This window comes from Mus caroli, unplaced genomic scaffold, assembly GCF_978045245.1.
Source record: "Mus caroli unplaced genomic scaffold, Mus_caroli_1 scaffold_15, whole genome shotgun sequence".
NCBI classification, from domain to species: domain Eukaryota; kingdom Metazoa; phylum Chordata; class Mammalia; order Rodentia; family Muridae; genus Mus; species Mus caroli.
The window spans coordinates 5,861,711-5,933,799 of record NW_028227270.1 but is presented as its reverse complement, the minus strand read 5'-3'; the positions used below and the strand labels follow the sequence as shown (position 1 = coordinate 5,933,799).

Here is a 72,089-nt window from a genome sequence, read left to right as displayed (position 1 = left end):
ACAACAAAAAAACAGAAACAAACAAAAAAACCCAGGATGTTTACGAAAAACAGAGAATCTTCTCTATATGTTGTGATGTGGTGGAAATGTGGGGCCTAAAACATAGGATATTCTGTTGAATAGATACAGGTTGAATAAGTGTGAAGAATGCATAGGGAACTGTGTAAACTACAAATTTTCAGCATTAGCAAAATGTGACATCTTTATAAAATTGCCTTCTCTAAACTAGTGACAAGATGGAATCATGTGATTAAGACAGTCAATGTTCAAAAATGCTAGAATAAACACCATTCCCATGGACAATTAATGCATTCTAACACGTAGGGTACAAGACTGCAACATTGTCACATCTACTGTAAATAGCTATGTCTTGGACATCTGTGTGATTCTGATGTCCATATCTTCATTTCCTTCATAACTCATAGGGGTAACTCCACATTCAAATAAATGTGAGGGCCTGGCCCCTCCTCTGTGGTCAATGCCTTTTCTGATGATTCTCTACCTTCACTACATTTGCATTGAATACTTTCAGTTCCATTCTTATTATGTTCTTCATGAAATCAAATTGCAATTTTCAAAAGTGTGTAACTGTAGATTTACATAGGGACTCTTATCGAGTGGAAAAGAGTCAAGTGCACATAAATTATTTTATATTTACTCACTTAACATTTTTTAAAAATTATTTAACATTGTGCTTTTCAAGGAAAGATTCAGTATTGGAAAACATCACTCCTCTTTTTTATTAGTTTTCTAAATAAAGCTAAGATTATTTTAAGTGGTGAAGCATTTATCTCTATTTTAGGGTTCTTGGAATGGCAATGCTTTGAGAAATTGCTAAGTGGTAAAATAATAAACATGCCAAGGAGTGGCAGCTCTTAACACAAAAACAAAATGGGGATTGGACCATGAAAGTCAGATTGGACTGTGTAAGATCACAATTCAGTCACTCAAACACCCTTTCACTATTCACATTTACTTGCTATACTCATTTATAGGAAATTTTTGTTGGTGCTATAAAACTCATGGCTGAGAACTTGCATTGATCTTGATTGCCTAAAATTTGGTCCTCTGAAGCTGGGACCATGAATTAGCCTTGGTCTGCATCTTGATGCTCAAAGACCTTGGGAAGTTATACACTGCATTTCAAAAGAAAAGATCAACATGGTTTGTGAATTGTTGGTTTGTTTGTTGTTTTCCTCACAGCAGTACAAGATTTTAATTCTCTCTCACTTTTGTGAGGTTTACTTACAGTTATCACCTGTAGAAGGCGCTCTTAAGTTGTATACTATAGACATTTAACTTCATCTTAGAGGAAGACAAACCTCTGCAAAATAGTGGCTTGAAGAGCATCAAACTCTGCAAGGGTAGGTTTTATTCCTCACATGTAATTGTTGTCTTGGAGGCCTATGCTGAATAAATGCACTCTTTCCAGTTCTTTCTGAACTCTAGGTCCCTTGTTTACTCAGCAGTTCTGGGTCCAACTCTTCTCCAATCTGATTGATTCAGTTTGGCTTCTCTCGGCTTCTCACTGACTTGCTTTGTTGCTCACACACAGATGAAACATTTACATATGTATAAATATGTAAACCACTGATTTGCCATTTTTGAGAAGTGTAACTGATATAAAATTAGATTTCCAGCTATCTATTTGACACACAGAATCAAAGAAATGAATGAAAAAAATGTATTTTGTTGGTTTTTATGGACTAGGCCACATGATGGTTAGCTACCATCTCATTATCACCCAGGTTAAGTTGGCTGTGACCATGTATGTAAGAGATTGTCTTGATTGATGATTGATGCACAGATGTCAAGATCACTATGCTAGATGCACTTCTTGGGCGCTTCAACTTGGGTTGGCCTAGAAAGCTGCCTGACTGTGAACCAGAAAGTCAGGTGGTAAGCAGCCTTCTTCCATGGTTCCTGCTTCTGGTTTCCTGCTTTGAGATTTGCCCTGTCATCCTCAATGATGGATGAGACTTCTAATAAATCCTTTCCTTTCAAAGTTGCTTTGCTCAGAGTGCTTATTACAGCAGCAGAAGGAAACTAGAACATATTGCCAGTGATGTCAGTTTTAATTGTCAACTTTGACATAATTTTGAAACATTCATGAACAGAGTCTCTCTACTGAAGTTCCTAGGTTAGCTTGGCTCCAGACAATATCTGTGATTCTCTTAATTGAGTCAATTAGTTGGAAGACACACCCACCACTGTGTGTGATACCATACCATAGGCAAGGAATCCTGAACTCCGTAAGAGAGGAGAAATTTAACTGAGCACAAGTACACTTGAAAATATACTACTATATTATTCCATGCTATGACATCCCTGCTCAGATTGATGGTACAGTGGACCTGTGAGCTAAAAATAAATGTTTTCATCCATAAATTGCTTTTGTAGGGGTATTGTATTATGGAATCTGTGAAAAAAAAGAATATTTAGTATCAAGGACATAAATACAATGGGATTAAAGGAAGCTTCACTTCTAAATGTATTAATTATAGGAAACAAGGAAACTGGAAACTAAAGCTGACATAAATGTGACTAAAAGTAGAAGGCATTTATGTAATACAGACAAGAAGCCATCATATGTAAACAGTTAGGAAATAAAATAACAGGGAAAGTTTAAATGGGCCAACTGAGAAGGCTGCCATCTAACTTGCAATAGAGACAAAGATGCTGTACTTGTGTTGGGAACTGTAAGGAATGCCATAGTTATTTTAACATAATTGGCAAATTTGAGTATTTCATTTGTTATTTAAAGAATAAACATAAGAAGCTAGAGAAAGTACCCAAGGAGCTAAAGGGATCTGCAACCCTATTGTTGGAACAACATGATGTACTAACCAGAACCCCGGAGCTCTTGTCTCTAGCTGCATATGTATCGAAAGATGGCCTAGTCGGCTATCAATGGAAAGAGAGGCCCATTGGACTTGCAAACTTTATATGCCCCAATATAGGGGAATGCCAGGGCCAAAAGAATGGGAATGGGTGGGTAGGGAAGTGGGGGGTGCTATGGGGGACTTTTGGGATAGCATTGGAAATGTAATTGAGGAAAATATGTAATAAAAATATTAAAAATCAAAAAAAAAAGAATAAACATAAGAAAATAGGGAGAGAAGACTGTCAATTAGGAGTACTCAGAGAGTCTCAGAACTCATTTCAAAACAGAGGCATTAATTTAGCAGTTTTGAAAATGACTATACTGAGACAGAAGAACATTCTTATTTTGCCTTTGTCAGCTACTATCCAGGTCTAGATAAACACTGGAAGAGAGTCCTCCCATTTGGGAGCAGGTATGTAGTACCTGTTACTATGAAGGTGTCTTCCACCATTCTACATTTCAAGAGGGATGTTCACAGTGTCAATACAGGAGGCCAGCTTTGGACCCCTGCCGGGCAATAACAACAAGCATGATGTCAACAAATTACCTCTTGGGTGAGGCAAATTCATGAAGAAGGTGAGAGATGTGTGGTTTTATTCCCCCAAGTACAGAAAACATGTCCTCATGTCATATACAATGAAACAAGGAAGAATGATGGACAATACAGGGAAAAGAAGAAATTTATAAAAATTACCAATACTGATTTTAAATATTTGGACATATACAATTATATGAAAAATTCAAAATAACCATCAAAAACATCTGCCATTTCTGAACAAAGTTACATGACAAATTTCATTATCTACATAGAAAAATACAGAAATAAAAATTAGAGTGGATACATTTAAAACTTGAACTAATGAAGTATGGTGAAGTTTTAAGCTGACTAATCAGCAACCTTAAAGAAAGGTCATTTAGATCAAAGGATCAAATAAGTAAAGAGTAAAGAACATATAAAAGCCTATGGAACATCCTCAAGTAGACCATTGTACACAGCATGATGTCAACAAGAGATAAAAGGGAGAGAAACATGCAGAATATTTACTTAAAGATGTAGGTAACCAGAATATTTTTTTTGAAGTCCAGCAGAAAAAAAAAATATACTTGAGAGCTTAATAGTTGAGCTTAGGAAAAAGACTAGAAGTCAATTTCATATAAAAATTCAAGAAACCGACAGTGTTCAGAGAGAACCACAAATCTAAACACATAATTAAGCAGCGGGAAGTCAGAGGAAACTAGACAACTTAAAAGTAACAAAAGAAAAGGGACTTGTCCCATTTTTAAGAACCACATAAGACAATCATCAGATTTTCCTAAGGAGAATTTATAAGTCAGAGGACAGTAGCAAAATGTAGTATAAGTGCACAAAAGAAAAACGTACTCACAGAGGCTCCTGTGCCTAACAAGAGTGGACTTTAAAATGGAATAAAGTCCTTTATGAGTGCACAAGATCTTACAGGACTTCTCGCTACTAGATCTGCCTTCCAAAGAATGCTCAAGAGATGCAAAGTGTTTGAAGCTGGCAAATTAATACTGAGGAGAAATTTTTAAAAAGTGTAAAGTCTTTCAGAGCAATGACTAGAGACAAAACAGGTTATGGTTAAGTAGAAATGCCGACATATCTATCATCTATCTATCTATCTATCTATCTATCTATCTATCTATCTATCTGTCTGTCTGTCTGTCTGTCTGTCTGTCTGTCTGTCTGTCTATCTATCTATCTATCTATCTATCTATCATCTATCTATCTATCTATCTATCTATCTATCTATCTATCTATCAACCTACCTACCTATCTATGTTTAAATATGGTATAGAATAAGAGACAAACATGTGAAATTAACTATAAATAACATAAATTCTCACATTAATCATATAAATTGTGTGAGAGACTTGACTGAAAAGCATAGAGTATGTGTATATGACTGATATCATCAGTTTAGAATATTTGGGTATAACCATGATCTATTTATGTAAGCCCCATGGTAACTATATGAATATATAACATATATACAGGAGTAAATGAGAAAAGAATCAAATCATGTCAGCATAAAGGAACAATGTGTAGAGGTAGTTACCATAAAAGGAAAAGAATATTCAAAGGGTGGAAAAGGCGGACAAAAAGCAAACAAATGGCAATAGTAAGTCTTTACAAATATTTAATTTATGGGTAAATAAACTCCTAACGAAAATATCATAGAACATATCCATGCATTAAGAAGAAGTGCTGTGCACAGGCATCTCAAATTTGATTTTGAAATGCATCAACCTAAAAGTTGAAGAGCAAAAGTCACACTGAAAAAAGTGATTCCTAAGAGATCAAAGGTGGCCATATTTGTATCAAATAAAATACACTTTGCACCAAAAATGTCAAAGAAGGAAGGAACATTATGTAAGTATAAGCTGATAAACTCACTATATTAACATAAAAATTACCATTATATATGAACATCAAAACACTTAGCTTTATCAAGTAAAGATTGACAGAATTGAAAAAGGTGTTAAAATAGTAGAAGTCTTCAATAATCCACTTTTAACAATGAGGAAAATATCTAGATTAGTATTAGTAAGAAAATAAAGGCTATGTGTTTTGGTGTGTGTGTGTGTGTGTGTGTGTGTGATGTTTGTTTACAAGTATGGGTATATATAATATAGTTATTATTTAAAATTTTTATCATATATATATATAAAGTTAATAGATGTATGCACAATATGGCAGTAACAATAGCATATATGAAGGTCTCGGGACCCATATATCAATTTACACAACATATGTTAATTGAGATTAAAATCCTTCTGCATATCATTTCTAAGCACAATGCATTTAAAAATAAAAATTGATAATTAGAGAGAAAATGGGAAAGAAATCGAAGAAAGTTGAAGCGTCAGAACCTGAAGAATTAGTGGTACAAAAAAATATTGGACTGGTGTGTAGTGAATGAGAAGGTGGGGTGTCTCCTCAAGTGGAAGGTGTTCCCAGATGCTGGTAATATTTGGGACCAGCAGAACATTTAGACTGTGCAGAATTAATTCAAACATTTCTTAATTTTCTAAAACCTGGTAATGAAAAAGATTATAGAAAAAGGGAAATCTTTATCTGACAGCAAGTCTGTTGATAGGAAGTCAGAACAAAAGAGACGCTGCTGACAAACCAAGGGGTTTTGCCAGAGATCTGGATCCTGAAGACCCAGTAGTGGAGGATGAATGGCTCTCTTGAAATGGAGTGACTTAGGTGAAGATCTTAGATTTTGGATTACTAGTGTGAAAATAATGGCATTCTAATGAAAATCAAGTTTGGTATGCTAGTTTTCAAAGTATTGACAATAGTTGGGATATTTTGGGGGGGTTGTTTTGCATTAAAAGGCACATATTTCATTGACCAAATAAAAGCTTTCTGTAGTTGCTTCCTTTAACATAGAATGTTTGATACAATGTTGTATTATCTTGGCTTTTGAAACCAACTTTCCTTAAACAGTCAGGGAGATTTTTCAGTAATTGGTTAATCAGAATATTTTTAACTAAGACACAGGGGGATCATTCTGGTGTGTGTGTGTGTGTGTGTGTGTGTGTGTGTGCGTGTGTGTGTGTGTGTGTACCACTTAAGTGACTGTTAAAATTTTTTTTAAAAACAGAGGAAATCTATCTGAGGATAGTTTTGCTAGGCTCATATCTACAGTATAGCAGAATATCATGAATAGTAGTAGTCAGTAATGGGCTCCTGCTAATGGTATGGGACTCAACCTGAGTCAATTATTGGTTGGATCTGCCCTCAAATTCTGCTCCAACTTTTACCCCTGCATGTCTTTAGGCAGGACAATTTGTGGATCTAAGGTTTTGTGACTGGATTGGTGTCCCAGTTCCTCTATTGGAAATCTTGCCTGGTTACAGGAAATGGCTAGTTCAGGTTTCATATACCCCATTCTTAGGAATCTTAGCTAGGGTCACCCTTGTAGATTCCTGGGAGTTTCCATTGTTTCAAAGTTTCCAGTGTTCCAAAGTTTCTTGTTTGTCCCAGAGATTCCCTGCCCCACAATTTATTTGTCATACCTCTCATTGGAGGCTTGACCTAAGAGCCAAACATTAGGTAGAGCTTGGAGAATCTTGTGGAACATGGGGAGGAAGGACTTTGAGCCAGACAGAGGTTTCAAGGACACCACAAGAAAACCTACAGTATCAACTATCCTGGGCCCATAGGAGTTCATAGAGACTGAGAACTTTCAATCTGAGAGCATGCATGGGAGTGACTTAGTCTCCCTGCACGTATGTAACAGTTGTACAGCTGAGTCTGACTGTGAGACTTCTAAAGCAAAAGCAGAGGGTCTCTCTGACAACATTGGTGGCCTTTGGATCTCCTTCCCCTAATACCTAGTCTTCCTAAAACTTTGCCAAGGTGGCTTAGTTTCCATGGGAGGCCTCCCCTTTTTGAGAAAAGGGAGGAGGCACAGATGCTGTGAGAGGGGAGTTGAGTTGAGGTTGAGGGCCTGGAAAGAGGATTGAGGGGAGGCTGCAATCAGGGATGCAAAGTAAATAAATAACTTAATTAATAAAAAAGAAAAAATGAGCAAAGTACAAGAGAAAAATACAGAAAGAAGAGAAAAGCAATAAAAAAATCGTAAGGAAAATATCAGGGAAATACGAAACTAGTTATATTTTTGCAAAGGTTAAAAACTTCTTAGGTTAATTAAGAAAAAAAAAAACCTCAATGAAACAAATCAGGAAACAAACACATGCTCCTCTGAAATTTTGAAGAAAATAAGAGATCATTATGATTAATTTTGTGCTAAGAATTATAACCTGTAAAGATAAGAATATATTTCTGGTAACATACATTACACAAAATATAATCCCTAAGAAATAAATATGTCTGAATACACTGTGTGTAATTTGGGGGTGGAAATAATAACTTAAAATATTTTTAAACTAGAAAATGTCAGTAGTTAACTGTTTAACCAGTAAATTCTACTAATCAGTTAAAAAAAAAAAAGAAAGAAGAGAAAAATTATGTTAAACCCTTCTCAAACAGTTCAAAAAATTGAAAAGGAAGAACATTTTCAAATTTATTTGATATGACCAAAGTGAGCAAAGAAAGTTTACAAAACATAAAGAAATAAAAGAATAACTCTGGTGTACATAGATGCAAAAGGCCTCATCAAAACTCTAACAAATTGAGTTCAGCAACATTAAAATGACAACTCATGGCCAAGTAGCTCCTATCGCTAGGGGGATAGTTAATGTTGAAGTGAGATATTCTGTGATAACAGAATTCAAGATAAAATAATCACATGATCACATTAACAGGTTGAAAAAATGAATCTCATTTATGAATGCATTCAACAATCAAGTCTAGGGCAAGTGAGACAGCTCAGAGGTGTAAGCCTGCGGCGACCCAAGTTTCATCTGAATCCACGTAAAGGTGAACTGAGAGAAGTAACTCCACTAATTGTCTTCTCTCCTTCTCATGTGTGCCGTGGCTCGTGTGCTCCCTTTTCTGATGCACACGTGAGCACACACATGTATGCAATCATGAGACCAAGCCAAACAAAACAAAGATCTAGAACTGTAACTTTGAGGTAATAATGATGTTTTGTGAATTGCACGATGACCATGCCAAACTATGAAATACCTGTCGTTATCTGTTGGTTTCAGATTTACTTATTTTATATGTATGAGTGTTTCGTCTCCATGTATGCATATGTACCATATGCAAATCTTGTGTCCACAGAGGTTAGAAGAAGATGTTGGATCTGTGGAACTGGAATTTTGGACAGTTGTATGCTGATGTGTGGATGTCACGAACTGAACTTGGATTCTCTGCAGGAGCAGCAAATGTTCCTGCTGAGCCATCTCTCCAGCCTCCATTTTTAATTTTTAAAAATCTATGATGTTTTTGCTCTTTAAAAAAAAAGAATTATAATTACTAATATTTAAAATATTTTATAAAACTTTTAGAATCACAAAGTATTGGGATAATACAAAATAAATCAGTATTACTTTGGTCAAAAGGAACAATTATAAACCAAAAAAAAAAAAAAAGAAAAAATGAATCTGACAACAATCGCTCATGTGTTCACAAAAATACTAACAGCACTGGGATAAGGAAAGTACATTACCATATAAAGTTTGCAATAGGAAACCCAACAGCTAACATTATAGTCAATGAAAAAAAGCTAATATTACTTCTTTTAAAAGAGAACATGAATAGATTGTCTGTTCTAATGACTTCTTTTCATTAAAGCATTGGACATAATAGCCACAGTATCGGAATATGAGACGAGAAAACACATATCACCTTAAAGTTATGAAGCAAAATTATCAGTTCCTGTGAGTTGTTGATGGTGGAGTTCCCAAAACACTATAGTAACTGCCAAACAGAACAAGTTGATAGACCCTGTTGGCTAAGGCAGCACATGCTCTGGATCCAAAAAAACAGATACCATGTTGGAACAGAGCTGACAGCGTCCTACCTGCCTATTAGCACTTGAAAGTGCCCTGTACCCCATAAGGGAAGAAAGGTCATCTGCACCCTCCCAGGAGCAGATATGTCTTCTTGTCTGCCTCTTTATCCACCTCATAGTCTGCAGGTCTCCTAGAAGATCAACCAGGAACACAGGTGAGACCCCTGTCCAAATAACTGCCCCAGAGAGCCCAGCAGATATGGGACCCCACACCTCTGCACGAACCCCATCTCTTTTCCAGCCTGCACCCTCTACAGGGGCGGATTGTTCTGTCTCCCAGGAGGTCTGTCATAACCAGGTCACAGGAGGACTGCCCTAGCCCAGGGACACAAGAGACCTGCTCTAACTAGGGGCAGAGAAGCCATACCTTCAACCAGAAACAGCACAGGCTGCCTCCCAGGAGCCCTCCCCCCCCTGCCCCAGTCTAGGTCCCAGAGCTCTGCAGGCTCCAGTCCGAGACACCCAGGCTAGTTAACACCAAAAATAACCAGATGGCAAGAGGCAAACACAAGAGCATAAACAAGAGAAGCCGAAGTAATTTGGCAGCATCAGAATCCAGTTCTCCAACCACAGCAAGCCATGCATACCTAACACATTAGTAAAACAAGATGTTGACCTAAAAACCCATCTCATGAAGGTAAAAGAGGCCTTAAAAGAGGATATAAATAACTACCTAAAGAAATACAGGAAAACACAGGCAAACAGATGGAAATCCTTAAAGAGGAAACAAATAAATCCCTTAAAAAACAGAGGAAACCACAATCAAGTAGGTGAAGAAATTGAACAAAAATGATCCAAGACCTAAGCATGGAAATAGAAACAGTAAAGAAATCACAAATGGAGGCAACCCTGGAGATGGTAAACTTGGGAAAGAGATCAGGAGCTACGTATGCAAGCATCATCAACAGAATACAAGAGATAGAAGAGAGAATCTCAGGTACAGAAGATACTATAGAAAACATTGACATAACAGTCAAAGAAAATGCAAAATGTAAAAAAAAAAATACAAAAACAAAAAACAAAAACAAAAAAACCCTCCTAACCCAAAACATCCAGGAAATCCAGGACACAATGGAAAGTCCAAACCTAATAATAATAGGAATAGAAGAGGTTGATGAATCCCAGCTCAAAGAGCCAGAAACATCTTCAACAAAATCATAGGATCAAACTTCCCTAATCTAAAGAAAGAAATGGCCATAAATGTACAAGAAGCCTTCAGAACACCAAATAGATTACAGGAGAAAAGACAATCAACCTGTGATATAATAATCAAAACACTACATGCACAGACAAAGGAAGAATATATTAAAAGCTGTAAGGAAATAGCCAAGTAACATATAAAGGCAGACATATCAGAATTACAGCTGACTTCTTAACAGAGATTATTAAGGCCCAAATATCCTGGACAGATGTCTTGCAGACCCTAAGAGAACATAAATGCCAGCCCAGGCTACTATACCCAGCAAAACTCTTAATTATCATAGATAAAGAAACCAAGATATTCCATGATAAAACAAAATTTAAACAATATTTTTCTACCAATCTAGCTCTATAGAGGATACTAGAAGCAAAATTCCAAAGCAAAGAGGGTACCTATACCCAAAAAATACAAAAAATTAATCATCTTAAGACAAACCCAAGAGAACAACACACATATAATACTACCTCCAACAAAAAAAGTTACAGGAAACAACAATCACTGGTTTTTAATATCTCTTAACATCAATGATCTCAATTCCCTAATAGAAGGACATAGGCTAAAAGACTGGATACACAAGCAGGATCCACCATTTTGCTGTATAGAAGAAACACACATCAATTAGAAAAAAGAGACACTACCTTTGAGTAAAAGGCTGGAAAAAAGTTTCCCAAGTAAATGGTTTCAAGAAATACTTATTTCTTGAAGTAGCTATTCTAATATCCAATAAAATGGAGTAGCTAATCTAATATCCAATAAAATGAGCTTTCAACCAAAAGTTATCAAATGAGATGGGAAAGGGCACTTCATACTCATCAAAGGAAACATCCACCATGATGGTATCTCAATTCACAGATGGTATCTCATCTGTGCCTCAAATGCAAGGGTACCCATGTTTGTAAAAGAAACTTTGCTCAAGCTCAGCACACACATTGAACATCACACAATAATAGTAGGAGACTTCAACACCCTACTCTCACCAACACACAGGCCATTGAAACTGAAACTAAACAGAAAAACAGTGAAATTAACAGAAGTTAATGAGACAAATGGATTTAACAGTTACCTACAGAGCATTTCACCCCAAAACATGAGAATATACTTTCTTTTCAGCACATCATGGAACCTTCTCCAAAACTGACCATATAATCAGACATGAAACAAGCTTCAATAGAGACAAGAAAATTGAAAAAAATCCAGTCCTCATATCACCACAGACTAAGGCTAGACTTCAATATGAACAAAAATAACAGAAACCCCACAAACTCATGGAAACTGAACACCTCTCTATTCAATGCTAACTTGGTCAGGGAAGAAGTAAAGAAAGAAATTAAAGACTTTCTAGAATTACATGAAAATCAATTAGATATCAAAGTGTCATCTTAGCCTTAGAGTTTCTAAAATTACTTCTAATTTTTGAGAAATCTATATACATATGTAATGTATTTTGCACAAATCCAGCTCTCATTTCTTAACCTCTAAACCCTAACATGTCTCTTACTTTTCCTTCCCAATTTCATATGCTCATTTTTGATCTACTCAGTGCTGCCTTTTTTTTTTTTTTTTTTACCATAAACGTAGGGCCATTTACTGGAGAATGAGTAGCCCCTGAGGGGAAACATAGAGAAAACTGGCTTACCTTTGGAGCCACCAGTTCCTAAAAGCTCCTCAGAAATGGTAGGGTCCTCAAGGAGCCCTCCCCATTCCCTGGTGAAAGGTTCCATGATTGGGTTCCATTGTTTTTCATGTCTTTACAGCCACTGAGAGTTCACATATGTAATCCCCCTGCCTTGTCCACCCAATGCCATTCTGCTGAACACAAATGCTTCCTCTGGCTCTTACCTTCCTGGCTTAGTGGATATGATGAGTAAGAAGCTATAGAAACTTGAAATTTTTGATTTCCTGTAGCAAGGACTAAGATTCTTTTCAGCCAAATGCTTGCCAAAGTGAAGAGTGATACAGAATGTGGAATTTATTTGACTTTATGCTAAGATTCTGACTAATTAAAAAAAACTGAAGTGATAGCTTCAGTGGCTACATCTTGGGCTCCATTTGGAACTTTGGATATCATGAGAGGGCAGTATCGCTTCAGAGGCTCTTCCAATCAATGCCTTAGACCTTAAGGATACTTAAACACATCTTAAAAAAAAAGTTTCGTTGAATTCTCTCATCCTTTGCTTGTTGGATAAGTATTATTCTGTTATCTCTTTCCTACTTAAAACAAAGCGAAACCACACCTTCTCTGAGAAGTCCCGAAAATAATTATCCATGTATTTCTTTTACCCCTTAGGAAACACAAAATAACATAGCACACAATGTGGACGAAATGTGCTCCAGATACCAACCAGTCACAGTAACTACACATGGGCCACATGCTCATCTTTAATAATAAAGAATGTCTATATTTGATCGTTTCATTTATAAATACTATTTAGGGAGACGACTTTCTGATTTTTACATCCAGATGTATTTCTTGCTGAATCATCAATAATATCTCCTATCATCTATTTGTTCATGAATTTATATCTTATCTAATTAAATTACCCTGTGGGTTTTTTTTTTTTTTTGTATGTAACACAAACACAACAATTACTTTCTCTTGGACTTGTTCCATTTTCTAAAGGGAGAAAAAAATCCCTTTCATGTTCTTTTTATCCCAAATCAGAATTCGGAACAGACTTTAAGCTCAAACAAATGGTATCATGGTTGTTGGCAAGGAAGGAAGGAATGATGCAGTGGTGTGCAGCAATAATGAAACAGACAACACTCAAAAGCATGTCTAGCAGGTGGTGCCACCTGTATCCATTTAATTCCTGCTCTGACTGTCTGCCACCCACTTGCGACAAGGCCGGAGAACTTGATACTAGTTCAATCCTCGTAAGGAAAGGGGGCTATGGATCTACCTCAAGGACTAAGTCCGACTTGGAGGAGGGGATTATTTCTATTAGTGCCAGCGGATCATCGTCTTTCTGTGAAACAACTGTGGGGAGCCCCTGGACAAATCCAGCTTTTTATTTTGGCAAGCTATCAGACATGAGAACGGACACCTGTGGACTAGAAGTTCCCAGCTGCACTTGTTGCCCCACAGCCCACGGTTCCAGCTGGCTGGCATTTCCTTACAGGGAATACAGAAAAGTATCTGGATGAAAGGGAGAATAAGCCACTAGAAAAGTGTGTTCTGATCTGAAGTCAAAAAGCACATTAGAAGAGAATATTAGAGAATGCCATCTTCAAAAATTCAATAGAACAAAACAGTAAGGGTAGCATCATCCAGGAAACCCTAGATTGTTCCTCCATTAAACACCATTCTGTCAAAGTGCCACATGACTGTCCTGAAAGGAAATAATGTAACTGGATCAATGAATAAGTGTCATGTATTTTTCCTAAAACTAGACATCAGAAGCAGGTATGGATGCAGATATTGCTCTGTCTCTCTTTATTACATATGCTAATCTTAGAAAAGTTACTTTAACTTCTTGATATTGATTGAGAAATATAATTTAGCATGGCAAACCTGTGGCTTTACATTTGCTGAATTAATTTATAATGACTTAAAGATTCCTTACCTTCTAATATTTCTCTACATAACTACATTGGAGTTGCAACAATAGAAGAAATTTTTGTGATAACTTTTCTAACCATGGCAGAAGCCAATTACCTCAGAAATATAATCTTCATCTGAGGCTCTCCTTTTTCACAAAGTGAAATTATGGCATTTGAGTAGATCTGAGTGGAGACTGTACTCCTCAAAAGTCATCGATTCAATTAATCTTCTTCAACTTTGAGTAAGATCATGGTGATGGGCCAGGCTTTACCAAGTTCTTGGCCCTTTTGGTCCGTGTGACCTCTTTGGCCACTGAAAGCAGAGGAATTGATCCATAATGGTTGTAATGTCTTTCAGTGCTAATTTAGCCGGGAGCATATCCATTTTCCAAACACAGGGTCATTTATGGACATGGGATACTTACGTCATACCATCTAGCTACCTAGGTGTTGAGTGTGGTATCCATTATGGCTTCTGTGGCCATAATTATCTAACAATAACAGCTAATCCATCGAATTATCTCATCACCTCTACTAGAGAGAAGTAACAGGCCAAAGATGTCTCTCTTGAAATAAGTAAAGTAGCTACCCTTACAAGAGCAATTATTGACAGCTACACGAGTTATCCAGGTTTGAGATAGTTAAAATCGTCTTTTCTAAGGTAATGTGATTTTCTGCTATTAAGTCATTTTGCTATTACATGTGTTCCAGTCTCAGAGAAGGAAAAGCCTGACAGCTCCAGTGGTGTGAGGTCCATAGTAGGCTCCCAAATTCCCTTTAGAAACCCAGACTTCCCTCAAGAAAATGAACACTTACACTGCTGTATCTTTATGGATCAAAGTGGCCGGTAATTTGTATAAAACATCTCTACATAAGGCAACATCTCAAAGTTCCATGGGAAAAGAAAAGAAAAGAAAAGAAATGAAATCTGGACACCAGGATTGCAAGAATAACGTAGATACACATGTGCCAGGCTTTTCCAGGCAATGTACTCAGCAGGTCCGGTGGGAAACAGCATTCAGTACCATGCTTGAATCTCACCAAGCAGAATCCTAAGTCAGTGCCCTGGGGACGGGTGCAGGCCTTGTGGCTTTTGCTGTAGATTGCCAGCAAATGAGATGTACTAAAGATGCTTCGTTTCCTACCCATCCCAAGCCTTGGCTTTCTGATATATTCAGGAGTTTACTAATAGCTTACAACCACCCTGACTTTTTACCGGACATTCTTCTTGTCATTTTCGAACAGTACCTGGCTATACTGTTTTCACTCTCTAGCAAACCTTATGATCAATAATGTTTACTTTCTTTAACACTTAGAGGAAATAGGAAAAGCTCAGAACTAGGTGTGAAAATTATTATGCAAATCACCAAATTAACACCATGTTTTGACATTTCACTGAAATAATACTGTTGAGTATAGTATATTTTTAGCATCTGTGTGTTGAAAACCAAAGCCTTCGATATAGGCAGCAACGCAGTACATGGTTGTTCTGTGATGACTAAATGGTGCTGATGTGTTAATCTGGAAAGAGCAGAGCAATCAGGAAAGATGATTTTGTTAAAACATGATACTGAGTGCTGTGAAGTTTACTCCTCGGTAATTGCAAGACACTGAATGATTTCAAGCCAGAAAGCAGTATTAAATTTCTATTTAAACATGGTTACATTAAGAAGTGTAGGGAATTCCAACCAGCATTCCAGATAGCAATTAGTCCTTCTAGTGGTCTTTTAACTAAAGGTAAAACATTAGGCAATTTTGCATGTATGTATGCAGTTGTCTTGGAGAATTATTTTTTGTTGCAGTCTCAAAAGAATATTTAAGATAAAGCAGTTTATGATTGTTATTATTGCTAGATTGGTGGAAATCTGGAGATAGTCAAATAAATTGAGTTGTTTTTTCTTAATTTCATATGGTGTTTTCCCCTTGTTTTTGTCTATAAACTAATGCAGTAATGTTTCACTTCCTGTTTTGTCAACAGGAAGCATTTCTATGGGCTTGTAAAATGCTCATCAGGTAAAGGTGTTTGCTGCCAAGCCTTGAAACCCAATGGCCTGGGTTCAATCACAGAAAGCCACTTGGTGGAGGAAAAGAACCTCCTTTGAAAGCTGTGCTTTCACACACACACACACACACACACACACACACACACACACACACACTATGTTATGGAATATAATGCAGCAAGGGGGTACCTGGTAGACCCATACCAGTGTGATCCCCCTGAGAAATCATGGCATGCAATAGATCTGGTATAAAGGGGGCTTAATTAGGGGAAGGGAAGGGAATGAGGGCCAAGGAGAAGGGGCAGAGGCATACAGACTGGAGCAGAGCCCTGAGGTCTGAGAAGGGAGAACAGATAAGAACAAAAAAAGAGGGAAGGGAGAGGGGAAAGTGAGAGGAGAGGGTGGGACAGGGAGAGGAAGAGATAGAGGGAGACTATGGTGAACACATAGAAACCTAGAAAGAACTGGGGTAGCAGGGCAGTCCTTTTATATGCTGCCTGCATCTGGGGGCAGGTAGTGGTTGCAGGTGATGATATAAGCCATTGCTAGGTCCTTGGGAGGAACCTAGTGGAAACTTCTGTAAGCTAACAAGAACAAAACACACACACACACACACACACACACACACACACACAAATATTTAGAAAATATTATTGATCATAAATTATCTACACCCTTTCATAGGCATGAGGCAATGACACATGCTGTTTTATAGACCCCTGACCAAACGGATTCTGGTTCTGAGTTCATCCATCACCCATCACTGCTGCAGTTTAGTGATTTTTTGGAGCAGGAGTTATGATTTCATTTTGTATGTGCATCTATATATTCTGTTTAGGACACATAGTCAAAGAAGTCAAATGGATACACTAACTACCCTTACAACATGATTGAAACTGTGATTGTTAAAATGTATTACTTATTACTCAGTGTTTGGTTATTAGGTGGTACATAGATCAGACAGCATATTGGTTTTTCCATTTTATCAAACAAGAAAAAGGTAAAGTCTAGTGTATGGGGTTCAGTGCTTTTTAATTCAATAACTCAATGTCTTCACTAGCTCACAAGGGCTTCTGTCTGTGCTGCAAGGACCCTGATATAGCTGTCTCCTGTGAGGCTTTGCCAGTGCCTGGCAAATACAGAAGTGGATGCTCACAGTCATCTATAGGATGGAACACAGGGCCCCCAATGGAGAAGCTAGAGAAAGTACCCAAGAGCTGAAGGGGTCTGCAACCCTATAAGTGGAACAACAATATGAACTAACCAGTACCCCCAGAGCTTGTATCTCTAGCTGCATATGTAGCAGAAGATGGCCTAGTTGGCTATCATTGGGAAGAGAGGCCCCTTGGTCTAGCAAACTTTATATGCCCCAGTACAGGGAAAAGCCAGGACCAAGAAGTGGGAGTGAGTGGGTAGGATAGTAAGGCGGGTGGAGGGTATAGGGGACTTTTGGGATAGCATTTGAAATGTAAATGAAGAAAATATCTAATAAAAAAATTAAAAGAAAAGATAAGACAGCAATGAGGTTTACATGAAAAAATTAAATTTGAAAATTGTTTGAATGTTACATAACAGCAATGAGTTAAGTATTTTAAAAAATGTTTTATTATTATTATTTATTATCTCTGTGTGTGTGTGTGTGTGTGTTTGTATGGTGTTAGTGGTGTGTACATGGTATGTAAGCACAGTGTTTGGAAGGAGGCGAAAAGACAAATCTCTGGAGTCTTCTATTTTTCCACTTTATGGGTTCTGGATATGGAACTCAAGTTTCTTTTCCCTCTAAGCCATTTTCATATTCAATGTTAGAATATTGATCAGCAATGTAGTAGTATTAGAAGGTAGCGCCCAGCAAGATATTCCTTTCATCGTTATGGAGCCTTCATGAATGGCTCTCTGTACAAAACAACTCTTTCCAATGGACTCTGGTACAGTCGCCAGATAATGGTCTCTTTTACTTAAGATGCATCATGAAGATATCAATCCATGTTCTTGGACTTCTCAGCCTCCAGTTCAAAGTGAAATCAACCTCTATTATTTAGGAAATTACCATTCCCAGAAGTTCTGCGATAGAATGACCTATTCGGCTTATACTAACTGTGCCACCATTATCTCAGATGTAGTTACAACCTTTCAATTTTGCTGTCTATTGGAATCTTAGAAATGAATCTATAGTTCTAAAAAATAGTTTCCTTCGTGCAGATTATACGTGAAGCTCAGATATTTTAATCACACAAATATCTGCAGCTTAACTGCAGTCCATCTTTCATTGGTTTCTCTTTGTCAGGCACTCTTCTGTGATTTCTGTATGGCATGGAATCTTGGACACTTAGAAATGTCAAACACTTGGGAATGTGTTAGTGTATTTATAGGTGAAATCAGTTCTGATAGAGCAACAGAAAGCGCATTGCTAAGAATGAAAACGAATACAATAACTTGTCTAGATGGGGATGTTGTTAAAACACCTCCTAATACCTTGTTTCCATACCCATAGAACTGTTCCTTTCTCAGTCCTCATCAGTGAACTTTCTTTTGTTTTTTTAATATTTTTATTACATATTTTCCTCAATTACATTTCCAATGCTATCCCAAAAGTCCCCCATAGCGCCCCCCACTTCCCTACCCACCCATTCCCATTCTTTTGGCCCTGGCATTCCCCTATATTGGGGCATATAAAGTTTGCAAGTCCAATGGGCCTCTCTTTCCATTGATGGCCGACTAGGCCATCTTTCGATACATATGCAGCTAGAGACAAGAGCTCCGGGGTTCTGGTTAGTACATCATGTTGTTCCAACAATAGGGTTGCAGATCCCTTTAGCTCCTTGGGTACTTTCTCTAGCTTCTCCATTGGGAGCCCTGTGATACATCCAATAGCTGACTGTGAACATCCACTCCTGTGTTTGCTAGGCCCCGGCATCGTCTCACAAGAGACAGCTATATTTGGGTCCTTTCAGAAAAATCTTGCTAGTGTATGCAATGGTGTCAGCGTTTAGAAGCTGATTATGGGATGGATCCCTGGATACGGCAGTCTCTAAATGGTCCATCCTTTCATCACAGCTACGAACTTTGTCTCTGTAACTCCTTCCCTGGGTGTTTTGTTCCCAATTCTAAGAAGGTGCACAGTGTCCACACTTTGGTCTTCATTCTTCTTGAGTTTTTTTTATAACAGATGGCACTTAGAATAAAGACCAGAAAGTGATAAAACACAGACAATAGGAAACTATGGAGTGTTTGCCTCTAAATGGGATGTTCATACTACAGCCCTTCCTCTAAGGTTTAAGGATCTTCCTACAAGAAGAGGCAGAGAGATTGCTTAAAAAAAAGCTTTTTCCACATACAACAAGGCAGTTGCATGTATGAGTATATATGATTGTGATGGTATGCACAAGACCTGATCATGCTGAAGTCAGACAAAATCCCAGCATTTGGAGAAGGTGGGCATGAAAATAGCTTAGGAGCTATAGGTATTTGATAGCTACTGAGAGAGATGATCATGTTTGCTTAATGTTATGACCCTTGGTAGATTAACCATGCCCAAGGGCAGGCCTGAATACCAAGAGTAATTGGGAAATACAAACTCCCATGTGAGACGGGTGAGTGTGGAGGTGAGGGAGAAGTTAGCATATGCAAGGGGTCTGAGAAGACTGAGTATGTGAAAACGCATTTTATGATGCTCACAAAGAGTTTATAAAATATCTTACCGAAAAGGATAAAAACTATCGATTTACTGCTGGCATGTGTATGCGTATTACAATCTAACAAAATTATTTGTATCTCAGTTTCTTCATGTAGGAACTGAGATCTTATAGTAATGTCTGTAGTGTAATTAAAGGTTTGTTGACTTTGTGCAGAACTCCAAAAGTGTTCTGACATAACATGATACTAGTAGCATAACTATGTTATAATTTAATCATAAAAAGACATCATTTTGTGTGTTTTTAGCAGTTGGTATTTAATAAATAAATGGATTACATTTCTGACAGAGCCAAGAAGTCAATAATCACAAAGTAGAGCAAAATGGAGAAGACAATGGGATGCAGAACTCATCCCAAGGTTCCCACCTTAGGGACATTGGCTGGAGAGCTCAGCAGGTTAGTGAAGGTTATCAGGAAGTCAGCCAGGTCACTGGAGATCAAGATATGGAGAGTACGTGGTTGTGGCTGGAATAGTTCCAGCTATGTGGATGACAGTGGTGAACTACTCTAGCTCCCTTCCTTTCCCCACATGTAGTTTGCAGCAGCCTTTCTCCTGAGCCAAATCTAAGGAAGTGAACCTGTATGACACCCATGATACACTTAACATTGGCACTTCCATCAATTAGAATGGAACTATGGCAGCGTAAAGAATAGGTCTGTAAGCAAGTAGGGATGGAGACTGAAGGATTTATTTTAATTCTTTAGGTGACAAGTGTCTTAAGAAAATCATAACAACCTGTAATTCTGAGGGATGAAAATAATACAATATTCATGTGCCTCATTTTAGACTATTTCACATCTAAATTTAATTTTCTTATTGAAGCCATAATTTTTTTCCTCAAAATACAATCTTATTACTTGAGATAAAAGCAAACACACACACACACACATACTTTACACATTTTGTAACTGAAAATAATTAAGTGTAAGTTTAAGTTTATATATTTGACTCTATAGGCAAATACTCAATAATTTTCTCTCATTAAATGTATTTATCATAATGTATTTGTAAATATAGCTAGTGACTCATTGAAAATGTGTGCTTAAATATCATTTTTACAAAGTGACTTCCATTCTTGCAGGTTAGACATGTTGAAGAGCAGGAATCTCTGTGTCTGAACCGAGTCTCTATCCTCATTGCCTGTAAGCTTGTCTGTTCTCTCACTGTTACACTCAGTAACGTCATTTTAGAACACCATGTTCACTGCTTTTTTTTTTAAGTTTACCAAGGAAGACAGGTTGTTTTTCCTCTATATTAAGTTCCAAATTGTTGTTGTTGTTGTTGATGATTTTCTAACTCAAGGACCTCAGTTTCAAAGAACATCTCGAACAATTTTCAAGCCATTTGAATTTCCAACCGAACATCCCTTTACATTTTACAGAGCTTTATAAAAGGGACGAAGCAGTCTATCCCCTTAATTGCCAGTACTGCATTTTGAAAAAGGCACAAGTTGAATGCAGGGAAATGTGACTTTATTACATAGGACACCACATTAGCAACTTTTGTTTTCCATTCACATTTATGAACTGGAGACTAAGGAAGGCTGGCTTCAGCTAAGATTTTTGTAAGTACATCAGCCCATTAGAGAGTTGGAATGGAAGCAGAGCTTTCAGGGACCTTGGTCTTATTTGAAAGGAAGTACCTCGAAGACGTACTTTAGTAGATGATTTTTTTTGTCCTAAGCAAGCTTTACCAGTGACAAATGCAGCGTTTCTATCCTCCATTTTAGGGTTTACTTCCTGTTACAAATAACTGTAATACATTTCGGAAATACTTTAGCTTTCAGATTCTTAAAAAAACATCGTCTTGCAGGCTGATCATCACAGCAACACTCTGCCAACTAACTCTAAGTCTGTTTAAAACGAAGAAACACTGCTCCCTGGGACTAGAGGAGGACTCACTCAGTAAAGTACCTGCTGCGTAAGCGTGGAGATTTGAATTTGGGTACCCAGAACTCACATAAAAAGCTAGGTGTTGGCGTGTGCCTGGAATCCTAGAGTTGGGGATTCACAGTTTGGATATTCTCGGGGGATTGCTGGCTGGCCAGTTTAATCCATCAGTGAAAGACCACAGGACTGCTTCTGGATGGGGTTCTGATATCTGCCATTCTGGGATGACATTTATTGCTGATGCACATGGTTGCGTGTGTCAGGTCCCAAGAAACCCTGAGCAAATGGCTGACAGTGGTGCTTATAAGCACACAAAGTGCGTACTGCCCAGGAGGCTTTCTCAGCAAGTACCTGTTAAGAGTCATCCTGACTGGCATACCCCACCCATACCCTAAACCTCTTCTGCACAGGAGGTTTTCTTCTCTTCCTCCAGCCTTTCTTTCCTCTATAAGTATGCATTCCTGCCGCACGGTTTCTTGTATTGCTCTGTCTCTCTTGCCCACCTCTCTTCCTCTCTAACCTCTCCTCCTCTCATGGCCTGGTTCAGACTGGGCCCTTTCAGATGCCTCTGGCTGTACCCCCTTCATGTCTATCCTCCTCTTCGATCTTACCTGGGAGCAATTATACCTTTATTTTTATTCAACATCTTGATGTAGTTTCACCCTAAAATCTGGACATTTCCAAAGATAGCTCACTGTATTTAATTAGTAGATTCTACATTTTATGTCTGACTAGTTAACCATACTACAGTTTTGTGGATAAAGGTTCCAGGTCCCTTCACTGTAAATACATATGATCATTACATGTGTATACTATTTAGTAAAATACTGACAAGAATAACTACCATTTCAAATATTACTGTCATAATAATAATATCAGTTTATATATTAATAGGATATTTTGATTCAATGTTAGCCACTGCAATAGTAATTTTACAGATAAAGAGACTGCCTCCCAAGATTCTATTTTATACTTGTATATTTAATTTTTTAATTAAGTACATTAAAGAGGAAATACACCAATCTGGTAAAATTTGGGTGAACAAATAACAAAAATCATACATTTATTTTTAAAATGTTAATTATATATTTATTATTAGGCCTTTTAAAAGATGTATGGTGGTAACTGCCATTTGAATAGATAGAAAAATTTGAATATGTCCTCAAATATGGTAATAAATATGTTCTTTTTAAAGGTGATAATTTTCTCTCCTATGTACCCACGTGAACACTGTTTTCCAAGTGCTTCCTATCATTCTCCTCTCCACTTTTTTGTGTGTGGGGGTGGAGTTTATTTTGTGTGTGTGTGTGTGTGTGTGTGTGTGTGTGTAAACTATCTTAACTTTTCAGGAAGTAAAAAGAGAATTTACACTCATAAAACAGATGTAGAACTGCTCAATGTTCATGTCATCAGCTAAATTAAAGCTGACAAGACCAGTAAGTCTGGAGGTTGTCACCACTGGTGTGATTGTCTTGAAGTATTTTGTCTCCTTGGAATTGCGTGGCTCTGTTTCCCAAGGAAGTTGATTCCATGTTAATCCAACTCATTCACATAGGTTTTAAATAGTTTGTGTCCAGCCCTAGGGAAGAAATGTGTCCCTAAGGAATGCTAGGCCATTTAGCCACCCAGTCACCCTCCTTCCAGTAGGAAAGAATGCTAATTACAACAAGAGATTGCTCTCATCTTAACATAGCACTGAGTTGAAAGAGTCGATTCCTTATTTAGGGATTGGGTAGGCGGTTAAAGCCTATGCCCTCCCCCAGGTCTTTGAACTGAGAATTGCCATATGCAGAGAAATAGCTTGGAAAGATGATAAGACATGGACATTCTGATTGCCCATAACCACTTTATAGGCAGGCTGATACCTGGTTGACTTACAGGGAACTGGGATCTTTATCATAATACATTTGGTGCAAATAGTTCGATCTTTTGGCTCAGAAACACTTTATATGTATGCTATCAAGTATATATCTGTGAAGATTTTTAAGGTTTACTTTTGTTTGCTTCAATGCTAATAATATTGATATTGTCTGGCATGTACACTTCACTACTCATGGAATTTTTTAAGGTTAATGGTTAAATTTAAGTAACAAATATTATATAAATTCAATGTATATCCTATGTACTTTCAGTGAATTATTTTTTAAAATAAATTGCTATTAAGAAAAATACTAATGTTATCACCAATTAGGACCAAAAGATTAGATGATAAATTTCGAGGGACTAAAGCTTAATAGTAGCAAAGTGTCTCTGACATATAAAGCAAAGTTTCCTAAGACATTCAGCGCCCAGGAAAATCCCTTGGAAGGCATTGCTTTTATATCCCTTAGTTTTTCATAAACTTAATGTTTAGATTATTTCTGTGATCATGGTCTGATTTTTGTACTTATATGTCAGCATGAGTGTGAAAAAACTGTTGGGCAAAATAAAAGGCAACACTGAGTGAGCTGCTGCCCTAGGCCTGTGGTGGTGTGCACAGAACACAGGTAGTAGCTGGCTTCTAATATATGTTTAGATCAGTTGATTATGTTTCTCACCTGTAACTGTTTTTGATTTCTAACACACACACACACACACACACACACACGAAAAGCAAAATGAAAACCAACAACCAAGAGCAAAAAACAAACACCCAAACGAACAAAAAGCAACAACAACAACACAACTACACCTAAACCAAACCAAACCAAAACAAAAAACCTTTCTCATGAGACATATTCCCAGAGAGGCTCTTAGTAAACAATAGTAACAGCACGTTGACTCAACTATGTGTAAAAAAATGTAAGAGTGGCTATTCTTTCCCAGGAACTAGTTTTCAACTAGAGAGCAATTTGAGATGCTGTTGGTACATTCCAGAACTCCCCTTGGTCCTAATTAGAACAATTGAAAGAAACTGTTAATTTTGATCAGCCAGGGAGAAGCCTGCTGTTACCATCAGTCATTTCTATGGAGTTCAACTTTCAAGTTCATAAGCGAAAGGGCTAGATTAAAGGGTTTTTCCTCCCAGTAAATCATTAGCGCAAATGCATCATTTCAAAATTAATACTTTAAGATTGAGCTGTATTTTAAGGTTATAAAGTTGTTAGTTTAAAATCTGACACACAATGGATAAGTAATTCATTTCGCAGTGGGTAATATATTTTTAGTTTCCATATTTAGAGCTAAATAGAATATTTTAATTTGTTGAAAAGCCATCTTTTCAACATAGAACATAGAGTTGCAGGTATGGTATTTATGCTATGCATATATAAGGATGATAAAAATAGTTTGGAAGCATTTTAATATGTGCAGGCTAGATAGAAGAGGGGATATGGTGGAAATGGGAGATAAAGTAGAAATGTGGTGGGAAAGAGGCTTTCAACAACTTTTCTGATTGTAAGAAAACACTAAACAATGAGTCAGTGAGGAGAATAAACTAGAGAAAACACTGCTCGCAGTTACCTACATACAGCCCAAGATAGTAGTACAAGAGTCATCATGGAGAAGAGAGGACAGGAGTGTGTTCTCCCCAGAGAATTGGGACACATGCTGGACAGCTTTGGGTGCCTGGGACTAGTGACGGACAGCTTCCCATGCTTGAATTGTTGGTTTCCTTCATGGTCTGCCTTGGAGGCAGATTCTTCAGTGGGTGCTGATCTCCAAGTGTAGGTTCTTTGATAACACTTAGAAGATAATGTGTTGGCATCCAGAAGGAATGCACTGTAATCTCTGTGTGTAATTATCTGCTGTATCTCATATGGGTTTAAATAAGTTTTAATATTACTGTATGAGCTGATGTATTGTATGTCTTTATATATTATAACGAATGTATGTCTTTACATATTAAATGAACATGACAGGGTAGAACCAAAGGAATTTGGAGAGTATACCTCCACAAGATACTGTTTCCAATAGTCATCCTGAGTCTTTCAAGCCAAGCTTTTATTGAAAGCATGAGATACATAATTCTATATATTGTCATTTATAATATAAATTACATATATGCATATATATATGTATATATATATATATGTGTATATATATATATATATATATCCCTCAGAAGAAAGGAAATAATTTTGCTAGCTACAAACCTAAAAGAAGACAGCTGCAAGAACAGAATCTCAACTTTAACAACAAAAATTACAGGAAGCAACAATTACTTTCTTTAATCTCTCATCAATGGACTCAATTCCCCAATAAAAAGACATAGACTAATAGACTGGCTACACAAACAGGACCCAACATTCTGCTGCTTACAGGAAACCCATCTCAGGAAAAAAAGTCAGATACTACCTCAGAGTGGAAGGCTGGAAAACAATTTTCCAAGCAAACGGTCTAAAGAAACAAGCTGGAGTAGCCATTCTAATATCGAATAAAATTGACTTCCAACCCAAAGTTATCAAAGAAAAGAAGGAGGGGCACTTCATACTCATCAAAGGTAAAATCTATCAAGATGAACTCTCAATTCTGAATATCTATGCTCCAAATACAAGGGTAGCCACATTCATTAAAGAACCTTTAGTAAAGCTCAAAGCACCCATTGCACCTCACACAATAATAGTGGGAAACTTCAACACCCCACTCTCACCAATGGACAGATCCTGGAAACAGAAACTAAACAGAGACACATGGACACTAACAGAAGTTATAAAACAAATGGATACACCAGAGATCTACAGACTATTTAATACTAAAACTAGAGAATATACATTCTTCTCAGCACCTCATGTTACCTCCTCCATAATTGACCATATAATCGGGCACAAAACAGGCCTCGACAGATACAAAAATATTAAAATTCTCCCATGCATCCTATCAGATCACCACAGACTCAGGCTGATCTTCGGTAACAACATAAATAATAGAAAGCCAACATTCACGTGGAAACTGAACAACACTCTACTCAATGATAGCTTGGTCAAGGAAAAAATAAAGAAGTAAATTAAAGTCTTTTTAGAGTTTAATGAAAACGAAGCCACAACATACCCAAACTTATGGGACACAATGAAAGCAGTCCTAAGAGGAAAACTCATAGCCCTGAGTGCCTCCAAAAAGAAACTAGAGGGAGCATACACTAACAGTCTGACAGCACACCTAGAAGCTCCAGAACAAAAGGAAGCAAATTCACCCAAGAGGAGTAGATGGCAGGAAATAATCAAACTTAGGGCTGAAATCAACCAAGTGGAAACAAGAAGAACTATTCAAAGAATCAACCAAACCAGGAGCTGGTTCTTTGAGAAAATCAACAAGATAGATAAATGCTTAGCCAGACTAACTAGAGGGAACAGGGTCAGTATCCTAATTAATAAAATCAGAAACGAAAAAGGAGACATAACAACAGAACCTGAGGAAATCCAAAACATCATCAGATCCTACTACAAAAGGCTATATTCAACAAAACTGGAAAACCTGGATGAAATGGACAACTTCCTAGACAGATACCAGGTACCAAAGTTAAATCAGGATCAGATTAATGACCTAAACAGTCCTACATCCCCTAAAGAAATAGAAGAAGTCATCAATAGTCTCCCAACCAAAAAAAGTCCAGGACCAGATGGGTTTAGTCCAGAGTTCTATCAGACTTTTAAAGAAGACCCAATTCCAACTCTCTCAAACTACTCCACAAAATAGAAACAGAAGATACTCTACCCAGTTCATTCTATGAAGCCACAATTACTCTGATACCTAAACCACACAAAGATGCAACAAAGAAAGAGAACTTCAGACCAATTTCCCCTATGAATATCGATGCAAAAATACTCAATAAAATCCTTGCAAACTAAATCCAAGAACACATCAAAATGATCATGCATCATTACCAAGTAGGCTTCATCCCGGGGATGCAGGAATGGTTTAATATATGGAAATCCATCAATGTAATCTACTATATAGACAAACTCAAAGACAAAAAACACATGATCCTTTCATTAGATGCTGAGAAAGCATTTGACAAAATCCAACACCCATTCATGATAAAAGTCTTGGAAAGATCAGGAATTCAAGGCCTATACCTAAACATAATAAAAGCAATCTACAACAAACCAGTAGCCAACATCAAACTAAATGGAGCGAAACATGAAGCAATCCCACTAAAATCAGGGACTAGACAAGGCTGCCCACTTTCTCCCTACTTATTCAATATAGTACTTAAAGTCCTAGCCAGAGCAATTTGACAACAAAAGGAGATCAAGGGAATACAAATTGCAAAGGAAGTAGTCAAAATATCACTATTTGCAGATGATATGATAGTATATATAAGTGACCCTAAAAATTCCACCAGAGAACTCTAAACCTGATCAACACCTTCAGTGCTGTAGCTGGATATAAAATTAACTCAAATAGATCAATGGCCTCTCTCTACACAAAGGATAAATGGGCTGAGAAAGAAATTAGGGAAACAACATCCTTCACAATAGTCACAAATAATATAAAATACTCTTACTAAGGAAGTGAAAGATCTATATGATAAGAACTTCAAGTCTCTGAAGAAAGAAATTGAAGAAGATCTCAGAAGATTGAAAGATCTTCTATGCTCATGGATTGGTAGGATGAATATAGTAAAAATGGTTATCCTGCAGAAACTGATTGATTCAATGCAATCCCCATCTACTGATTCAATGCAATCCCCATCAAAATTCTAACTGAATTCTTCACTGATTTACAAAGAGCAATTTCCAAATTTATTTTGAATAACAAAATACCTATGATAGCAAAAATTATTCTCAGCAATAAAAGAATCTCTGGTAGAATCACCATGCCTGACCTAAAGTTATACTACAGAGCAATTGTGATAAAAACTGCATGATACTGGTATAGCAACAGACAAGTAGACCAATGGAATAGAATTGAAGACCCACAAATGAACCCACACACCTATGGTCACTTGATCTTTGACAAGGGAGCTAAAACTATCCAGTGGAAAAAAGACAGCATTTTCAACAAATGGTGCTGGCACAGCAACAGACAGGTAGAAGACAGGAATAGAATTGAAGACCCAGAAATGAATCCACAAACCTATGGGCACTTAATATTTGACAAGGGAGCTAAAACCATCCAGTGGAAAAATGACAACATTTTCAAGAAATGGTGCTGGCACAACTGGCGATTATCATGTAGAAGAATGTGAATTGATCCTTTCTTATATCTCCTTGTACAAAGCTCAAATCTAAGTGGATCAAAGACCTCCACATAAAACCAGAGACACTGAAATTTATAGAGGAGAAAGTGGGGAAAAGCCTCGAAGTTATGGGCACAGGGGAAAAATTCCTAAACAGAATAGCAATGGCTTGTGCTATAAGATCAAGAATTGACAAATGGGACCTCATAAAATTGCAAAGCTTCTGTGAGGCAAAAGATACTGTTGATAAGACAAAAAGGTCACCAACAGATTGGGAAAGAATTTTTACCAATCCTAAATCTGATAGGGGACTAATATCCAATATATATAAAGAGCTCAAGAAGCTGGACTCCAGAAATTCAAATAACCCCATTAAAAAATGGAGTACAGAGCTAAACAAAGAATTCTCAATTGAGGAATAGTGAATGGATGAGAAGCACCGGAAAATATGTTCAACATCCTTAATTAGCAGGGAAATACAAATCAAAATACCCTTGAGATTCCACCTCACACCAGTCAGAATGGCTAAGATCAAAAATTCAGGTGACAGAAGATGCTGTCTAGGTTGTGGAGAAAGAGGAACACTCCTCCATTGCTGGTGGGATTGCAAGCTTGTACAACTACTCTGGAAGTCAGTCTGGCGGTTCATATAAAAATTGGACATAGTACTACCGGAAGATCCAGCAATACCTCTCCTGGGCATATACCCAGAAGATGTTCCAACTGGTAATAAGGACACATGCTCCACTATGTTCATAACAGCCTTATTTATTATAGCCAGAAGCTGGAAAGAACCCAGATGTCCCTCAACAGAGGAATGGATACAGAAAATGGGGTACATTTACACAATGGAGTACTACTCAGCTATTAAAAACAATGCATTTATGAAATTCTTGGGCAAATGGATGTATCTGGAGGATATCATCCTTAGTGAGGTAACCCAATCACAAAAGAAGTCACCAGATATGCACTCACTGATAAGTGGATATTAGCCCAGAAACTTAGAATACCCAAGACACAATTTGCAAAACAGAAAATCAAGAAGATGGAAGCCCAACGTATGGATACTTCATTCCTTCCTAGATTAAGGAACAAAATACCCATGGAAGGAGTTACAGAGACAAAGTTTGTAGCTAAGACAAAAGGATGGACCATCCAGAGACTACCCTACCTGGGGATCCATCCCATAATCAGCCACCAAACCCAGATACTATTGCATATGCCAGCAAGATTTTGCTGAAGGGACCCTGATATAGCTGTCTTGGGTGAGGCTATGCCAGTGCCGGGCAAACACAGAAGTGGATGCTCATAGTCAGCTATTGAATGGAACACAGGGCCCCCCAATGTAGGAGCTAGAGAGAGTACGCAAGGAGCTGAAGGGGTCTGCAACTCTATAAGTGGAACAACAATTTGAACTAACCAGTACCCTCAGAGCTCGTGTCTCTTGCTGCATACGTAGCTGAAGATGGCCTAGTAGGCCATCAATGGGAGGAGTGACCCCTGGTCTTGCAAACTTTATATGCCCCAGTACAGGGGAATGCCAGGGCCAAGAAGTGGGAGTGGGTGGGTAGGGGAGCAGAGCAGGGGGAGGGTACAGTGAACTTTCGGGATAGCTTTTGAAATGTAAATAAAGAAAATATCTAATAAAATAACAAAGTGCTATGCAAGCTGACGAGAGAAAAGCAGCAAATGGTCATACCTAGATGTGATTCATATGAATAATTAGCGTGGAAAGATATCACTAAAAGTGCACTAATGGTAATCAAATATTGGATGTAATCAACAACTGTCTAATCAGACTTAAGACCTACTCAAAGAGGTGGGAAATCATACCTGGTGCTAGAAATCTAGCCAACTAACCAGGCTTTGGAAGGTCATGGATCTTATTCCATTACTAGTGCCACCATACTAGACCTGGATAATCCCTAACTACCTTCAAACACTCATTCTTATACCTACAGACAACTAGCTCAAACTCTTAACCAAAGCAGCCTCTCTGACAGCAGCAGGCCCCCATCGTGGTTTACTTCTTAATGGCAGTGGCCAATCAAGGGTCTTTAAAATCTGAATATTCATAGGAACTGCATGCAATGGTTATCTGCCATACTTAAAAGAAGAAACCAGGCTAAAGTATTAGGTGTAAAACAATCTACACTGTTGTGATAATCATATACATTTGGTTCTTTCTTACCTGGACTTGCTTTCAAAACTTGGAGCTCAAAATCTCTTGTTCTTTGTTGTGTTTTGTTTGTCTTAGAGTCTCCAGAGATAACTGTGTTGCTGAAAGTCTAAGATGTTTTCTAGACTCACTGACTCAAACTTTGTAAATATGTAAATTGAATATGTGTGTGTATATATGTATATATACATATACATATATATACATACACACACACATATATATGTGAGTATAAAAATAGATGGTAATTCCTAAGAATCAGGCAAGGAGAACTCTGAGGCTGCAATGTATACACACACACCCGTGACTGCACACACGCACACACGCACAGAGAAATATTTTTCACAGATTTGATGATAATACAAAATATAAAACCAAAAGCAAAAGTGTTTGGAAATGAGATACCTGTGTGTAAGCATTGCCTTTTAAAGATTTTAAACATTTGGTAAATAAATTTTGAATAATTAAGGAAAAATTGTTAACCTTGAAATTTTGAGGAGCCCTGACTTTTTAACCACCTTTGATACAATTCTATTTAATGAATAACACTAACCATGAGTTTAAAAGCTGTATGTTTACTATTGATAGATAATGTAGAAATATTTTGTCAGCTAAGGAGTTAGTTGATAATGAAATGATGCAGTTTTTTTGTGCTAAATTTCTTTACTGATGATACTCATGCAAAGGAATTCATACTTTTCCAAAGTTTTGCCTTTGGGCTTCCAGGTCGTAAGCACCAGTACAGCTGACAATAATAGTTATGATAAATAAGTGAGCAATGGAGATAGACATTTAGATGGTGCTTCCTAAGAATCATAAGGAGAGCCCAGAGGGTGCGCCATGAATGCAGTCAAAATGTAAGATAGAAACAAGGGCTGATAAATATAAACACGTTCCTGTGTCCAAAAAGCCAGGAATTATACATAACTTTTAAGGCATACAAGTATATAGGCTGTAGATGATTTAAATCCTGAGGCTGTTTTCTCCTCATCCCCAATACAATTGATCCCCCATTAACAAACAGTCAAGTGTCAGTAAATAGAGGAAACTAAATGTAACAAGTAAACTTTAGAGGATAAGAGGGAAAAAATGTCTAGGCAGTCAGAAATGGGAAAATACATTTCCATAGCAGTCATAAGCAAAATGAGCCAAGTTTTCTGAGCATATTCCTGTTCATTTGTTTGTTTGTTTGTTTATAGTTTAACACTTCAATATGGTTAAGGAAGAAACTCATTGCCTCTTCATATCTTGTTCTCTTCCTGCCATAAATTACTTTTCCTAGCAGGTCAATCAGATTCACAACACTGATCAAAGAAGATAGCTAAAGAACACCAGAAATGATGTTTATTTTTTGATATTGGAAATAAAGTCACCAATTTTTTAAAAGATTTTTACACTTAAAAGGTCTTCAAATGATCCTTATTTTAGTTAGAATTTAAAATATTTATTATGTTATTGGATGCATGATGATTTCTCATTAAATGATGGACATTTATGTTTTCATCTATCATTTATTATTATTATTATTATTATTATTATTTTGATAGTAGAGCCAGAGAGGAGAGGAGAATTCTGTTGTGAGTCAGTAAAGTAGATATATTTCCATGGTGAGTTCAAGTTATTTTTACCAGTAAAAGTGCAAACTTATTTTTCTTGGCCATAGCCATTTGTATTCTTTAGTTTCAGTCATGACCTGAGGCCATAAGGAGACTTGTATTTCTCTAAATATCTTCTCTTGAGCTACATTAAAACCTATTATCTACGAATTGCAGTAGTAATTTGAATTTAATTTATTTTTCAAGCAGAATAATTTTATATAAACCTATCCCAGTGGGTTACTGAAAACTGATGATCTCCACTGTAGTTAAATAACAAAGGAAAATTCTAATTCTAATCAGCGTGAGAGTACAAGCTTGTGTTAAGCAAAAAGATGAAACTCTGATTACCAACTGGTAACATCTGAGGCAGTAGGCAAAATAATTCATTTGGGACTGATAGGTAGCTTTAAAAACCCTATAAATAAATGTGGGGTTTGTATGTGCTTTTACTATTATAATATTTATGCATGAAGAGATAGTTAAAGAAAAAATATCAGACATGTAATGAAATTTAGAAGAGATGCCATGAGTGTATACATTTAAGGATTACTTGCCTCTAAATCAAGATCCCCACATATAACTCATTTACTAGATAACTACAATAAAAAACGTGAAAATGTTTTATCAATTTATCAAATGGTGATTTAAAAGTACACTGTTTGCATTAGGAAAAAGTGGCTTTAGAATTATTTAATCTATCAAATAAATAATTTCGCTGTCAAGCTACTTTATGTGACCAAAATAAAGTAGATAATCCAATGATTATGAGTGTAGTGTGCATGCTTCAGAAATTCTCAAAAGATATATGTAAGAGCTTTCTTGTAAGCATGTGGGGACACAGAGGACAGTGAGTTAGAGACTGGAATCTTATACATGCTCTAAAAGGCATTTTCATTTCCCACTTTTACTCCTAGTAAATGAAGACAGGATGAACAGCTAAAATTACTAATTGGTTTTCTGATCAGTTGTACTTTGTTTGATTGATTTGCAATTAATTCTGGCTTGTGGTGCACAGCAGAAGAAGGTCGGCGCCAACCGTTGAATCAGCTGATACTTAAAACCTTGGCGTAGACTTTAAGAAAGGGTATCAGAATTCCGTGTGGAGACTGTGTCCATAGTCCTTCAGGAAAAATTGTGTGCTGAGCAGTCATTGTAGCGAGCATGAAACCCTCCACTGTAACAGAAAAAATGAAATATTTCCACTTTACTTTAATCTTGTATCATTAGGTGCAAAAATACCTGTATACAAACTAAAATTGAGAATATCACATCTTTTTATCTTAATTTGTCAATTTCTTTTCCTTCTATTCATACCGACATTTCTGTACGCAGTCAGTCATGTAGTGACATATACTTTAAAGTGTTCTTCTTGAACATACTCATGTATTCACTCATACATATTCAAACACATTTTCAACTTCTGAAGAGAATTTGATGAACATAGTCTCACTAAAGAAATCATATATTTTTTTAATTAAATATCAACATTTGCAGGCCAATTTCAAGTTCAATTTTCATCTTAAAATCAGAATAAGACATTGAGATTATAAAAACACTATAATCACGAAACTGCATTTTTAAAGAAAATTAACGAATTAAAGCTGTAAACAACATAACTAACTTCTTGCTCTTCATAACATTGTATCTGTTGACTTTCCTTCTGTTAATTTCTTTCTTAATCAACAAATGACCTTCTTTAGTCCTATCTTGAGGAGAAGTTCAGTGAATAGATAGAGGAATTACTACTCATTTATAAAATAAATATTGTTTTATTAAAGCCAATATCTGTATTTATGACACAAATTTGTATTTTAGTTAGTTTGCCTTACTTTGCTTGACATTACTTTTTCCCCACTTGCAGTCTGCTTCCCGTGGAAAGGATGTTCAAAAAATTATATCTTCTATTTGTTTGTTTTATTTTTTGGACTTGGTATGACCATTTAAATATGCTAGCTGTATGTTAGGGATTAGTTCTAATGCTTTCTCCTAATTTGACTTCCAAAAGCTGAGCTTGTAGCCACCGAGGATCCCTGCCCCCAGCTGACTGTTTGGTAATAAAGAATTGCAGTACAGCCAATGGCTGGGCAGGGAGACAGAGGTTGGAATTTTAGATTGAGCTACAGGTGACAGACAGAGTGAGAGGAAGGAAGAGAGTCCCCAAGACTTTGAGCCATCCAGTGAAAAAAAAAAAGACAGCACTTTCAAATAATGGTGCTAGTCCAACTGGAAGTCATCATGTAGAATGCAAATCGATCAATTTTCATCTCCTTGTACAAAGTTCAAGTCCAAATGGATCAAGGACCTCCACATACAACCAGATACAATGAAATTAATAGAGGAGAAAGTGGGGAAGAGCCTCAGAAACATGAGCACAGGGGAAATTTTTCTGAAAGGAACACCAATAGCTTATGCTCTAAGATCAAGAATTGACAAATGGGACCTCATAAAATTGCAAAACTTTTGTAAAGCAAAGGACACTATCAATAGGACAAAATGGCAACCAACAGATTGGGAAAATATATTTACAAATCCTACATCTGATAGAGACCTAATATCCAATATATACAAAGAACTCAAGAAATTAGACTTCAGAGAATCAAATAACCCTATTAAAGAATGAGGTACAGTGCTAAACAAAGAATTCTCAACTGAGGAATACCAAATGGCAGAGAAGCACCTGAAAAATGTTCAACATCCTTAATCATCAGGGAAATGCAAATCAAAACAACCCTGAAATTCCACCTCACACCAGTCAGAATGGCTAAGATCGAAAACTCAGGTGACAGCAGATGCTGGCAAGGATGTGGAGAAAGAGGAACACTCCTCCACTGGTTGGTGGGATTGCAAGCTGTTACAACCATTCTAGAAATCAGTCTGGTGGTTCCTCAGAAAATTACCTGAGGATTCAGCTATACTACTTTTGGCATATACCCAAAAGATTCTCCAACATATAACAAGGGCACATGCTCCACTATGCTCATAGAACCCTTATTTATAATAGCCAGAAGCTGGAAAGAACACAGATGTTCTTCAGCAGAGGAATGGATACAGAAATTGTGGTACATTTACACAATGGAGTACTACTCAGCTATTAAAAACAATGACTTAATGGAATTCTTCGGCAAATGGATGGAACTAGAAATATCATACTGAGTGAGGTCACCCAATCACAAAAAAACACACGTGGTATGCACTCACTGATAAGTGGATATTAGCCCAAAAGCTTGGAATGCCCAGGATACAATTCACAGGCCACATGAAGCTCAAGAAGGAAGGCCAAAGTGTGGGTGCTTTGGTCCTTCTTAGAAAGGGGAACAAAATACTCACGGGAACAAATGCAGAGACAAAGTGTGAAGCAGAGACTGAAGGAAAGGCCATCCATAGACTGCCCCACCTGGAATACATTCCATATACAGTCACCAAACCCAGACACTATTGTGGATGCCAAGAAATGCAGGCTGACAGGAGCCTGATATAGCTGTCTCCTGAGAGGCTCAAACAGAGCCTGACAAATACAGAAGTGGATGCTCTCAGCCAATCATTGGACTGAGCACAGGGTCCCCAATGGGGTCCCCAATGGAGGAATTAGACAAAGGACTGAAGGAGCTTGCAACCCCATAGGGAGAACAATAATATCAACCAACCAGACACCCCAGAGCTCCCAGGGACCAACCAAGGAGTACATATGGAGGGACCCATGGCTCCAGCCACATATGTAGCAGTGAATAGCTTTTTTAGGGCATCAAAGAGAAGAGAGGCCCTAGGTCCTGGGAAGGCTTGTTACCCCAGTGTAGGGGAATTCAAGGGCAGGGAGGTGGGAGTGGGTGGTTGGGTGGGTGGGGGAACACCCTCATTGAAGCAGGACTAGGGGAAGGTATAGGGAGTTTCTAGGGGGAACTAGGAACTGGGGTAGAAGGGGATAACATTTGAAATGCAAATAAAGAAAATATCCATAAAAAAACAGCAGGAAAAAAAAGAGCTAGAAGAGAGAAAAATCCTTCAATGTAGATGGAAAGGAAAAGTGGTCATATTCAGGTGCTTCCCAGTAAGTAACAGAGCAGCAAAGATAAAAGAAAGTTTTGGAAGGCTTTAAGCCAGGAATAACAAAAGGGAGTGTGTGCTAGTTGCAGTGAAATTTAGAAGTGCCTAACAATTGATCTAGTCAAAGCATATAAAAATGAGCTGGTATGTATGTGTAGACTATGTGTGTGTGTGTGTGTGTGTGTGTGTGTGTGTGTGTGTGTGTGTCTTTCATTCGTGAATCTGGAGATCTTGGACTAGTGCAGTGAGTGTGGGATCCTCCAGGAGCCAAAGAAGATAAACTATCCACAGGTACACTTATATATATAAACCATAGATAGAAATAGAGAAAGAGATAGATATAGATAAAGATATAGATATAGACACAGGTATAGATAGTCGAAAAATGTAATTTTGGGTAAATAATTGTCCATAAATTTATTAGACAATAATTGAGTAGCCTTTTTGCATTGCAATGCCATCCTTAGTGCATAAAGTTCACATCAAAACTGTTCATGGGAACAGGTAATTCTACAAGAAAGGATATACCTTAAGGAGTATAACTAAAGCCACTTTCAAATTATTAGGGCCTATGAACCAAGGAAGCAGTGTAGAGTTTGGTAGAGAGTACAGTAAAGAGATATCCCAGGCAACCAAAGATCAAGCTAAGATGTAAAGAGTTGAGGAATCCCAGTGTGATTCCTAAACACTAAGGAGATTATAATGAGACAGGCATGTCTGTTGGACATGGGGGTAATGAGTGTCTGTTGCATCCAACGGAGAAGCTTGTGTTGGAAACATGAAATTAGAGATAAAAAAAAAACCAAATAATAAAGTTCTAGTAATTTAAACTAAATAACTTTATTTGAGAAACAAGTTTTGTCTTGCTCTGCAGAAATATGCAAACCTAGTACAGGCATTTTTATTTATGAATACAGTGTACTTCAAAAGCATCCATTCATTGTCCCATTGAGCACCACAGTTTTTCTCCACCCCCTCCTGGAAGACCTGCCCTTCCTTCACAGAATCCTGCTTCTATTGGCATAGCACTTTCATTTGTAAGCCAGCTTTTGTGAACAAGATAAAATGTGTGATGCTTGATGTTTGAACTGTTTAGTCAGACGCACAGGTCGAATAGTGTGTAGGAGTTTGGGAGTGTTAAATTTTACAGGAAGTTCAGATAGAGATATGCACCATACTTAGTTTTGTTTGGCATGTGTGTGTGTGTGTGTATTTTGCTTGTAGCGAGGTGGTTTAGAGAAGTATCTGTAGGATGTAAAAGTATAACTTACAAGTGAGTGACAAGAAATGACTGTGTTCCACTTGGAGTATGAGAAAAATGAGAGAGGATGCGGAGACCAAGCTGTATAGAACAGTAAAAGTGAATAAACTGACAACCAGAGCTTTACCAAGAACAACAATAAAAGTAGTTTCAAAGATAAAAGGAACTCCAAATGTATAGTAGTATAGAAGTCAAAAGCAGCGTTTCAGGATGGTAATAAGTAATGATAACGAGAATGAGACATGTGGCGATCTATCTTTTTAACTCATCTAAAGATCTGAAATATATTAATTAATTAATTAATTAATGTGAGTACACTCTCACTGTCTTCAGACATACCAGGAAAGGGCACTGGATCCCCATCACAGACGGTTGTGAGCCACCATGTGGTTACTGGGAATTGAACTCAAGACCCCTGGAAGAACAGTCAGTACTCTTAACTGCTGAGCCATCTCTCCAGCCCATCTTTCTTAAAGTTTAGAGAACCAGGTTTGTAGAGCTTTTGATAATGAATGTACTGCTTTGCTTTTGTTTCTGTTTAATAAAAGTGATTTTATTGGAAAAAAAAGTGAATTTGTTAGAGGAAGGAATTTTGGGGGGAATATATGTTTTCTGATTAGCATATCACCTTTATTTTGATACTTTGTGAGCGTATTTTTCTGCAGCTGTGTACACAGAGTCTGCATTCCAATCTTGATTATCATCCCACAGTTATTATTCACTTTACTTTTAGAAACAGGGTTTCTCACTGGCCTGGTATTCACTGAGTAGGCTAGATTGACTGGTCACTGAGCTCAATGGGTCTGCTCACCTCTATCTCCCAGTTCTGGGATCACAAGCACACCCATCACTCCTGGCCTATTTACATGGGTTCTAAGAACTAAAATCAGGTCCTTATGCTTGTATTGCAAGTACTTTCTTTCTTTCTTTCTTTTTTTTTTTTTTTTTTTTAAGATTTATTTATTTATTATATGTGAGTACACTATAGCTGTCTTCAGATACTCCAGAAGAGGGCGCCAGATCTCATTACAGATGGTTGTTAGCCACCATATGGTTCCTGGGATTTGAACTCTGGACCTTTGGAAGAGCAGTCGGGTGCTCTTACCCACTGAGCCATCTCACCAGCTCCTGCAAGTACTTTCTAATAGAGCTGTCTCCACATCCCTGACACAATCATTAAAGAAGACAACATGACCAAGATTATGGTCATATGGGCTTCCCTGCAAATTCAGTTTTAAATCCTGGTATTTGATACTGAGACCAATTCAGTTATATTTTCCAGAAGCAGAACTTAAGATGTCAAGTGTTTTAATTCATCTTTGTTTATTATTGATCAGCAGTCTTTTCCCACCCAGAGTACATTTTTACAGGAGAATCCAATTTACATTACTATGATCCTATGGTGTATTTTGACTTCCATCAACTCTAATCTTGAGTCTTGCTTTTATAAATTATCAGAATTACTAATGATGATCTGTTTAATAAATGGACATCTGCTTCTTTTCATAAGGCATTTATAAGAATATTATGTAGGACCTGAAAAAACAACCATGAAAACACACAAAACAGCAAATAATGTTACCAGAACTTAGTGTAGCTAACTACAACTTGATTAGATGTATTGAGAAACAGAGACAAGAAAAGAGATCTCAGACTGTATGCTTGTCTAGAGTGCGATTTTTCACCCCTATGGTAGTATTCTTGTTTCTGCTACCGGATGAGTTTCCAGCTTCATTTAAAACCAGCTACATTTACTGAAGGTAATCACTCCCATGAGATGTATCATGAGGGTTTCTTGACTGCAGAGTTAGAAAGAAATCTGTCACTTTAGCTGGGTGAGCTTTGTTCACTGACTCTAAGCCTGCTTATGTAAGAATAATGTTTTGCATTTGTCCTCAGAGGAAGCTCCTGTGGGCAATATGTAAAGCAGGATGTGGGGCGGGGGGAGTAGACTCTGCAGAATGAGTAAGGTGATACATGTGACCGTTCATTTCATTTGTAGGCAGTGAGATTTACCTATACAACTCCTGGATTTGGAGACCACGATCACTGATGGGAATACTTTAGTTCGATGTCACCTTATTTATGTGTCATTAACTAAGAACACCCATTATGAATTGTAAGTCTATAGCTCCACTGGCTTGGAAAAGAAGAAGAAGAAAGAAGAAGAAGAAGAAGAAGAAGAAGAAGAAGAAGAAGAAGAAGAAGAAGAAGAAGAAGAAGAAGAAGAAGAAGAAGAAGAAGAAGAAGAAGAAGGAAGAAGAAGAAGAAGAAGAAGAAGAAGAAGAAGTAGAAGAAGAAGAAGAAGAAGAAGAAGAAGAAGAAGAAGAAGAAGAAGAAGAAGAAGAAGAAGAAGAAGAAGAAGAACTGCATGCCCTCACACTTAAATAAGCCATAATTCAAGCAATGTAATCAGTGGAGGTAATGAAACATAACAAGTAGTTCCTTTGCCTAAGAAGTAATGATTAATTATTTCATATGGCATTGGTACAGCTTTTTAAGTCCTCCCTCCAAAAAGAAACTGATAAAATTCCCATGAAGATGAAGAACAAAAAAAGCAGAGTGAAAAGTGTGTGTGTGTGTTAGATAGAGAGGGGAAGAGAGAGACAGAGAGAGGGAGAGGGAAAGGGAGAGAAAATGAAAACAAAGAATTATAAAAGCACATGACATGCCTATTTTACACTAGCTGAAATTAAGAGGAAAAGCCTGTGCAGGAACGCATTCCAAAGAATGTAAATGTAGTTGTCTGCCAAGCAATGAAATGAGCAATGAAATTCTCGAATTTGACAGGAGAAAGGAGTACATTTTATGTAGGGTTTCAAAGAAGGGGTGAGAAGTGCATCTCAGTCTGAACGATCTCACGTTGGAAGCTGATGACACCGTTCATTAGGTAAAGTTTTAGGTTCTGCTGACTGCCAAATGATATGTAGTGATATACTACAAGTGACCACAGAGGAGTGACCTCACATGCTGTCGTAATCCCAGTGAGTGTTCCTAATCTTCTAAATAAATATCCTAGACTGGTATTTTACACAAAGTTATGAGAAGAATTAAAAACACCTATAAATTAAGTGGTTTACACCAAGAGTGTCAGAGTCACTAGGACTCTTAGATTTAAGACTCGCTCGCCCAACTGGTCAGCCAATTTCTGACAATAATTTGACTGTGTTCCATGCTCTTTATACCTTGGAGTTTGAGTCCAGACTTTTTTTCTGCATGAAGCTTTTCATACCCCCATTTGCTCCCACATGGCTGGTTCATCTCACTGGTTTCTTTTTGAGATTCTTGTCCCCAAATCATCTAATCAGGAAAAGTATAGTCTAGCAGGTCTCAAGTTACCCATTGCAACCTTTCTGGTAAGCATCTATGTCCAAAAATATTAACATTACAATTCGTAACAGTAGCAAGATGACAGTTATGAAGTAACGACAAAATAGTTGTATGGTTGGGGATCACCACAGCATGAAGAACTGTATTAAAGGGTTGCAGCATCAGGAAGTTTGAGAACCACTGCTAGAGACCATGCCTTATGTAATACCTAACACTTATCACTACATTTTGCATATGGTAATTGTTTAATTAGTGCCACCACATTAAAGAACACCCCTTAATTTTCTTTTTCCTTTTCAAGTGAAATTATATCAGAATTATACCTAAATATTTTTCTCTTCAATTAGAAGAGTCAGTCTTCTTACTTTCCCATGCTAAGCCCTCTAAGGGACTCTTCCGGACATTCCACAAACTCCTTTTACACAGAACCATCTTCATCTCTTTGTATTCAAGTATTCTATCATTTTCCTTAACATCAGTACATGGTTTTCAGAATCTTAAATACGGTCTTTGTACTACAGACTTCCAGAAAGAGAAGTCAGAACAAAACAAACCCCACATTTCTGTTAGTTTATACCATCATGATTCTGTGCTTCCTTTCAAGACCAGTACCCAACTGAGCACCAAATCCAGCTGCTCGTGATAGAACAATGAGAAATGTACAGAGAGAGAAAGGGAAGGGATGCAATAGATAGAAACACTGAAGAGAAGGCACAATGGAGTGTAGAGGGCACAGTATACAAATTCTGTTATTCAGTGTACTAAGAGAAGAGGCAAGTGGGGTTCAGAAGCAAGCAGTGCAGGAAGCATTTCAAAGGGAAAGCAGGCAAAGCTTATGCATGCTGATGATAGACAGGGAAAACAAAATGAAAAGTACGTGCAATCCTCACCCCTAGCAGCCCCCATGGCTAGCACTTCAGGTGTCACTGCTGGAAGGACACGGAAAGTAGCTCAAGAAGGAGCACTGCTGGCATTTTGTTGACTTGTGGCACTGATACGCTATGACCATCTCCTTTTTCCTGAAACGAATGCCTCATGTACCTACAGAAAGAGTCAAGTGTGCTCAACTGTCACTTTCATTTTTTCCTCATTCTTTGAAACCCATAATACTAAAACCACACAGACGATTCCTGAATCCCTGTGTCTTTGAGAAGTTGTCTTACGCCTCAACAAACTCATCATTCATCATGACCCTTGTCATATAGACTCATAGAGAGAGTGTTGGGAGTTATGAGTGAGAACAGTCTTTAAATAGGAGAAATTTAGGAATGGTCTACAGTTGTTAAAATGAATTGACACTGGGACAGTTTTTTTTCTAATTTTAACAAGCTTTATTAATTTTAGTTGAGCTTCTTTTTTATTTTTTATATTATTACAGAATGTCTCTGTTCTTTTTCCAAACCCCTATATCCTCCATTCTACTTTCCTTGAAATTACTGTTCTCTTTCTTTCTTTCTTTCTTTCTTTCTTTCTTTCTTTCTTTCTTTCTTTCTTTCTTTCTTTCTTTCTTCCTTCCTTCCTTCCTTCCTTCCTTCCTTCCTTCCTTCCTTCCTTCCTTCCTTCCTTCCTTTCTTTCTTTCTTTCTTTCTTTCTTTCTTTCTTTCTTTCTTTCTTTCTTTCTCTGTATCTCCCTCTCCTCCTCCCTCTTTACTAATTGTTATTATATACATCTTTGTATACTCATATATTCCTAAAGATAGTCTGTCAGTCCACACAATGCTGCCTGTATATAGTTTTCTGTAACTGAAATACAATATCATAATCAAAAGCCATTTAAGGAAGAAACATTTTATTTTTGCTTTCAATTAAAGAGAGACTCCATAATGTTGGCATGATCATTGTAACAGAAGAATGAGTTTGGATGCTTATATTTTATCCTCATACAAAGCACAGAGAAAAAGTCAGAAGTGGGGCAAAGATATAAACTCTTTTTTTTTCTATTTTTATTTTTTATTTTATTAGATATTTTCTTTATTTGCATTTCAAATGTATCCCCTTTCCTAGTTTTCCCTCGGAAAACCCCCTATCCCTTTTTCCCACCCCATGCTCACTAACTCACCCATTCCCACTTCCTGGCCCTGGCATTCCCCTATACTGGGGCATAGAGCCTTCACAGGACTAAGGGCCTCTCCTCCCATTGATGACCGACTAGGCCATCCTCTGCTGCATATGCAGCTAGAGCTATGAGTCTGAGTCCCACCATGTGTTTTCTTTTGTTGTGGTTTAGTCCCATGGAGCTCTGGATATACTGGTTCATGTTGTTGTTCCTCCTATGGGGCTGAAAAACCCCTTCCACTCTTTGGGTATTTTCTCTAACTCCCTCATTGGGGACCCTGTGTTCCGTCCAATGGATGGCTGTGTGCATCCACTTCTGTATTTGTCAGGTACTGACAGAGCCTCTCAGGAGACAGCTATATCAGGCTCCTGTCAGCAAGCTCTTGTTGGCATCCATAATAGTGTCTGGGTTTGGTGGTTGTTTATGGGATGGATCGCCAGGTAGGGCAGTCTCTGGATGGTATTTCCTTCAGTCTCTGCTCCACACTTTGTCTCTGTAACTCCTTCTATGGGTATTTTGTCCCCCCTTCTAAGAAGGACTGAAGGTTCCACATGTTGGTCTTTCTTCTTCTTGTGTTTCATGTGTTTTGTGAATTGTATTTTGGGTATTCTGAGCTTCTGGGCTAATATCCACTTATCAGTGGATACAAATGCACACTGTTAGTTCTATTTTTTAAATTGCTCTATCATTGAATGTTTCTTAGAACTGAAGGTGTATTATGGTTTATTTGCCTCATTTTTTTTTGTTTTTGTTGCTGCTGCTGCTGTTGTTGTAATTCAATATAGCACAGTGTATTCCTCTCAGGAGGGTCCCAAATTTGATGTAACATGGCATTGCGAGTATGGGTTCATCACCTATATTTCTTTTTTTCCAGCAAACATCTTCAACAAAATTATAAAAGATATAAACTCTTAAAGCAGACTCTTACTGGTATACTTCCTGCAAGTCTCCACCCCCAAAATGCCCTTTATCCCCCTAAATCAATGCCAACATGGAACTGAGATTTGAATGTATTTGATGTATTTGCTAGCACCACATGTGGGTTTCCTGAACTCACATGATAGGTCTTTTGTTTCAGTTCTATATCATAGAAATGAGTCTTTGAAAACATTTTGTCCAAGAATTCATTTTAAGGTCAATAGTTTGTAGACTAGATATTAAAAAGAAAAAAAAAGGAAAGAAAAGAAAACAAGAAAAATCTCAACTGACATGGCAAAACATAAACAGATACTCATGAAAATTTTGCTACATTCACACATAAACTGACAGTGACAGCTATATCATAGCCGAATATTTTGGCTGACAGATGGCACATATCTTTGGAATGGAACATAAAACATTCCTGTCTCAAAGAAGATAGAATGATATGAAGTATGTGACAAATTGAAGAAAGTCAAAAGCTACCATTTATCCATGGTATTTTACATGCACGATCTTTTTAGTTTCAGGATTTTGTTTTTGGTATGCTTTCTACATATCATACCATTTATTTTTCATAAAACAGTCTATGGGGAATATGAGAGTATACCTTTTTCCTCATGGTGACTTCACAATTAACATCCAAGACACCTAGTCTGTCATCCCATAATCCAGCAGGAATGAAGTTTGAGGCCTTGAGAATTAAGATATTCTCTTTCCATGAGAATGTTCCCAATCACAAGAAACCATATACACTTGGATTCTCAAATAGATTTAGGAATTGTGCCAGTACACAATCACAAATTTACCTGTGTAAACCCACCAATATTTTCTACATTGTTTTATAACTCTCTAATTCTGTGTTTACCAGTACACATAGATTATGGACTTGATAAAACCTAGGACTGTACTTCCTTGATTCCACTAGCTATTGAAGTAGAACAGAGTTTCAGACTCAAAAGATAAAATAGAAAGTAAAAAGATTCTATTTTTCTTGTTTCATATGCTGCTATTTCTACAATTGAAGCACACATTTCCTCATTGAGTTCGGTGCTATAATAGTGTTAGTAAAACAGGCCATGGCTAGAATAGGAGACAGAATAATGAGATAGTTCTTATCTTCATGATCTCATGGTCCTGAAAAGCCATTGGATTAGTAGAGGTTAAAGTCACCTGTCCTATCTTCTATTTTTAAATAATCAGTATCTGTAGCTAATTTGCACAGATCAATGCAATAGTTGTTTTAGAGAAATCTTGACATAAGAAAGTTAGGCATGCATAGTTCTAGTTAAAAATGAGTATTCTGGAAGTTTCATTTCTGAAGAACTACTATTCTGATTACACCAAATGCCCAGTTTTGAGTCCCATAAATGATATGTGCATGTTCTGTATTCCTGAACTCTTGATATAGACTCCTCACCAGTATCTATTGTTCCTCATTTTCTCCGGTTCTCCAGACCATCTAGTTACTCTGATGATTGCTTCCTTTGATGTGTAGAAGATCTTGAATTTCAGGCAATCCCTGTACTCGGTGTGTTGGATTTTTTTTATCTGTGCTTTTGGAGTGCTTTTCAAATAGTCATTGCAACTGACTGTATTTGATGTGCTTCATTTTGCTCTAGCAGTTTATAATCTTCAGATCTTACATTAGAGTCTTTGATTCACTTTGAATGAATTTTTTTTTTTACTATTGTGAACACAAGAGATACAGATCTAATTTCATGCTTCTAATAGGAACAGTGTTATTTACTGAAGATGCTGCCATGTCTTAGTGCAGACTTTCACTGTACAGCTTTGACTGGGTGGGAACTTCCTACACAGACCTGACTGGCCTTGAACTCAGGGATCAGCTGCTTATGTAATATGATTGAACTTGTGTATCACCATGGTTAGCAAGAGGCACTTGTATGAATTTTTGTACTAATTTGTACTATTTTTTGATATTTTTACTGAAAATTAGGTGGCATTGCTTGTGGTTTATTTCTGGCAGTGGAAGTAGTTATATTTGACCCCTCTATTCTATTGTAGTGGTCTACGTGTTTTCTTCAGGCTTGCGGTTTCTACTGTTGTCATTACCATAGTTTTTGCTACTATGTCTCTGTTGTACAATTTGAGGTTAGGTACTGTGATGCTTCCTACATTGTTCTTCTGTTTATGTTTTAGCTATACATAGTCTTTTTGCTTCATGCATTTCATGCATGTGCTTACACTAATGAACACATACACACATCATTGAAATATATAGGTAAAACCAAAACAAAACAAATGTGACCCAGGAGCAGAGATAGCCTTATTTGGATAGAGAAAAGATAAAATAAGAGTAAGCTAAGACATAGGAAGGACAAGGGATAGGGGCAAATAAGAATATTGATGTACATGTGTGACAATGACATTATGGAACCAATTTATTTTTATAAACTAAAATATGATACAAAATAAACATTGTATAGCTTAGAAAATTAAATGGATTTCTTTAATGAATAGTATACCCTACTATGTGGATAATCTGTTATAAATTCCATAACTAGTCTTGGAGGCTAAAGAATATTGTTGCACAATGTTACAGTCCATTTCTAAAACTACATATCAACAAACACTGAAAGGTCAACGTTCACCTTTTGCCACACTGTGCCTTTCTAAAGGAAGACCTTTCAAAGAAGTCACATTTCATCCAAAACAGACAATCAAGTGCATTCCATTTGTTCTCAGTTCTTTTTCCTTGGTGCTGAAATGATCTTCCTGCCTTGGCCTTACTGAGTGATGGATATAGAAGTTGTGGCAGTGCACTTAGCTGATAGTTAGATAAGATAATAAATAATGATGGGATTTTCATTTCACAGAATACACCAGTTAATTCAGGATTAATCTTGCAACTTATTATTTTTTCTCATAAATTTATTCAAAATGCATGTATACATTGAGTGTCTTTGATGTGTTATGAACTATAGTTTAATAAGAGATATTGAAACAAAATGCTGATGTATTTGACAAAATTTAAAAATGTATAAATGTTATAAACACATGAAGTTACATGAAAAAAAATCCCTAGACCTATAAGTTTGTGGATGACATTTTTCTCTAAACAGAGGTTGTAGGTTGTCACACTGTTGTTTCATACTTAATTATCTTGATGATAAGTGAAAAAATGCATTAGACGGTTTGGAGACTAGAAATAAACACCATATTGACCAAAATGTGTATGGAAACCTTTGCCACCAATGACAGATTTGTCCTCCTACAGTTAGGTTATAGCCAGAATGCTGAGAATCAATGAAATACTTTTGGCTATATCAATTATGAAGTATACTCATTTGTGTGTGTGTGTGTGTGTGTGTGTTAGTTTTAATGGTGTCAAATTTAATTTAATGCTCATGAAATTGCTTAGTATTGGTTTTGGTCTTGGCGTATCGCAAGTCCTAGATAGTGTTTGCTTTTTCTATGACTCTGGTGATATTTCACTATCTGGAAGAAAGTATGAGCATAATTTTAATACTTCAAATACAATTATGATTTCCTCAGAGGTGTATAAGGAGCTGATTTTGAAAACAATAAACTCAAATAAAGGAGTATGAAAATTGTCTCTCAACATGCACAAGCCCTAAGAGTCTATGAGAAACCTTTAATATACTACTTTCTAGTAATGACTTAGTGAAATATGGCCTGGAATATATAAAGTACTTCATACTTATAGTTAAAAAATCAATACTTTCTACATGTAGTTTTTTATTATTCTCAAATTCATCAATGTATGTGTGTGTGTGTGTTTGTGTAAGGACACAGTGTTAGTCCTTAAAACGTGATCATTTAATTCCTTTCATTATGTAAAATATTGCATTTCATACTATTCCAGGGACTTTACTGCTAATAATAATGACAAAAACATTCCAGTACATATCAAAGTTAAACATTTTCAGAAGGCATCCTACTATTTTCATATTATTTTTCTTTTTACTGAAACATGAACAGTTTTCATGTGCTTGAGCAAGAGGCACTACCCCTGAGATAGTGAGTACTTGGTGGTAGCACGAAAGAAAACCTTCCTTAGAAACACACAGCTAACTTCTGAGAGAAAGCATGGTCAATTAGTTTTACTAGCGCAGGCATACAGGAAGATTTGTTTAACGATGACACCCTCATTTTACTGAATCAATATCCAAGGGGGTTTTACAATGAAATGTCTCTCTCCAGTGAGTAATTTACAATAAATAAATCTATAAATCTATCAAGCCTCTGTAAGACTGGTTATCTATAAGACATGCATGGTTTGATATCAGCAAGAACTTTTGACACCAAACTTACAGGTCAGTGGTTGGGTCACTGAAGCTGTGGTTGTAAACACACGGGAAGCCCTTTGAAATTATTTGCTCATTAAGCAATCATTTACTCATGGTGAAAACCGGTGCACAAATGACTGAGTTATACCTATAAAATATTGGATAACATTTATGGATAAATCATCTGCTTGCCCCACATGTGATAAGGTTTTTGTTGTAGTTGTTGTTGTTGTTCTTGCTATTATTCTGAGGTGCTGGGTAATGTATATGCCTATATCCAGATATCTGAGAAAGTCCATATCACTGACTAATCTCATAACAGTAGAGCGATTTCAAACTAACTATTTGCTTGTTCTATTCCTTGGTTTTCCTAGTTTTAACATGAAGGAAGTAGTAATAACACATTTTCATGTTGCTCATGTTACTTTCCAGAATTTGATTAATTGAGTCTCTTCACAATAATGACACTGAAGCTGAGCATGGCGGTACATATCTTTAATCCTGTTAGGCAGAAGGCAGATCCAGATGAATCTCTAAGAGTTAGATATTAGTGCCTGGTCTACACAGTAAGTTCCAGAACAGGCTGGGCTACATAATAAGTCTTTATGTCTGAAAAACAAGCAAATGTTGTGCATAAACTTTCATATCAGACATGAGAACATATATTAGCTCTATCACCTTATGTGAATTTATTGTCATTATTATTAGCAGTAAGGTGGCTAGAATAGTATGAAATGCAATATTTCACATAATGGAAGGAAATAAATGATCAGATTTTAAGGGCTAAAACTGGGTCCTTACACGAACACACACACACACACCACATTGATGAATTTGAGAATGATTAAAAAAAAAACCCACACATAAAAAGTATTGATTTTTTTTAACTATGAATGGGAAGTACTTTATATACCTCAGGGCATATTTCACTAAGTCATTAGTAGAAAATAGTATACTAAAGGTTTTCTTTTATATATGGGCAGCATGGTAACAAACAATTCTTTTTTGTTCTTGATTATGCTAATCCAATCATTCTCAACAAATGAGTATATTTTGTAAAACCAAAACAAACAAAATGCAAAACAAAAACAGAAGAGTGCAAGAACTTCTTCCATTGATCTTCAAATTCTGGGCAAGATGCTTATGTCGGTTTCTCTTTCTAGCCAACATTCCCTTCATGCTAAATCTCTCAGAGACTAAGATGAGTCCTTGCATATGGGTAAGATTTAGGATGGAGCAAGGAATGATGGTGGTTTAACAAAGTCACAGGAACTGATTCTTCTCTAAGGTCCATGGTTTCCCTAAAGAGGGAAGATTGTAAAAGCCAGAATACTAGGTAATCCTCTGTGGAACAGTCTTTCTTGCAAAATTCTCTATAATAAGAGCCAGAGCAAAGACAATATCAATGGATGGAGTAAGGTTGGTGGAGTTTTATGGAGTCCCCTATAGACAAAATCTATATGGAATTATTGGGAGACAGAGATGGATAAATACCTTCTTCTGGTTATCTTTGGAATGAATATATATATATACACACACACACACACACACACATATACATACATACACATATATACATACACACATATATACATATGTATATGTACATATGTATATATACATATATCTCTTTGATTAATTATAAAATTAATAATTATAATTATAAGTAATAATTAATAATGTCTTATATATTATATGCTGATTATAGTTTTCCCTTCCTCTACTCTTCCCAGTTCATTCCTACCTCCCATAAACTTCTGTTCCACTCCATCTCTTTCTCTCAATCCTGAGGTGATTGTAAGAGCCAGAGGGGATGGAGAACACCAGGAGAATAAGGCTCTTTGAATCAACTAAACAAGGCACATATGTGCTCACAGAGACAGAAGCAGAAGCAGCAAGGGCAGAGGCTACATTGGTCTGCAGCAGGTTGTTATTATATATTTATTCTTGTATACAGATAGGTACACACACATGTATATAACAGTAACAATAACAAACCTATCTCAACCTGAGAGTTGTGAGTGGACATTGGTGGTGTTGGGAGGGGCTGGATGGATTCATTAGAGGGAATTGTTAAACATACAATTAAAAAGCAAAAATTAAATCTGGTGGTATGGAACCTATCTTTCTCTGTATAGAAGACCAAGAGAAATGAAAAAAAATTCAAGCAGGTTTTGTTAGTACTGTAAAGATCCAGTGATATGTATGTTACACACACACACATACACACAAAAAAGAACCTTTTTTTTTTTCATTTCTAAATACTGATTAAGTGATATCAGGCTCAAAATGTCATAATGTTTTACTAAAAAAACACATGGTATTCTATTAATGATTAAATTATATTTATGGTTGTTTGGTCAGTGGGAGCTTGACTTGTAGATAAAGAAGTGAATTTATTCCCAACCCTCTGTAATAGGCAAGTACTAAGAAACCAGAATCGTAACACCTGGCATTCACCTCACTTTGGGGTTGACAGATGACTGTGCCACCTGCCTAGAATTTTAAGAAGCAAAGGAAAGTCTCCAGGAAAATGTGGGCTAATCTGTAAACAGTCCTTTGTTACACAGAAAATGTAGAGCAAAGTTGAATGCTAATGATGGGAAAGGAAAAGAACAAAAATGAAAGCTCATGCTAAGGATGAAAGTGTGCAACGAGAGAAAGGGGCATGATGTGTGTGTATGGAAGTTCACGTCTGTGAAACATGGGGAAATACACAAAGCTAAGAAATGCCACACTTTTCTATGTGCTATCTCACGAGAATCCTGGATTTCTCTCGAAGAACTATAGGCAAGTAGTGACTACTGGGAGAAGGAGAATTAGCCTCTCCCAGATATAAACTCCCTGGTAAATAATGTGGGTGACACATATGTCATAGAACTCCAGTCTTGCAAAAGACACACAGGAGCAGGGTAATGACTTCCTCTTATCCTCTTGCAGTGTTCTGGTCAAATTGAAGAACTTGGTTCATTTAAGTATTGCCATTTTTTTTCTCTACTGGTCAAAATTATAGGGAGACTCAGGTGCTGTCAGCCTGAGATGAATCTCTGGAAGATCAAGTATAGTAACACATAGTCTCTTTTCTCTTCATATCCTCACTGCCTACACCATTAACAAGCACTAACAAACTAGTTCTTAGAAAAAATAAAGGTCTGTCTTATGTGAATATTCATGACTTGCTCATGCAAGACAATCATTTTCCTGCTAATAATTTCAACTCAAGTCTGTTGACCCCCTAAAACAAAACAGCAGCAGCAACCCCACCCCCACCCCAACTCTGCCACTGTCTCTTTTAGCCTATTCGATATTATGTTTAGTAGGACATAACTATTTTCCAAGCTCACCTTTCTTGTCTTTTCATTTATATGTTATTAAATTCATCCAAATTTGGCTTCCAGTCATCCTGAGAATTTTCTTGAAGTTACTTATTTATGGTCACATCAATTATTATGTCAACATGTCTTTGGCTGTCCTGTAAACTGGCCTCTTAATTCATTCAGAAATATAAGAACAATTGGAGATGGAGAACACTAGGAGAACAGGACCCTCTAAATCAACTGAACCAGGCTCATATGAACTCACAGAGACTGAAGCAGCAAGAACAGGGCTTTCACAGGTCTGCACCAGAATATGTGTGTGTATATTATATATATATATATATATATATATATATATATATATATATATATATATATATATGCATGCACTTATACATTTTGCTTTCCTGAGTGTGTGAATGAATGGGTCTCTGATTCTTTTCCTTCTGTTGTTTTGCCTTCCCCTTTTATGTGATGATTTTTGTCTTATTTTATGATTTTATTTTGTTATGTTTTGTTGCAATCTCCTCAAAGCCCATTCTTTTCTAATGTGGGAAAGAAGGGAATTGATCTGAATAGGCAGAGATGCAGGGAGGAATTGGGAGGAATAGAGGGAAGGAAACCTGTAATCTAGATGTATAGTATGAGAAAAGAATCTATTTTCAGATGGAGAATGTCTTTCTCTTTACACTGCAATGGCATAGTCCCTACTTTTCCACGTATTTTTCTGCTATGTATTTCCTCTCAGTCTTTTACCATTTTGGAATTTTCTATCTTGTTCTTAAATATTGGTGTTGCTCAAAACCTAGTCTGATTTTCACACTTCTCTAAAATAATTCTTGCTTTTTGGAATATCTCCTATAGTATTGTTGTATCTACTATAATAGGTGCGGCACGGATTCTGCAATGGCTTTTTTTCCTGTCCAAGTGCCTTTCTTAATCCCAGGTCTCAGTTCAACTACCTATCTGAATCTTCACCTGGATGCCATAATGCACATAAATCATACATGCTAGCTTCCAACCAGTAACTTTTTTTCTACCCACCTTATTCATCTTTCTGTGTTTCTTAATAATTTATAGGAACATAATGATACCAATTTGCATATTTAAAGATATAGTTTATTTTGACAACATAATCCTTTTAATCAATTGATTATTTGTTTAATGGAAGGAAGTAGTTTTGTATTTTATAGGCTTTACCATGGTATTTTGACATTAGAAAAAAATTCATACAACTGCCAGATATCTATAATCTTGCCAATTTGTTCACTGAGAGAATTTTAAAAAGCTATTTTTTAACTATTTTAAAAGTAACTTTTGTTTTTGTTTACCAGATGCAATTGTCATCTCAAACTCTTAGGTTAGTGCTGAGTATGCTCACACTTTCTAGTTCTTTCTGAACTCTGACTAGCTGGTTCTACTCAGTTGTTCTGGCTCAAAACTCCTCTACATGCTGACTGATTCAATCTGGCTTCTCTTGGCTTCTGGCTGAATTGCTCTGCTTGGCCGCCTCAAACTAACTCTGGCAATATCTTGTAATCTTTTGGCTCCTTCTTTTTGCTGTATTGTTCTGTCTTCAAGTATAGCCTGTCTCTGTAAAACTACCCTGATAAAACTGCTTCTCTGTCTCTGTCTCTGTCTCTGTCTCTGTCTCTGTCTCTGTCTCTCTCTCTCTCCCTCTCTCTCTCTCTCCTTCTTATATTCTGGCTTCAACTGCCTCTGCTGACCTGCACTGAACTGAACTGAACTCTACTCACTGGATTTCTCTCCAAGTAGATGTCACTTTCAAACATGGCTGCCTTCTTCTCTAAACTAGTTTTACCTACACTGTTTGGGGTTAAAGGTATGTATTAATGGCATGTGTATATTCCAGCAAGATCACACAGACCTAGGTCTTTTGATGTGATCCTTAAGCAGAGTGGTGATGGTGCTGGGTTAAAATTCTTCTACAGCCTATATTGAATATATAGTCCATTATTATTTATCTTGTCTATCATCCAGTTCAATTGGTGACTAACATTTATTCCTTCAGCCTGAGATGTTGTACACTTTGATAAACATCTTCCCTATCTCCATACCTTTCTAGTCTCCTGTTTTTGGTAATCACCCATGTATAAGCTGCTCTTCCTGTGTTATTGAGTTTTTAGAATCTTCATTGCAGTACTTGTTTTGCTGTGCTTGACTTATTTAGAATAATATGCTCTACTTACATCCATGATATCATGAAGCACAGAATTTTTTTTTTTTTTGCAGGATATCATACTATTTCATTTATATATATATATACACCAGATTATATGCATGGATTCATGGATATTTAGGTCACTTTTTAAAATCTTGTTTGGATTAATACTGTGATGAATATGAGGTGAAGATATCTGGTTAGTATAATAATTTCAGTTCTTTATGCTATGAACTCACAGGCAGGATTTTTTTTTTTTTGTGCTAACTCGTTGCAGTGAAAGATTTCTAAAACACTCACTGAAGAAAGTTTTAAATTCTGTCAGGCAAATTAGATACGCACACACATAGTAATATGACACTCTTCTCTAGTACAGCAAACCTCAACTCAAAATAGATAACCTACTTAACTACAAGATCAGAAACCATGGAACTACTTGAAAAATATTTAGGGAAAATGCAGCATACCATGGGTGTAGAGAATGACTTCTTATTGGGACTTCTTACTGTCCAGGAAGAAGCAAAAAAGCAATGACATAAAGGTGCTGTTGCATCAAAAGAAGCATAGGCAGAGGCAGAGGCAGAGGCAGAGGCAGAGGCAGAGGCAGAGGCAGAGGCAGAGGCAGAGGCAGAGGCAGAGGCAGAGGCAGAGGCAGAGGCAGAGGCAGAGGCAGAGGCAGAGGCAGAGGCAGAGGCAGAGGAAGAGCCAGAGGCAGAAGAAGAGCCAGAGGCAGAAGAAGAGCCAGAGGCAGAGGCAGAGCCAGAGGAGGTGAGATCTCTGTGAGTTTGTGATTAGCCTTTTCTAACTCTAGTAACCTAGAGTTCTAGGTTACTAAGGGCTACATGGTGAGACCCTGCCTCAAAACAAATAAGTAAAGTCCTAGGAAAGAAAACAATAGACAAATGATAAGGGAAGGTATTTCTAAAAAGAAGATATATTAATGGCAAACAGAATTGTAAAAGAGCAAAGCTTAACCTGTCTAATTACCACAGAAATTCATATTTAAGCCACATATGATATGACCTTATACTTCTTGTAACTGTTATCTTAAGAAAGAATGAAAAGCATTGGTATCAGTATTGTGCAGTAAGGGGAGCTATGTTCTCTCTGAGTGGGAGCACATGCAGCAACACAGTATAGTGCTTTTTTTTCAAACTACTTCAAGCAGAACTACATGAAGGAGCATACCGAAAGATAAATGTGTAAAGGGAAACAAATTATAGCAACAATGGCCACATCCTAATATGCAGCTTCTTACCTGTTGATATTGTCTAATGTTGCAGATAGAAAGAAATTTCATTTTGTTTACTACATTCTTACATTATTTATTTTACCTTTAAATAAAAGCATTCTGAAGCTATCAATAATAATGGTATTGTTATAATGAAATAAACTTTGGATATTTTCATTTAGGGTAATACATTTACAATAAAATCATGAATTAGAACATGACTGTATCTGAAAACTATATAAGACATTGTATCATACCATTTCATAAAAAATAATTATAGTAACCGTAAGGAAATGAAAGGCCATTTTTTGATACCACATTTTAGATTTCCTTGGTAGGATTATATTAATAAAATAATCTCTTCCATAAAGATTAGAGGAGATTCTCCATCAATTTGATTATGTAAACCTGCCTGTGGATTGTCTTTTGGGAAGAGGAGTACTTAAGAATTTGATATATCCTTTCAAATGATTGACATCAGCCAGAGGTGTGAGGTCAGTCCTCAGCCTTCACCATCACACCTGAAGTGAAGGAGAAATGGATACATGGTGGGAATAGGCCTGATTTGCCCATTTTGGGCTTAATAAGACACTTTTACAGAGATGCTTAGGGCTCTTTAGAGCTGAAGCAGTCCTAATTGATGCTCACCACCTAACATCTCTGAGCTGAAGAATGAAAGCAAGAGAATCTACTCAAGAGGAGAAAGGTGAATTCAGAAACAAAATGCCTGAGACACATAACACATAGGATACTTCATAAAATATTCCAAAACTGAAAAGGCTGATTTTCACGCATATGCTCATACTCCTGTTATTCTTGTTGAATAATTAACTGAAATAAAGGGGCCATCATTCTTTTTATGCTTGATGCAGATGTTAAAGGCATGTCACATTTTAATTTCATACTTGATGCTTCAGCTTCTGCTGTGTTTTTGGTTAGTGCTGGCCTATTAAGCTGCTAATTTATCTACTGTCGTGAAGGCCTCTGGAAATGCTGTTCCATAAATAATAGAGCAGTGATCCGTAACCACCTCCCATGTAACAGCACTGAGCCTACTGCAGCTAATAGGACCGAGAAGCCGTTGCTAGGTGCCAAAATGCTGCTTGCTTATTTAGGAAGTGATACAGCTCTGTCTCCCTGCTAAGATGACAAAACTGTAATTAGAGATTAATCAAGAGCTACATTACTGCCACAGTTTCCTGCAGCCTGACTTTCGTTGCCCACCAGCAGTTAAGTGCATCTGCCTATGTTTACCAGTTCTCTGGAGATTTAGAAATTTATTGTCATATTTACAGGAACAGCTGCCATGCAAGTTGTCAAATCATAAAGAAAGAACTCAAAAGAATGCGTGTAATTAATGACTTTGTCTTTAGTCTATTAATTTCTTAAAGGACACCTCATTGAGAAGGGTTAAGTAAAATATTGCATAACCTGCTTTTTTATTTTTCATCTTTGGTTTTGTTACTTTCCATTAAAATAGTTCATCAGCTGTACAGTGATTTACACAGGATGAGGATCTATCCCAATACTATCAGGACAGCAAACATGGGATAATGGTGGAAACAGCCCGAATCATGTGTTTCATTCTGTATTGGGATGATGCTGGATAGTAGCACCCTATAGAGCCCTATGCTACCATAAATCTTTTAGGAAATAAAATTCAATGTACAGAATATTCCTATCTGAGGTTATTTTTCCATTCCTTTAGATGTTCGTTCTGTTTGCTTCGCTGTGATTTCTTCCTCCTACTATATTATTTATGTATGCCACTTTTTTCAAATACATTAGTTTAAAAACATTATCACAGATATTTAAGTTGGTTTAACCTTATACACTTAGAGAATGGTTTCTTTGATTTTGTTGATACCAATAGCAAAGATAGTATCAAAACTAACAGTATAACGATATCATTAATCTTGAGTATAAGCAATGCATCATGGCTAAAATAATGCTACATTCTTTCATATAGCTAATGTGTAATTCCTTAAAACCTGAAGTGAATGTAACTATGCAGTTATTTTTTCTATCTTAGCTGTTGTATAAAATAGTTACAAATGAAATTATTGAAAGTATATATTATAATTTCACAGAGTACTTTAAGGTCATGTATACATCAAACACATAGACGTGTTTAAATGTTTATATAAATTGACATTTAAAAATAAGCACGATGCTATTTGGTTTCATAGAGTAATCGCTCTTCTTTTTTAATATCAATTTGTTAATACAACATAACTGTCATTAGAACTTGTGAAATCTTTAAACACTTTGTTATTAAAACTTATTTCAGCGTGAAAGATTTTCCATTCATATTTGAAATAATAGTAATCCATAATAGTACTCAAATGATACGTTCAAATGGAATGGGTGAGTAAGTATTAGAGCCACACGTAGAAAATAAGGACATTTTGCTGAGTGTGCATGTCAGGATACTTCACACAGCCTTTCTAAAAATTAAGCAAAATATCTACTGTTATTGCTGTTACTTTCATTGTTCTGAAATTATATTTACAATATATTATGCATACATATACTCATGAACTCTGATCAAGGAATAAAGAATCATGATAAAAATAAGTCTGCACACAGACACATTTGTGTAAAAGCTTGTCAAAATTTATTTTTATTTATATTTTTATTGATTGATTTTGTTTTATATTTTTCTTTCATAGTAATGTAGCAAATTCCTATTTCCAAGAACAGGAGAAATGTTCATTATTTAGCAAGCAATGTTGAAAGAGACAAAAATGATGTTTAGAAGTTCATGAGGCATTTCTTACTGGAACATCTCTGTGAGGAATGGCAAGGACTTTGTGTCTCCATCTCACTCAGCATTTTGCATACAGCTTGGAAGACTCTCTCTTTGCTGTAGACAATGTCTGAAGAGATACTAGTTCTTAATTTTGACACTAAAAATCCTGAAACCAGTATTTTGATAAATATATGTTCAACATTTATATGCTACAGCTATATGCTATGTCACGTAAAAACATGGAATTATAATGTTAGACATTCATTTTTAATCATGTAGTCTGTGGACTAATGCAACATTTTATCACAGGAAACTGTAAAATTAAAAGTAAACCATGAGCTAGGGGGCTGTAGAAGTAAACCATATCAATCTATGTTAAACTAAGTAGTAAGAGATAGTATCTCTTTGTAATCTGGTAATTCCCGCGTAAATATAGTTGGAAATCAGTACTCGTCACAGTCTGCAAGGAAGCGCCACATACTACCCCTGTTTATTGTAAGCAGGCCAATGATTAATATCAAAAATTAATATGACATAATAGGTCTTTATGGATAAAAAATGGACAGCAATAGATTAAAAATGGCTTTATTTGCTAATAAAAGCCACATTTCTTTCCACTATTATATATTTTAATTTCCAGATTATTTTTAAAGATCTCAGTAATGGAGCTGGAGAGATGTCTTGCTAGTAAAGAAAACTTGCTGCTTTTATGGTGAATGAGAGTCTGGGTCCCTGTACACACACTGGAGACTCTAGCTCCAAGAACTTCTGATGCTTTCTGCCATCCACAGGCACCTTGACAGGCATGTGTGAGCACGTGTGCATACACACACACACTCAAAACCAACAACAAAAGAAGGTTAAAAGAAGGCTAGGAATAACAATTTGTAATTTTTCTTTGGATAAACAAAACAAACCTTGTACAAAATAGGAAATCTTTTATTGAATTAAAGAATCCAGTGGCATGTTGAATTCAACTGAGGATAAATATTCCATAGAATTTTCATGTAACTCATTAGATCATTTATTGGTACAATGATCTAAGTAAAATTTATGGATTATTTTTCAGTAGTTTTGGGAAAGAGTAAACTTCTTAGAACATAGCCAATTACATTTATAATACTCTTGTGTTACATTTTTATTTTATGGTGTCAGACAAATTATTGTCTGTGTTAGTTTCTACATCTGAATAAAGGAAGAAATAAATTTTATATTTGAGGATAATTTGAGATTTTTTTATTATTATTTCAAAAGCTTAAAATCCAAAGTGTGTAATGTAGTTTCAAATATACACTTTAAGGACACAAATAGGCAAATGCTAAAATAAAAACACAATTTGCCTTTTTTGCAGGATTGAGACCTTGTGATCATCCTATCCTTCATATTACTGTGTTAGAGCTGTCTTCTCAGGTCATGTATAGGCAGTCATGTTGGAGAGACATATGGACAGAGCTTCCAACTTTCCTAGGAGACACAGCCTCACATCAAATTGCCTGTTCCTCTTGCTTGGGAAAAATGTGTAGTTATATTATAATTGCAGGAAAATAAAATAGAAGTTCACTTTAAAGACCCCAAACTATATACAGATTAGAACAAAGTAAAAGAAAAGAAAAGAAAAGAAAAGAAAAGAAAAGAAAAGAAAACAAAACAAAACAAAACAAAACAAAACAAAACAAAACAAAACAAAACAAAACAAAACAAAACAAAACCCACCTTCTTCTTTATCAAATACCTTGGGATTTCTCACCTTCCTATAAAGTCACTTATTATTAATTAAGTTATTTATTGGCGTTACATCCTTACTAAAGCTTCCTCTCCTTCTTCTCCTTCCAGTTCCTCCCTCACCTCTTCCCTCTCCTTCCCTCCCACCCCCTCCTCCCTTTCTCCTCAGAAAAAAAGAGGCCTCCCATGGCTATCACCCAGCTTTGGCATATCAAGTTGCAGTAGGACCAGGCATATCCTTTCCTATTGTGGCTAGAAGAGTGAGACCAAATACAGGCACCAGGGTCAGACAGCACTTGCTGCTGCTGTTAGGAGACTCACATAAACACCTAGCTGCATAACTGTTACATATGAATGATTTTTGATCGGTGCAGTTCAGTCTCTATGAATCTCTATGGGCCCAGGTTAGTTGATTCTGTAGGTTTTCTTGTGGTGTCCTTCAATTTTTCCCTCCCCTCTTCCACAGGGTCTCCAAACTCTGCCTATTGTTTGGCTGTGGCTTAAAGCCATTTTTTTTTTATTTTTAAATGTCAACCATTTTTTTTTCTAAGATACCTTCCTCTGTGGCATTTCATAACACCTTTTTAGATATTAGCCTAACATCACTGGTAGCTATGGTTACCTTGATGTCTATGTAAATTTTGAGAGTTTAGCTGTATGCAATGTCCATGGCAGTGTATATCTGAGGCCAGTTCTACAGAGCTATAAGCCCAAAGCTTATCGATTTTCTTAGTAATAATAGATAATTATTTTCAAAAGTGTTTCACTTTGTAAATGCTATATGAGCCAAATAATATTGATGGCATTAATATACATATTGTATATTTTGTATATAACACACACATGTGTGTGTTCTCAGTTACTTATTTTTCTCCAAGAAAATATTTCCTTACCTATTTCTAAACAATTGTTTTAGTAGCTCATTGTATAGATCATCCTTTTGTTTGCTTGTTTGTTTGTTTTTAAAGTTAGAATATTCAACTTGGCTACAAAGGTTAAGGAAACAAACCCTCTTTTCTAATCTACAGGGCACAAAACGCCCAAGAAAGCAGATGTTTTTAACTTTGGGGATGAGAACTGTTAGCTTCTCAAAATTGCAGTGTCTATGCCCCAACACAAAATTGTCAACATATCTAAAACGTCACGAGTTTCCTCTCTCGTTTTCTGGTATTGTGTTTGAGTATGAACTTTATAAGTGACAATATCATGCAGTAATGTCAATTGATTGGAGTTAATGTCAAAGCATGAGCTCTAAAATCTGCTACTTTCCATTTGAAAGTGCTGAAGAAAACCTTACTTCCCCAAACTTCACAATACCTGAATTATACAAGTAGCCTTTCAAAGTCAACGTTGGGCACGTATTTTCAGTCATTTAAAGAATTCCAATACTTTAATTTTAATTTGGCTAATTCTGTTATTCACATAACTCAGGTCTCCAAATATAAACCATTCACTAACATGCTCTCAAATTCAGGAATAGTCTTTAGAATAAGAATGAAAACAATTCAAAATACAACCACAATAACACTTAATATTAGGATTGCTGTCTGTCTTTTATTAGTGTGTTAAACTGCACTATCTTTGTGAAATTCAACCTAAGTTTGTCTTACAGATTTGAATATGAGTTATCAGTACTGTTTTGTGAATGAATAGAGATGAATCTAGAAACAATACATTGATTCCATCTCATGGGTGCTTTTTAAGGCAATTCATTTCTGCATGCCTAGTTCTCTGTTTCTTTCAAGTTCTTTCCTGCCCCACCATGGATACTCTAGAATTTCACTTTGTACAACTGAAATCCCAATGAGAAGTGACTTGCCCCTGATCCTTTGTATATATTTCTGAAGAGGTTTCAATTCTTTATATTCGAACCATGACACTGAGCTGCATCCTTTACTTTTGATCACAAGAGGAAAAGTGGTCTCTATGGCAACAGAAAAGTAGAAGTGTGGTCCCTGACAGGGCTTTCCTGTGACAGAAATGACAGCCATCTTTGTTAAGTAGTGCTGTGTTAAGATGCTATCTTTTGTGTCAAATTTACTGTGATATCCAAAATTGGGGACTTACAACTCTAAAGGAAAGATAGCTCAGCAATTAAAGTGTGCATTACAACGTCTTTAGAAGAAACTTCCCGTGACCTGCTTTTCTCTTTGATGCCTGATTTATGAAGCAATGTGGAATGTTTTTTCCAAAATCATGATTAGTTAATTAGAAGATGTCAGTTTTCGTGTAGCAATAAAAATTGCAGTATGAATTATGTTTTACCTCTGATTCTGTAACAGTGGATACATGAAAATTTCAGTGTTCAAAAACTGTGGCAAGTAAAATTTAGTTAATATTGCCAGTGGCTCTGATCTTTTTGTTTTCCTCAAATGAATAACTAGATCCTTTGCTCTCTCCACCAGCCCACACTTGCATGCTTATAAAATGTACATATTTACTTTTTTGTTAAAAGATCAGTTGATGATTTTCAAAATTGCAATAAAATACCTGACGTGAACTTTCCATGTGCTGTTGGGTGACAGCACACTGGCTGCATTTATATTGTTAGCCTACTGTTAACTGTCAGCCACCTATAGCAAGCTCTTTTCACTGTGTTGAACAACCTTTCCTTCCCCAAAGCACTCCTTAGCTTTCTTTCTCAATGCCTGTCACTTGCAGGCACCAAATGCAAATAGAACCACTGTGTGTTCCCTTTTGACTGGCTTATTTTTATTAGCATGAAGTCCTCCACGGTCACAAACATTGTGCCCTTTGTCAGAATGTCCTCCCCTCTTAAAGTATAATAACATTTCTGTGTACGCATATACCAATTTGGCTGTTTACTCATTTACACAATGATGATGACCGTGGATGTTTTTACCTTTTGGCTCCTGGGAGAAGACCTACCATGAACAGAGATTTGCAAATGTTTCTTAGAGTCCCTGCTTTCATTTTGTTGTTGGACAGCAGAGAAGCTAAATTGTTTGATCTTTTGGTAATTCTATTTAATTTTTGAAGATTCATCATATGGTTTTTCATGAACATTCTCACTTTATATTCTTAACACTAATATATGAAGGTACCATCTGTCATCACTTGTTAATTTTTTGGCACCATACTTTAAATATCATCCCACTAATCAGGATGCAATTCTTGAAAATATGAATTCTAGTGTCAAAATGCCTAGACTTAAAAGGCAGATCTTATGATACCAGTTATCATACAACCTCTTTAACTTCAGTTTTCTGTGAATGAATAAAAATGGCAATAAATGCTGGGCAGTGGTGGCACATGCCTTTAATCCCAGCACTTGGGAGGCAGAGGGAGGCATATCTCTGAGTCTGAGGCAAGCCTGGTATACATAATGAGTTCTAGAACAGCCAAGGCTACACAGATAAACCCTGTCTTGAAAAAAAGCAAAAAAATGTATATATATATATATATATATATATAATGATTTTGTTCGGATATGAAAATGGAACACAGCATTTGAAATATTGAATAAAACTTCCGCTAATAGATAATAGAGATTTAATAGAGATTGGTTATATTGTCATCAAATCCTTCAACAAAATTTACAGCAAGTGTAATTATTTTATTTTTCTTAACATTTAAAAAATTTCATACATGAGCATTGCATCTACATCACTTCAGTTCCTCCCTCCCATTCAAATTCCCCCTGAATCTCACATTTCTCCTAATGGCATTATATCTTCTTTATTATTGTTGTTACATGTGTATAATTATGCCTATGTATGGACTCACACATTATATATGACCTACTGAGTCCATTAAGCATTGCCTATGTACATGTATCTAGAGTTGACCAGCTAGGATTAAAGAACCAATGAGGGAGTGCATCATTGGAGAAAACCAATTTTATCTCTCTTAGCAGTTATTGAACAACTCTAGTTATTCATCTAGGATGAGGCCATGTGAAATTTCCTTTTCCACACTGACATGCCAACTGATGTCATTATGCAAGTTTTGTTCAGACAACACATTTTTGAAATTTTGTGGATGCATTCATCTCTGTCATTCCTAAAGGACTGTAGAATCCGTCTACTCCATCTTCTGATATTTTCCTCAAGTCTTAAGTGTAGAGGTTTGCTTGCTAATAAACCACTGGGGCTGAGAACCTAAAAGTCACTTTTTCTCTACATTATCATTAGCTTGCTTGCTTGCTTTCCTTCCTTCTTTCTTTCCTTTGACCTTTCTTCCTTCCTTCCTTCCTTCCTTCCTTCCTTCCTTCCTTCCTTCCTTCCTTCCTTCCTTCCTTCCTTCCTTCCCTCTTTCTTCTTTTTCTTTTTATATTTATCTGTTTGTTATTTGTTTATTTGCATATTTATTTATTTATTTGGTTTTAGAAGACAGGTTTCTCTGTGTATCCCTGGCTGCCCTGGAACTTGTTGCGTAGACCAGGCTGGCTTTAAACTCAGAGATCAACCTGTCTCTGCCACCACTGCCCAGCATCTGCTGCGTTTCTTAGAAATAGTCTCCATCTCTTACAAAATGGACCTTTTAGTGAGGATTGAGAGCTACAGTTCTCTGTGGGTATGCAAAAAATGAAAATACAATGCAGGTCCACAGTTGAATACTGTTCAGTTGTAAAAAAAGAAATGAAGTTGCAGGTAAATAGATGGAATTTAAAAATGCTATAGTGAGTGAGGTAACCTAGAAAGACAAATACAGCATTTTCTGCTTGATTTATAGAGTCTATCTCTAAATCTTTAGATATAAGTATGTAAGCTGAAGTATCCAAAGAAGTCAGGAAACTAGAAAGGGGCCATGTGGAAGAGAGGAAAGAAGAGTTCTAGAGAAGAGGAGCACAGTCAGAGATGGGTACTCCAAAGATAGAGGATGGGCATAATTTGAGAGACTTTGCTAAGGAGCAAGGAGAGAGAGAAACAATGGGGAGAAGAGAGACGTTAAGGATGTTTTTAAGGTCAGGAAATCAATTATATTGTAGGCTTAGTGAAAAAAAACATATGAACATGTGGGCATGGGAGGCACGTTATATCACATTGGGTGATGGTCCTCTTACTAAGAGTTATGTGCACGTACATACCCAGGTCCCAGGTGTGAGAAAGCTATTCTGAAGTTGTTGGTCATAGGAATACAAAAGTCTCCTTAAACAACATGGATTGAGAAATGTAGCAAGTAGTTATTCACTTTGCATCAAGAATTATTTCAAATAATGAGTAATGATGCAGAATTAAGTTTTAAATAAATTAATGATACACACATAGATTGTCCAGTATTTTATATAGTCGAGGAAGCAAAGGCTTAATGACTAAAATTTTCAACCTCTAAACCACTCAGATACCCAAAGGTCTATATTCTACAAATAATAATATTTTCATTTTGACATACTGATTAAATTCACAATCAATCACCTTTCACTAACAAAATATAGCATGCATTCATAACATGTAGAAAACCTCAGCTAAATGTTAGGAAGGAAGAACATTCAAGATTATTCTTAAGGTGCAAAATATTTAAAATGGATTGAAGACCTGCAGAGATTATTTTCCTCATAGTAAAATCTTGAATCATAATGAAATGTCATGAAATCTACTAGTTTCTACTGAGTTTTGGCTTCTTATTCTGCTAGGAAGAATAAAATCATTGTGAGGTTGTTATGAAAATATTTTTAAATAAAGGGAATCACTGGAAATGAGAAGAACACTTGTATTCATGTAACATTAGAAGTCACCTGGGATCAAACACAAAATCCAAAAGGCAGCCATAGAGCACAGATGAACAATTTTGTTCTCCACAATTACCATGATTGTCGATAATCTGATTTGGTCTGCCAAGGATGTGTGATTGTATGTGTGCTCACATGTATGCGTGTCTAATCTTATATAACAGTTGGTGTCTTTGGTGGCTGAATTAGGTCAAAATACAAAATACAAAATAGCTAATAAGTACAAAACATTATAGAGATTTTAAATCTACAATTGTACTCTATTTTTCCAAACCCAGAGCTTTGATGAAAATTGTTTATTACATGGCTAAGTTCTTATCTAGGAGGCTTCTTCTGGGCTTTGAAGATTTTTTACCATAGTCTTAGAAATAAAAAAAAATTGAGCAAATTGCAGTGCTTTTCTGTAATTTTGTAAAACAGGGTGTTTCAAGATAAATTATACCAGTGGACTGTATCTGTCTTGTACCACAAAACACATGTAAAATACCTGTAATTTAGTCATTTCAAGGCATGCATGAAAAGGGTAATAAACACAAACACAGACATCCTAGTTTGCAGACATGCAGACTTCACAACTTAGAAAGATCCCAGGCTTACTAAATATCAAAGATGAAATCTGTACTGCACACCAAACTACATAAAATTGCCTTCAAATTTAAGGTACAATTTGTTTCAAATGGGGCAAAGTTGTAGCTGGAAGCATTGAAGTAGATAGAGATATACCTAGATTTATTTTTTTATAGTTAGGGTTCAAACCTGCACACACACACACACACACACACACACACACACACACCCCACATCTAAGCAAAATATGCCCTCCAAATAATAGTTTTATGGTTTAGGTTGTAACAAATAATGTTAACATTTATTTTAAAAATCTTTATTTCAAAGCATATTTGGCACCGGCAATTTTTGAATCCTAAATTTTCTCAATACTCTTTTCTGGAGTGTGTATACATATTTACTAAGAGTAAAATTCTGCTCACAGTGTTATGTTTTAAGGCTATCTTGTCTCAACAGAATATCAACACTATTTTATAAGCTAGAAAAATACATTTTCAATTCATCAATAGTACCTCAAACACAGGTTGAAAGCATTTGTGAGATAAGTCTAGTAGACTATTGCTCTGCTACTTAGATTCCTCTTATTTTTCCTATAACACAATGGTAATATAAGGCACTATACTCACCTGTCTTGATGATAAACCAGAAGTTTGTTAGTGGTTGACTTTTCCCCTATATTTCAGCAACAGATATAAAAGTTGGTGACCAAGCCCCAAACTGCAATATTAATACAGCTTTATATGGCCAACTAGGTCTGAATAGAACTTTGACCTGAGCAAAGGGAACTAAACTTTGATTTGTCCAAAAGAGCAGCACAACTTGTCTACTCAATTGACTTCTGTTAGGGTGATCTCTGTATAAATATGATTACAGCTGAAGTGTTTGCACTGGCTTGATCGTGGGTAGGTGACATTATCATCTGTGAGATCATGTGTGTAATGTTCTTATGAGGTCCAGATGACAACATTCACTATCTCTTCCCGACCTCAGGCTTTTACATTCTTCCCAGCCACCCTATAAAGTTATTCTCTGACCCTCGTAGGGTGCTTAGTGTAGATCTCTCATCAATGGCAGAGCCTTAACAGTGGCTTATTCCTAGCATCTTGGATGGTAATGTGTCTCTGTGTGAACCATTACCCCACTGTAATTAGAAGTCACTCTGACCTAAGTTAGGAGCAGCATAAATATATGAACATAAATATAAATACTAAGAATGCAGTTCTACAACATGATTATAAAAAGTGGTATCAATAGGTTTTCTTACAGGGTTTATGGCATCTATAGCTATGACTTTTGACCATGTTTGCAGTGCCAGGTATGAATTTTATTGCCGGGAGCCAGCCTCGCATCCAATCAAGACGGTTGTTGTTAACCCCATAAACATTCTTGTCACTGGGGTGCTGGTAGAAACATCTTGCTTGGCAGCTCAGTATCATAGTAAACAGAATATAGCACTCGAAAAGATCACTGAAACAGTCAAACTTTACAACTTCTAGCTCTGCTAATGTTTAGCATGCAAATATCCCTGCTTAGGCACACTGGTGTCTCTGTGGTCTGAAACCAAAGAGTAGGTGTGGTTTCTGCATCAGAAGGAACTAACAATCTAATTATGGCAAGGAACCAAAAGCAATGGCAGTACTGTGTCTTGTTGGGGGTGATGTGAAGACCTCTCTGGTCAATAACTCATGGGAAGATAACCCATGCATAACACTGAAATTTACCTTTAAAAATGTCTTCTAGGAGCATCACTGTTCACCATTGAGAACTTCTTCTCTGGTTTGCCTTTCAAAGAGTTAGGAACCACTGAACAAAAGAAAATTCTTTCCTGGTTCTGGAAACCTAGTCAAATACTCAGGGCGAGTGTAGTCAAGGATCTTGGAGAAGAACCACAACCAGCATTTTAATAAACTACATGATCCCGAACAACAGTCTAGACATGTTGTCCTAATATCCACAGATGAAAGTATTCCTCACCTCTCATCCAGGACAGAGTTAGAGACCATTACAGAAAAACACAGCCAATTAAAGTGCAGAGTTATGGAGCACAGTCTCAGAGAGCAGAAGTCTACAAAACCCTTCAACACCTAAGCCTCAAAATACTTTTGGGAAGAGAGGGCAGGAAGATTGTAAGAGTCAGAGGAGCTTGCTGTGAGACTGTGTCTTCTAGCAATGTCAGAAGCTACACCCATACAATCTAATCAATATGATGCCTGAACATAAGCTGAACAAAAACAATACACATTACAAAGTGGGCAGGAAAAAATCTAGGTGGCCCCAACTCTATACAAAGCACTACAGTCAACTAAGCAATGCTCAGGGTTGGTCAAATAGTCTTCTCTAGGGAAGAGTACACTAACTAGTCATATATCAACCAGTTAACCATGAAAAATTACAAGAAAATAACATTACACAGAATGAGCACTACATATATATAGTATATTATATATTATACTATAATATATAATATACTATATATAGTACATATATATATTATATATGTTTCATAGTATATGTATATATATATGTATGTGTGTTCAAATATATTATGTATATTATATATTACATATATTCTCTCTGTGTGTATGTGATATCTGTGCATTTAACAACAATTAATGGATAAAAGGCTATGGGTCTGAAAGAGAGCATTAAAAATGTATATGAGAGTTTGGAAGCTAGCAATCAGTAGGTCTTAGTTTTCTCTCATATCACCTATGTTCTATTGCTTCCTTTTACTACATCTTTTTTGGTTGGATTGCAGGATTACAGGTTCTTGAGGAGCTTAATGTATGCTCTATTTTGTTTAGCATTCATCTACTCCCTATTTTCCCGTCCCCCTCACTCTACTTCTGGCTTAAGCCTTCCTCTACCACTCCTCCTACTTTCTACTTTCATTTTACCTTCATTCTACTACCCAACTCCCCAAGGCAACCTCTCAATGACCACCATTCTGGAAATTCTAAATTTTCCTTATTGTTTTTTTTTTCTTGGACAAATTATCATTTGGTAATGTGCTGTTTAGTACCCACAAGCTTGTATAGTTTCTCTAGCTCGTGTTCTTTGCAGTCTGCATTTATTCAATTGTGGTTGGATAAAGTGAACGGTAATATTTCAGTTGTCCTATCTGTTGCTCGCTTTGTGTTCCAATATGTGATGTTTTCATGAGCTACTGAGTGGGATGCCTGCCTCTACTGTTTGAGTAGAATGTGCTGTAGCTCTCTGCCAGGTCCATTTGATGTATACTATCAGTTAACTCAAATGATTTTCTGTTTCATTTCTTGGGATAACCTGTCTATTGGTGAGAGTGAGGTATTGAAGGCATCCACTATCATTGTGGTGGGAACTATAACGTTACTTCTTATAGTATTTCTTTTACAAAATAGGGAACAGTTGAGATATTATTGTGATATAATTTGTGTGTGTGTGTGTGTGTGTGTATGATGTGACTTTTCTTATCTCTTCAGTCTCATTTTCTTTTGAATTCTTCTTTATCATAATATACTAGAATAGATTTGTCTGCTTGCTTCTTGATTACATTTTCATGGAATACCCTTTTTCCAGCCTTTTTACCCTAAGACAGTATCTATCATTGATTTGGGGGTATCTTTCTTAGAAGCAGAGGAAATTGCACCCTACTCTTTTTTTTTAAATTCAGTGTGCTGTCTTTATTATTTCAATAGAGGAATGAGATAGTGTGGCTAGCAGACAATATTAACACAATTAGATTTGGGTATTGCTGCTTTTCCAGAAGACCTAGGTGCAGATCCAGAATTCACATAGAAGCCTACAATCTCCAATAACTCCAGTACTGGTGGTTCTCACACCTTCTCCTGCCTCCATTGTCAACACACACACACACACACACACACACACACACACACACACACACATGCACATAAATGAAAATATAAACATATCCCAAATCTTAACCACAGACATTACACAGTAGCTCTTACTTGGCTAAATAACAGCAGTTATGAATTCAGCAATTATAAAGCATCTGCAATGATGTTTCGCATATAGATGGGGTAGATGACACTTTTTAAGACTTCTGTTTTATCTTCACAGCAAATTTAGGTAGCATTATCTATCACAACACAGTTCCAAAGAAAGTAAAATGTAAACTTAAACACCCTGTTTAACTAACTCCAACACCAAAAGTCTCATTATTGCCAAAGGTGGTATGATTGAACTTCAAAACCAGACACTTATGAAATGCTAAGATACGTTAATAGACACCTCTAGACAATTGAAACACATTGTATATATTGGTAATGTATTGCTATAATCATTCTAATGCATATTTTGCATACTGACAGCCATGCATTTATCTTTTACTTTTTCTGTTTCATAGAACTAGATTCATGGCGCTCCCTAATTGCAGAATGTTTTTTTCTTTCTGTAGCCTAAAACTATATATTTAAGATTTTTACATGAACTATAGTAACCAAGTCACAGAACTGCAAGGCTGATGAACATAAGTAGAATTGTAGGACACAACTTTATTTTATTTCATCTTGAACTTGATGAAATGTAGACTATTATTTCAAAATAATCTCTCCCGTTGAGATATAGGGAAAGAGGTAAAACCAAGACCTCTTCTACTCTTCAAATATGCAAAAGTTTTAAAGGCTATCATTGCTTCAAAGTAGTTGTCATAGAATAATAATTTCTTTAGGTATTCAATTCTTAAGTGATGAAATGCCAAGACAGTAGGGCCTCATGAATTACTTCATAAATTACATTACCATCCAATGCACACAGAATGGAAACAGGGTGTCTTAGGTCTTATACTGTAGTTCCAATCACATGATCCCATGTTATTTTGAGTTTTGTTGAAATCTGATGATTTTAGTACTTAGCAATATACATTATCTTGTCTAATTTACCAATATGTTATTCCAAACTTCAATTAGTCCAGACCTTACGATGAAATCGGGATTTCATCAATATTTATAAATGACATTAAAAGTAAGAATTTACTAAAAATGCTATAAATATGGTTCTGGGTCATTCTGAAGGTGATGCTTACCTTAAAAGGCAATAGTGTGGGGATAGAAATAAAAATCTTTCTTTGTGATAGACGACATCATTCCTATCCCAACGGAAGGGAGGCAGACGTCTCTATTGGGAGGACCTTTTAGAATGTGATGAATTTAAGGAAATGTGGGTGGTCATAAAAGCTTCTTGATATTTACACTGTTTGAAGCATAGCTCCCCATTTCTCACTCTATTCCTTTCTTTAACCCCAAATTATTTAATGAGAAAACTTCCCGTCCTTCACTGAACTGATTACCATTTCTGGGAACATCGCCTGCACATACAGCATCCACTGCACTGACATCTCCCAGCTGGATGTGCTGATTCACTGGCACTAATTTGTCATTTTCCGAAGCGTTTATTCTCACATATATTTCAGCATGGTAGATTTGCGGGTCGAAGGGTAAAAGCAGGTTACCTATAAGAAGCAGATAATGGGCATGTTATTACCCAGACATCTTTCTTTTTAAAGCTGCTATTCTCAGGGATTAGACAGGTGACCTCCAGTCATGATTTTGATTCTGTAAATTGAAATAGGTGGCAACACTGTTCATTGCTCACAGATGATTATGCAGGAACTTAATGGCGTAGGAGTTTTCAGCTGATGTGGTTTCTTAAGCTCTTCCTGCCTTATTTCTCTCAAGTCCACTGTATGTAAGTTTTCAAAGAAAGCTACTAATTTCTGTACCTCTTAAGTGTAATTTAGTAAGCACAGCTAAGTTAGCTCCCCAGTCTGTGGTTTGTAGGCTTTAGAGTGGTGACTAAAGACTCATCTTGGTTTCACAGATACATACTTTGTTAGATACAAAACTGTACAGTTTCTACCTGGTAAAATACAACCAAGTATAAGAATAAGATTGTAACCTTATAAATCCATATTAAGTTCTAATAATATCTATATGTAGTTGTGACTCTATTGACTAGAGCTCTATAGACCAAAGAGTCACTACAATCCTACAGATAACTGAATGTCTAAGACTAATACCTGTGAATAGCTTCTCACCTGAGAGTGAAACTCCATGCAATTGTATCCCCTCTTTTCTGACATATAGTTTGGACTGGGCTTTCATATGGCATGGTATTAATAAGATATATAGTAATAACAAGTACTGTGGGTTCATGTGTGCACCTTCCCTGATATGTCCAGAAGACCTGGCTCTTATGTTCA

General features: G+C 36.5%; 1 long non-coding RNA gene across 1 annotated transcript; it reads right to left on the bottom strand.

Annotated features, from left to right (window-relative positions):
• Positions 1–33,478: 33,478 nt before the first annotated feature.
• On the bottom strand, positions 33,479–66,619 carry LOC147000851 (uncharacterized). Its single transcript, XR_015045359.1, has 2 exons — positions 66,511–66,619; positions 33,479–33,715 (listed from the first exon to the last, which is right to left on the bottom strand). It is a non-coding gene; the product is annotated as an uncharacterized LOC147000851 (long non-coding RNA).
• Between the last annotated feature and the right edge of the window lie 5,470 nt (positions 66,620–72,089).